This window comes from Capsicum annuum, chromosome 1 (assembly GCF_002878395.1).
Source record: "Capsicum annuum cultivar UCD-10X-F1 chromosome 1, UCD10Xv1.1, whole genome shotgun sequence".
Taxonomy (NCBI): Eukaryota; Viridiplantae; Streptophyta; class Magnoliopsida; order Solanales; family Solanaceae; genus Capsicum; species Capsicum annuum.
Genome location: NC_061111.1, coordinates 59,330,364 through 59,402,452, shown reverse-complemented (window position 1 = coordinate 59,402,452; position 72,089 = coordinate 59,330,364). Strand labels below are relative to the sequence as shown.

Here is a 72,089-nt window from a genome sequence, read left to right as displayed (position 1 = left end):
CCTTTGGAAGACGCGATCATGATGTATCTTCACTTTTTTTTACTTGAAGATTTAACAACAGGCTTTTAGAGCTTGTACAAGCAATTTTTCTCAACCTTTTCATCTTGGCAGGATCATTTCGGTTTTTTAATCTACTTTTGTATGAGCAACTTTCCTCAACCAAGTAACTCATCCATTTTTGATGTAGTAAAGTTGAAAAACTGAGAAATTAAACTAAACTCCAAAAAAAATTGAAGAGGATAGTGATGTTGAGCAATTTGATAACACAACGTTTTAAATCCAAACCTTGAAACCATCTGTTATGGTTGCTTTATTTAGGCACAAATTGTGGAGCATTAGTCATAATAAAAAGGAAGTTGTGATATGTATATGATGTTTGAAGAGATAAAATGTAAAAATGAGATATTTATGACTACTTCTGGTGTTGGAATTTTATGTAATAATATAAACTTAAGATGTATACTTATGTAAATTTTCCTTAAAAGATATAAGAAACAAAAAAGTTATTTGATGACTATATAATTAGTTTCCCTTAAATTAAAAGTTATTTTATTATTGGGCATGTTACGTTGAGAAATAAAAGTACAGATAAAATATAAAATATAATATGATCAAATATGTTAAAATAAATAGTTAATTTGGTATTATATTTCTATCAAATAGTTTAACAGACATTGTATTTTTTTTTTTTGAAATCTTAAACAACTCTATTTATAATGAAAGGGTGTTTAATATGTTGAGAACGTAATTCATATTTATGACTTCTTCCCTGTAGAGTTAGATAAAGATAATCAAAATTACTATTTATATAGAATTTACACTTTTTCTTTTGTTTTTGTTTAATAATTTAAATAAAAATATTTATATCTTCTATATAAGTTTACATTTTTGAACTTATAAATAGCTAATAAACGGTCGTGAATAAGAAGCTTTAAATTTCATAATCAATAAAATAATAAAAAATTCAATTGCCAAACTAATAAGATAACAGTATTTAGAATTTTTTTTCTCCCTGACACTTAGGGCTTTGAGCTGTAGGTAATAAAAGGGTTTTAAAATGAGGTATAGGTGACACAAGTCTTAATTATTTAGTGGAGATGAAAATTACTTTATTATGGATTAAGAAAGTTGGGAAAGTTTGAAAATAAGACACAAGTTTTTTAATTTACACTTTTCTCCAAATGTTAGTTAATATAACAGGAAACAGAGGGAGAAAAAAATGTGTTTCTCTCTCTTCTCATCTGTTGTTGTTTTTTCTCTCTTCACGATTATTGTTGTCCATTGTTGATGCTGCTTTATTCATCATCTTCTACTTCATTATCATTTTCATCTTCTTCTTATTGACCATTGGCATTGTTGTTGTTGTTGTTACCGCTACTTCTGCTATCTGACCATTTTCGTCGGTCAAATTTTATTTCCTACATCACTTTCTACTTTGGCATTACTTCATAGGTGACTTTGGTAAGTAAAATTATGATTTTTATTCAAATTTATCATCTGGTACACAGTTACTGCTATTTTTCCAATGATGGATAGAACCCGATCATGAATCCAATATAAGTGCCCACAATTTAAACAGATCACTCATCTGATGCATCAGATGAGTAATTTGTTGCAACTGAAGATTTGTCTGTTGCAGCAGACTAGCTATCTATTACATCAAAATGATTATCTGTTGGAGCAGACTAGTTATCTGTTGCATCAGACTGATTATTTATTATATCAGACTGATTATCTATTGCATCAGACTGCTTATCTATTGTAACAGATGATTAATCTGTTTGAAACAACATAAATCAGGCCCTGCCACAAACCCAATTGAAAACCAATATGTTTCAACTCTTGCTATGCAAACTGGATTCAAAATTATTTCTTACGTCCAATCGTCGACATGTTTGTTGAGAATATAATAGAAAGAATAAAAATTAAACACTCCCTCCATCTCAAATTATCCGTTTCAAATTTCCTAATTTGACTTCTCATTTTACTTGTCTTTTTTCATTAATCAAGAAGAGAAAAAAATTTCATGTTTTACCCTTTTCATTAATCACTTTTTCTTCAAATTAAAATATAAATGTCATTTAATAGGGGTATTATGGTAAACTAGGCATGTTATTAATTATTTTTTCTTAATCAATGTGCCATCTCAATATGGGACGGGTAATTTGAGATGGAGGGAGTATGAATTAAAACGTCAAAGTCGTGCAACAGACTAGTTATCTGTTTAAACAGACTAGCTATCTATTGCATCAGACTAATTATCTGTTGCATCAGACTGCTTATCTGTTGCAACATATGAATAATCTATTTGGAACAACACAAATCAGCCCTTGCCACAAACCCAACAGATAAATCCTACTATTGCTACTGGATTCAAAATTATTCCTTACGTTCAATCGTCTACATGTTTATTGGGAAGATAATAGACAGAATAAAAATTAAATATGAATTAAAATGTCAAAGTTGATCAAACATATTTTTTTATTAAAATATAACAAATAAAAATACAATTACTTAGACGAGATTAAAATAAAAAAAAATAATCTAATTATTATTATTATTATTATTATTATTGCCAGCCGGCCAACCTTTTACAGGTAGCAACAAGGCCCTCCTCAGCCGTCAGATCTCACGAAGCATCCTTGATCTAACTGCTCTCAGTTTTCATTACAGGTCATGAACCTGCATTCAAAGTGCTTTCACTGCATCTTGTAGAATAGTCATGTCCCACACTGGATAAGCCATATCTAGAACACAAATGAATTGACAAAAAATGTAAAAACAAAAGTAAAGAAAAGAATATTCGAATGTAGTATAACGTATACTACAAATTGCCAAGAAAAAATCTTACCTGAGTCAGGGAAAAGAAAATGGTGGAAGGTGTAATATGAAAGACAAGATGCAATAAATAAATAGAGTGTAGTTGAATGAACAAATGAGTAAGCAGGCGCTTATTTATAGAGCATTGAATTTGAATGAATGGCAAAAAGGCGTGACTTTTCACCTCCATTTATTAATTACTTTTTTACTACTGCGAAAAGTTATAACTTTAATTAAATTAAGAAATATTGTGTTAAGTCATAACTTTTCAGATTATTATTATTATTAATTAGTTCTTTCCAAGAACCATTTGTATTGAGTTATGACAACAGATTTTATATCTATTGCATCAGATAACTCAGCTGTGACAACAGATATACCATCTGTTACAACAAATAGAGAGCCTGTTGCATCAGATAATCTATCTATTACAACATTTAATCTAATTGTTTACCTCCATTTATTAATTATATTTTTTATTACTGTGAAAAGTTATGACAATGATTAAATTAAGAAGTATTGTGATAAGTCATGCCTTTTCAGATTATTATTATTAATCATTTCATTTCAAGAACCATTTTTATTGAGTTGTGACAACAAATTCTATATTTGTTGCATCAGATAACTCTTTTGTGACAACAGATATACTATCTGTTGCAATAAATAGAGAACCTGTTGCATCAGATAATCTATCTGTTGCAACATATAATCTATTTTTTTTAAAAAAAATTATCATTATATCATTAATCCAAATTTGCTGACTTTTTATTATATAAATTAAAAAAACACTTTTCAATAACCCTTAATAAAATAATAACTATTTTTATTGAGTTCTGGCAACAGATTGTATATCTGTTGAATCAGATAAGCCTTCAGTTGCAACAGATATACCATCTGTTACAACAAATGGACTATCTGTTTTAATGGCTTTTTGATTTCTTCTAATAGCTGATACATCAGTTGCAACAGATAGAAAATTTGATGCATCAACAATATTGTTGAATGTGTTAGACAAAAAGTTACTTTGATTTTAATAACTGATCGTGACTTTTCACCATTTTTGTTTTAAGATTTGTTTTTTTAAATTATTTATTTATTATATAATTATAAAAAGTCACTATATCGGATTAATTAGTTAACTTATATGATGATTGTTAAGAAAAAGGTGAACAGTCATGACTTTTTTCTTAGTAATAATCATATAAGTTAATTAATTAATTCAATATTATGACTTTTTTATTATATAATAAATAAATAATTTTAGAAAACAAATTTTGTTTAAAAAAAATGGTAAAAAGTCACAATCAGTTATTAAAATTAAATAATCGTCCTTTTATGGTTATAAATTGTGTTTATCATTTATTTCCTTATTATTTATTTATGAACCATTTTTCATATTAAATAATCAAAAAGTCATTTTTTTTCACTTCACCCCCTCTCAATAACAATAACCTTTTTCATTAATAATTGTCTATTGCAATATATGATCGATCAGTCGCATCAGATTAACCTCTGTTGCCACAAATGCTCAATCCCTACCACCAACCGTCGATATGTTAAGAATAAGAAATAAACACAATGATAATTAAATACTAAATAAGAATTAAAAATTCAAAGTCCACCACCAAAACATAGATTTTTGAATCCCTTGGGTAGATCCAATATACAAAAGAAGGAAAATAATACATACGCTAAAAGAAAAAATATAACCTAATTATTATTACTACTATTATTATTATTACTATTATTATTGTCAATCGGACAATTTTCATCCGGCAGCAGCAAAGCCCTCCTTAGCCTTACTCCGAAGTCGGTCAAATCCCTCTAGAGTTCATCAAACTGCCTTTGAAGTTCCCTCAAGGACTCGATATGAATCTTCTTGTACGAATCTAAATCAGTCATATTTGTATTTTAAGTGTAGTAGAATGAATGAGTGCGAGTGAGTAAGAAGGTCGGAGGGACCTATTTATAAATGATTGAATTGGAAGGGGTTAGTCAAACAAAAAACCACGACTATTCATATCCCTTAATTAAAAAAAATGGTGACTTTACGAATATGAAAATAAAAAAATGGATCTAAATACAATATTTTATCTTTTATTGTATTTCGAAAAGAAAAAAAATTGCTTTAAAATAAATCTAACAAATGGATAGTCTGTTGCAAAATATATTCCATCTGTCAGATAACTTACAACATATTGACAATCTATTGCAACAGATGGATCTATCTATTTTCTTTTCCAACAGATATCTCATATATTGCAACAAATTGATCATCTGTCGCTACAGATGTCTGCAATTGTTTCACAATTTAAACAGATGTGGTATCTGTTGCAACTTGCTAGTCATCTGCTTATTCAATTTAAGCCATAGATGGGACAGGAAGACTAAGGTGCATGCTGATGGATGGATCCACTGTCATTTGTGGGAGTTAAGTATTACTGATAAGGTCATCAGGACAACACACACAAAGTACAATAATTTTGTGAATGCAATTTTTAACTGATTAGGCACTGATCATTTAAACAAGATCCTACATCGTATAGTTAAGTTTGATGGGTTCGAATTGATAATGGTGAGGGACCCATAAAGATAGTGCAGATACCCTATTACAAATTACTAAAGGTTGTTACTCATGTTTATGTGTGTCAAGTTTTGAGAAGGGATCAACATTTGGTGTCATTGTAGAGATCCAATAGCGATTAGACTTAACTTTAAGTGTGCATTGGACTCTGAGAAGGCCTTTGAAGCATCGCACTGCATTAAACAAGAACAAAAAACCAATGGAAATTTCTTTGGCCCAAATCTATATGGAAGGGTTGATCGAGAAGATGATTATACGCCAGAAGAAGCCGAAGAAGAATGCCTGGAAGGAAAAGGGAGTTGATGAAAGACTATATCATCTGAGAGCTAATTGAAGAAGAGACATATGGTAGAAAGTAACTTCTAGTGAAAGAGTATTTGGCAATGTAAATTCATTTGTTGTCTCCTTGAAAGAAAAATAATGCAGATAGACTCTTTTCTAGGGAGCTATGACTAGGTAGCGTAGTCGGGATTATCACCTAAATAGAAAATAGTAGAAGACCAAGAAAAAAGCCTTACGGGCATCGAGGGTTAAAATGATGTACAGTAAGTCTAGAAAACTTGAGCCAACAGCAACTGCAGTTAAAGTAAGGAATCTAAACGAAGGTGACAATTTTTGAATTTTAAATTGCATCTCATGCCTTCTTGTTTATGGTTCCAATTAGGTCCACTGTTGTTAACCTGACCGGAACCATAAACGAGATTGAAAAATAGATTGTGTGTCATTACTTCCTTAGCAATATGGGTTAATTGATTGTATTTTCTTGCCTTAGCATACTTTCAACATTCCTTGGAGAAGATCAGAGGCTTTTTGTAGTATGTGAATCCTGATAATTTTTAAGCTTGCCTCTAGCTTGCCGATTCGGTCTTCAAGTTTGTCGCTGCCATCTTTGAAGTTGGTATAGAGTTCCTGGTCTCTTGCGAGCTTGATCAAGAATAGTTTCTCCTTCAAAGTTATGGAATTGAAGAAGGCCTTCAGAACACTTTCTTTAGAAGCCTTAAAGGATATATGGAGGGCCGTTGTGTTTGTTTTAGGTCAAAATGTGTTGATGTACACTTAAGACGTGGTCCTAATCGTTGAATATCTCACTTTTATCAAGCGTTTCTCAATGCATCTTTCTCAACCAACCTTCAAAGGATTTGATAAATTAATAAGCAAGGAGTTACATAACGTTTGATCTAAACCGAATCTACCAAGCCTATCAAAAATTGTGTAACTCCAAGCTCATTACCCCATCAAAAAGTTTTGCTCGAGTTAGTGGAAAAATTAAACGAGCTCAATGTCTCAGCCTTTTTGCTGATCACCCTTCTCCAATATATATGACAAGATATCCGCCATGCAAAAGTGTACACCGTCGCCAGAAATGCTTGCCAAGGAACATGTTTTCAGAAGGCATCAATAGTAATCTCTCAATATCAAGTGATATTGAGAGATTCCTAGTCATGCCGTACCAAGACTTTCACTACAGCAAGAATTTTTGCACAAGATTTCTGCTATGCATAAGTCTACACCATCAGCAGAAATCTTGCCAGAGCGAAAGTCTTTAGAAGGCATTATTAGTAATATCTCAATATCAAGGACGTCTTGTACGAAAGTCTCTAGAAAACATTCAAAAATAAGGAAGTTTTCAGCAATGACTACACATAATTATCATCAACAACCTCACTAGATTCACTCCTCATTAAAAAAAAAAGAAATATTTTCATTTACACTCACATTTTATTTTTTTAACAACTAAACATAGATGAACTAAATCTAACATTAAAATATGAACTAATGCTAGATTTAGTTCATCTTTGTTTGGTTTGTTAAATAAATAACATGCGAATACAAATGAAAATATTTTTGCCTTTTCTTTTGAATGAGGAGAGAATCTAGTGAGGTTGTTGATGGTAATTATATGTAGTCATTGCTTAAAACTTCCTTATTTTCAAATGTCTTCTGAAGACTTTCATATAAGACTTCCTTTATATTGAGAGATTATTAATAATGTCTTCCGAAGACTTTCTCTCTGGCAAGAATTTCTGCTGACGGTGTAAACTTTGGCATGGCAGATATCTTGTCATCAGTAGAAATTCTTGTCATAGTGAAAGTCTTGGGAAGGCATAACTAGGAATCTCTCAATATCACTTGATATTGAGAGATTACTGTTGATGCCTTCTGAACACTATTGCTCTGGAAAGAATTTTTGGCAACGGTATAGACTTTTGTATGGTGGATATCTTGTGCTCTATATGGGAGAAGAACGATCAATAGAAAGGTTGAGAGATTGAGCTCGTTTGATTTGTACACTAACTCGAGAAAAGTTTTTTTATAGGGTAATGAGCCTGGAGTTACATAACGTTTGATAGGATTGGTAAAGTTGGTTTAGATCAAATGTTACATAACTCCTTGCTTATTAATTTATCAAACTCCTTGAAGGTTTATTGAGCAAGATACACTGTGAAACACTTGATAAAAGTGATCTATTCAATGGTTAGGACCACATCTTGAGTGTGCATCAACACATTTTGACCTAAAAATATACAAAGCGACCCTACATGCATCCTTTAAGGCTTCTGAAGAAAGTGTTTTGAAGGGCTTCTAGAATGCCACAACTTCAAAGATGGTGTTCCTAATTGAGCTCACAAAAGATCAGAAACTCTATACCAAATTCAAAGAAGGCAACGACAATCTTGAATACCAAATCAGCAAGCTGGAGGCAAACTTGAAAATTATTGAAATTCACATACTACAAAAAGCCTCTGATCTTCTCCAAGATATTTTGAAAGCATGTTAAGGCTAGAAAATACAATCAATTATAACTATATTTCTAAGGAAGTAATGACACTCAAACCGTCTTTCAATCTCATTTGTGTTTCCGATCAGGTCAACAGCAGTGGACCTAATCAGAATCACAAATAAGAAGACATGGGATACAATTTAAAATTTAGAAGTTATCGTCTTCGCTTAGATTCCTTACTTTAACTGTAGTTACTATTGGCGCAAGTTTTCTAGACTTATTGTACATTATTTCAACCCTCGATACTCGTAAGGCTGCTTTCTTGGTCTTCTGCTATTTTCTATCTAGGTGATAATCTCGACCACGCTACCTAGTCACAGCTCCCTAGCAAAGTAACCATCTACACTATTTTTCTCTTAGAGAAACAACGGACAAATTTTTCATTATCGGATACAATTTTATATTTGCATTTGATACATATTTCTTATGTTTTAAGATAATTTCATTGGCCAGATTCGCTAGAAGTTACTTTCTACCCTATGTATCCTCTTTAATTAGCTCTCAGATGATATAGTCTTTCATCAACCACCCATTTTCCTTTGAAGGCATTCTCCTACCGCATCTTCTAGCATATAATCATTACTCCGAGCAATCCAACCATATAAATTTGGCCTAGGGCAATAACTATATTGGTTTTTCATTCTTGTTAGATGCAGTGCTAGGCTTCGAAGGCCTTCTTAGAGTCCAATGCATCCTAAAAGTTAGTCCAATCGCTATTGAATCTCTTCATAATGACACCAAAACTAGATTCCTTCACATGAACAACAACCGACATTAAATCTTAACAGGATATCAGAACCATATTCATGGTCCCTCAGCCTTATCAGTTTGGACCTACCAAACTTAACTATAAATTTTCAGATATCTTGTTTGAATGATCAATGACTAATCGGTAAAAACAGCATTCACAAAATTAGTGTGCTCTATGTGAGTTTCCACGATAATATTATCATCAATACATACCTCCCATATATGAAGTGATTCCATCTGCATGCAGCTTATTCCTTCGAGCCCATCTTTACCGCAACCTCTTGTGATAGTCAGGTAAAATTTTATCAATATTTAGTTCCTTATGTCTACAAAGAAGCGGAAAAAATTAATGTCACAGAAAGAGCATTATCAATTTGTTGCAATAGATATAGAGTTGTTGCATCAGCTGTAAAGTTTGTTGCATCAGATGTGGAGTCTGTTGCATCAGATGTGGAGTCTATTGCAACTGATATGGAGTCTGATGCAACAGATGTGGAGTCTATTGGAAAACATCAAACCATACTTGCTAGTGGTTTGATTTGTTCCAACAGTTGCTCCGTCTGTTGCAACATCAACAACAACATAAACTACAAATAAAATACAAATAAAAAACATCAACAATAAAGAAATAACAATATTTATTCCAACACCATTAACAACATCATCAACAATAAAAAAGCAACATTCTTTTCTAATACCATCAACAACATCATACCACAAGTTCCAACAATGTCAAACCCACCAAAAACATCAATAACAGCATCAACAACAAAGAAACAAATAAAATACACATAAAAAATAATACTACCAACAAGGCTTTTAAACTTCTCCCAATAAATGACTTTTTCGCATATTGTAATAAAAATTCTTGGTTCGTTTATTCAACACTTAAAAGTTCCTTCAAATTTTTTAAATAAATATGATATGGATAAATGGTAATTAAATAAAAAAATTATATGTAAATAACTTGCAAAGAAGAAGACGAGAATGAAAGAGCAATAGTGAACTATACCTTAATATCAAAAGAGGATCAAAACAACAATTTTAGTCGAGGAAAGATATGGATCAATTTATATCTGAAAGAATATTTATGAGAAAGAGAAGAGAAAAGAGAGAAAAAGGTTGTGGTAACCCTAAAGAGAAGAGAAAGAAAAAGATGAGAGATGAATAAAATAAATTTAGGGCTGAAGCTGAAGGAGAGATGAGATAATTCTAGATGTATTATGTACGTAGACATGAATTTCAATATTCATTAATTAATATTCATTAATAATTTGAGGGGCACGAGAAAGACTAGTGACATTGAAAATACAAGACAACACTACTCAATGAACTCATTTTGAGTTATCCGAGAAATATTTTTTACTATATTTTATAGTACTATTTTATCTACTCGGACAGAAGATTTCTTTAAAATTAAAAGAAAAAAATATTTTCAAATAGATATGTCATCTGTTGTAGCAAATAGCAATATCTATTTAAAAATCCCAACAGCACAGTCATCTGTTATAACAGATACAAATATCTGTTTAAAAATTCCAACAGCTCACAGATGCAAATGTCCATTTGATAATTAAATCAGATATGTTATCTGTTACAACAGATATCAATATCAGTTTAAATATCCCAACAACTCAGATATCTATGACAATAGATATAAATGTCCATTTGAAAATTAAATTAGATATGTTATCTGTTACAACAGATATCAATATCTTTTTGAAAATTTCCAATAGCTCAGCCATCTGTCACAATAGATGCAAATGTTTATTTGATAATTAAATTAGATATGTCATCTGTTGTAATAAATATGAATATCTGTTAGAAATTTCCAATAGCTCAGTCGTTTGTTCCAACAAATTTTATTGCAATTGATTTAGGTGGAACTAGGGATGAATGAATGAGTTCATAGGGTCAACTACAACTTTAATTTAGTATTTACAATTGTATGGTGTTGGTATTGCGTTCATCTCGACCTGAGTCGTCGATCGATCACTCTGAGTTGAAAAGATTCTCATTAACTTACTGTTAAGCTAGTACCTAAATTGATTTAGGTGGAACTAGGGATGAATGAGTTCTTATTATCTTAATTTTAAGATAGAACCTTAATTGATTTAGGTGGAACTAGGGATGAATGAGTTCATAGGGTCAACAATAACTTCAATTGAGTCCTTGCAATTGCATGGTGTTGGTATTGTGTTCATCCCGACCCAAGTCATCGATCAATCACTCTGAGTTGAAATGAGTTCTCATTAACTTAATTTTAAGATTAATAGTACCTAAATTGATTTAGGTGGAACTAGGGATGAATGAGTTTATAGGGTCAACAACAACTTTAATTGAGTCATTAGAATTGCATGGTGTAGATATTGCATTCATCCCGACCTGAGTCATTGATCGATCACTCTGAGTTGAAATGAGTTCTCATTAACTTAATGTTAATATTGTACCTAAATTGATTTATGTGGAACTAGGGATAATGAGTTCATAGGGTCAACTACAACTTCAATTGAGTCATTGCAATTGGATGGTGTTGGTATTGCATTCATCCCGACCCGATTCGTCGATCGATCTCTCTAAGTTGAAATGAGTTCTCATTAACTTAATGTTAAGATTAGTATAACCTAAATTGATTTAGGTGGAACTATAGATGAATGAGTTCATAGGGTCAACAATAACTTCAATTAAGTCATTGCAATTACATGGTGTTGGTATTGCGTTCATCCCGACCTAAGTCGTCGATTGATCACACTGAGTTAAAATGAGTTCTCATTAAATTAATGTTAAAATTAATAGTACCTAAATTGATTTAGGTGGAACTAGATATAAATGAGCTTATAGGGTCAACTACAACTTCAATTGAGTCGTTGAAATTGCATGGTGTTGGTATTTTATTTATCCCGACACAAGTCGTTGATCGATCACTCTGAGTTGAAATGAGTTCTCATTTACTTAATATTTTAAAAACTATGTCTTTTGAAATTTTAAAAATTAATTAAGATCAATTCGGACCAAATTAATAATTTCAAAACTTGTCATTCTTTTCCAAAATTACAAATCATCCATTTACGGGAAAAACTTTTCCTCATTTCAAATCTCAATTTCTCGCTCTTATATATATATATATATATATATATATATCAATAATACATATAATAACTACTCAACATATTACTCAACACTTCAAAATAGATCAATTTTCTTCCCATTTCCGACCACATAGTTGTTATTTTTCACTTCATTCTCGCTTGTATCCATCATTTTCTCTGCCTTTCCAGGTAACAGAGTTTGAGAAGAGTTGTACATTTTTCTTTATTCTAAAAATTAGTTCTTTTTAATTAATAATGAAAAAGAAGACTTTTAGTTGTATTATCTTTGAAAAGGGGTTAACAATTATGTGTTTTGATGCTAAAAAAGTAGGAAGCATCCGAGAAAACCCTAGTTTTTATCTCAATGTTTTATTAACTTTTGTGGTATTGTTGGATGGTTTTTGTGGTGTTGGTGGTGGATGTTGTTGGTGGTGTCGGTATTTATCTTCTTAGTGGTGGTGTCGATGGTCTTGGTGTTGGTATTGGTGGTGGTCTTGGTGGCATTGGTTGTGGTGTTGGTGGTCCACCTATTGCAACAGGTGGAAGATTTATTAGGAGATATTAAATAGATCTTCAAATAGATTCCCCATCTGTTCTAACTGATGGGTTATCCGTTGGAGAATTTTTTTGTAATGTGGCGTAGAATGATTTATTGAAATTTGTCTTACCTTTTTTTAAAAAAATTATCCACACATCAAATGCAATGTATTTTTTATTTTTCTATTATTTATAGTTAAAAGATGTCTCCTAAAAGAAAAGAAACTGAAAGTGAATCAACTTCTGACCACCCAAGAAAAAAGGATAGAGTACCGATAGATTTGGAGGAGCTTCTTGAACAATCTTAGTCAGGGCAAAATGAAGCTGAGAAAAGTGATAACTCCTTCTCATCAATGGGGTGTGAATTAATATCGAAATCCCAGCATTGTCCTGTCAAACCATTAGCATTGACATGTTTTGAGTTGCGATGCCGATGGATAACCCTGACAAATTAATTAGTGATCTTGTACTAAAATGTTAGTTGGAGAAACATTTTGAAGAATTTAGGAGTATTATGAAGAATGAAAACATAGATGGACTTTTTAACAAGAGCTTCTTTGCATACTTTATGAAGCTGCCTACGGACCGCACTCTCCGTTTCCCAATGAGCATGATATATGGTCTTCTCAAGTGTAGGATCAAGTACATAGGGGGTGATAAAGTTTTAAAGGAGGGCAAGAAAATAATGGATGAAATCTAGATCAAATACTTTGGCCTGTCGGTTTATTTTGGATTGAAATAGTTTGCCATAGTGACAGGATTAAGATGTGATCGTCCAGAAGAACCGCTCATCAAGGAAACACCCCACAAAGGGTCCAAGATAAGCAAGGGAAAAAAGGATGGGTTTTTGGGCATTATTGGACGTAGTAGCAACAAAGTGGATGATTTAATGGAAGATCTCGAGGATAAAAACATGCCAAAGCACTACAGGGAGAAATTATGCTTAGTTTGATTTGTCCATTCCGTTTTATTGGCAAGAGATGTTAGGAAAGTCATAGAAGATTATTTGTATGTGCTTGCAGATGATTTTGACAAATTTAACAATTATCGCTGGGATATGACAACTACTACTTGACTGTAGATAATTTACTGACAAAGCTATCCCCAAAGACGACCACATTATCGGCTTTCCTTGGGCTTTCATGGTAAAATTGATCACTATTTTTACTCATCCATTAATTTATATTGAATATAGTTATTATGACTTTTTTTTCTTGCTACCTATTTATATTTTTTAGGCTTGGCCATATGAAGCCATTCCTTCCCTCTGAAAGTAGTTCAAGGTTTACCTGGATAAGGTTTTTCATCCAAGGATTTATAGGTGGTTGGCTGCAAATGGCAGTAAAAATATTAAGGAGGTTGCTGATCTCTTCAACCCTATAGATGATACAGTATGTCTTCTTTTAACTAAAATAATTTTTCTCAAAGAAAGATATTGAAATTGATATGCCATCTGTTGCAACAAATGGGTTATCTGTTGCAACAGATTACCCATCAACTAAAACTGGTGCAATAGATGGGTGATTTGTTGTGATAGATTATCCATATTTTGCAATAAATTAACATCTGTTGCTCTAGTTCTCTGAACCCGACTCAACAGATTACCCATCTACTGTAAATTATTCAATAGATGGGTAATCTAATGCAACATACTATCAATCTATTGCGACATACAGATCAGTTATTGCGGCAGCTAGATTATTTGTTGCATAAGTTAGCTATTTTAACATGTAACCCAACTGACTGCAAATTATTATTATATAATTTAAATGCCTCCTATTTTTTTTATAGGTTGTGCCTCCTTAGATTATGCCTACTATTGATGAGTTGGGGATAACTTCTTTTCTTACTATAGGTCTTGTTGATACAAAAGAAAACTCAATGGTGGAGTTAGTAAATAAGAAATTGGCTGGAACAAAATCTACAAAAAAAAAAAGCAGTTAGGCAAGGTCATCCTAATGTTGAAGCTCCTCACGACCAACCTACTGCAGCAGATTCGGGTGCTTTTTCTGGGGTGTTGCTGGTAGAGTTGTTGTTGATGGTGGCAGCCATCCTGATGCTGCAGCTACTGCAAGTCATGATTATGAGAATGTTGGTGCTCAGAAAAAAATAAATAAGTTTGAAAACACCCCTTGCAGAATTTCCTCTCACCCCTACACCAGCCCCTCCCACCCTTACAGTGGTCCTTCTCACCCCTCTTCACCCTGATATTCTCATTACAAATGCAAAGTATGAAAGGACAGAGAGGATAAAATCCTCGAAAAACTAGAGGCTGTTACTGAATATTTCGAGAAGTTAAAATCCAAAAGGGGTATCATACCATCCAAGAAGGTGAGAGATTCATATACTCCTACAGTGGCGGTTAGGAGGAAGACAAGAAACATTAGACAAATACTTTCCATTCTAAAAACAGCAAAAAATTACAACTTCTCCCGCTCCAAGAGTTGTTCAAGTTCAGGGGCCGCTGAAGAAGGTGGACATATACACAACACTTGATGATGAAGAGAAAAAAAACTTGAAGAGATCATGAACGATGAGACAAAACCTCTAAAAGAATACATCATGCATTCATTTGACGCCAAGACTTTAGGAGTATGATAAATATACGTGTGTGGTACATGGACAATGTAAGTTTACTTTTGCTAACCTAGTCTACCAATCTACTCCATGAAGAAGAGTCTACGCAACAGATGTGTAATCTGTTGCAACAGTTGGGTATTCTATTGCAACATAATACACATCTGTTGCATAAGTTGAGTTAGCTGGGTAATCTGTGAACTGATTCAGAGAACCCACTGCGACAGAATATTTTCACTGTGTTTTTATTCTTTACAATTACTAACCTATTTAAAAAATTTCTTATTATACCACAATATGTTGATCAAATTCCCTGCCTGATGAGGGGCAGGCAATTAGCATACCCGGATGCTTATAATGCTACCGATAGGATAATGGACCTCAATTTCTACAACTATTTTAAGGATAGGTACGATGATCTCCGTAGGCAGGTTGGTCCTAATGTCCAGAGATTTAATAAGTTATTTTCTACGTTCGAATGGGATGAAGACATGGTTAAATATGTTAGAGGGAAGAGGCCATATCCACATGGCAAGAGTTGGACCAAGGCAAAGAGAATCCTTGCAGTCATGAACCTGGAAGTTAAACATTTTCTCACTGTTGAGATACTACTCTATGAGGGAAATATTAATATTTATGACTGCAACTTACCTGTCTTCAATGAGTACATATTTTTAACCCATGTAAAGCCACTCTTGAAGTTGTTCCCCAATTTGTTGACGCAAAGTAAGTTGTAGATCATTTGCCGGCAAAAGTCTTGATGAAGGAATTATGGGTTTTTGAAGGTCAAAATAAGAACATCCAGCTTAAAAAAATAGAATCGGTGCAGTGTGTGAGCCGTACTCGCTTACATACATTGAGTGATTGATGACCGGCACAGAAATAATCGGTATGTGCAATGCCGTTATGGGAAAGATGCAAAAGTTTTGGGCTTATAGGTACTAACTAAATGGTTGGAGCCCGTGTATAAAGAGAAATTTGTACAAAGACAAATGAACACTATAACAATTTTTATTTCAAGCCACTTCACTTTAAATATAATGGAAATGATTTTTATGTATGGGAAAAGTTGAATTTTTATAATGCAACAGATTTTATATCTGTTATGACAAGTATAATACCTTTTGTGAGAGATTGATTATCTATTGGAATAGGTTGGTCATCTGTTGCATTATGCAGATGTTATCCAGTCTGTCTGTTGCAATAGATATACAATCTGTTGCGACATATAATATATCTGTTACAACTGATAGGTAATCTGTTGGAACAAATCAAGAAAGCAGAAATACCTGTTATATAATTTCCAGCAGATAACCTAAGTAAATGGTTGGAGCCCGTGTATAAAGAAGAATATATACAAAGACAGAGACGAACACAAAAATAATTTTTTTATTTCAAGCCACTTCACATTACATGTAGTGGCAATAATTTTTTTTATGTTTAGAGAAAGTTGAATTTTTATAATGCAACAGATTGTATATCTGTTGCAATAGATATAGTATCTATTGTAACAGATTAATTATCTGCTGGAATAGGTTGCTCATCTGTTGCATTATGCAGATGTTCCTAGTCTGGTTGTCGCTATAGATATACAACCTGTTGTAATATATAATCTATTTGTTGCAACTGATAAGTAATTTATTGGACCAAATCAAAAAAGTAAGAAAACCTGTTATATAATTTCCAGCAGATAACCTACATGTTGTTACATATGTCTAAATCTATTTGATAAGATATGCCGTATGTTGTAGCAGATGTATTATCTGTTGCAATATTTGAATCTAGTATTTCATTTCCATTAACATGTTAAAAACTAAGGATAATATTATATTCATAAATAGTATAAAATAAATTGAATCCTTCTAAAATTACATGAAATAACTCAATAAATAAATGAAATGTAAAAAATCATTATGGGTACAAATGATCAACTCTACAAATAAATCAACAATTTAAACCAAGGAGGATAGGTTATTACATTGACGGACTCAATCTATAAAGATCTACTTAATATGAACAAGTTGTTCTTCATCCGGTGTTATGGAATTCGGCTTTGGTCATCATGGATCTTTAATGTCGCTTGTGTACGGCTTCTGAGCTTTTGCTTCTCCGTATTTTCATAAAAAAGCAGTATATCTTGTGAGGAGTAATCCGGCATCAAGTCCATCATTTGGTACTTGTAATTCATCGCTCAAATACTCGGTGTAGGAAACAACAAAAAGATCACAATCCCTGTGTTTTAAAAAAAATAGATAATCCATATCTTGCAGTTTATCCAAGCATTGTGAGATTTGTAAAATAAAACTAAAACACGACACTTAAACTTACAGGCTACCAATGGTTTGTTGAGAAATTCCTTCAACATATTGTACATCAAATGGATTATCCATTTTATTCCGGTATGCTTCAATCATCGACCAATTAGTACAAACCTTTTGGTCCAAAAAGCCACACATATCAATGTAAGTAGAAAATATTTTGGCCAGTTTTTGTATCTTAGATGATGATTCAGAATGTCTCCTTCGCGACATCAATTTATAAACTCGGATGTGCCTCTCTTTTAGAATGACGACAGCCAACACCCAATGGAATTCATCACCATAATTGATTGGGATGTACACTTCATCGACCAAATTCCAAGGTAAGCCAGTTGGAATGCTAAAACCTTTGATGATGTTGATTAAGCATTCCTCTTTTCGGGAAACTTTCGACTATTGTTGACAATACTTATCGTAGGCATTATTGATGTAAACTTTTTACAAATAATTTTCTGTCGTATATCTGTATTGTTCTTTTATTTGCAACTTGGCCATATTTTGAAGGTAGTAAAAAATAACATCGATGTGCTGCACATATTATCAAATATTTTGAATTATGTGATGAAAAAATTAATACGCAGATGCAACTAAATAAAATATTAATTAATAGTAATATGTATGGCATCTAAATCTCATCATTCCAGCAAGTTTGGGGTTGTGACATCATATATAACCAATTCTTCATTTCAGGATGTGCAACAATAAAGTCGAACATATCAAAATCAAGAATCAATTCGTTCACTTTGTAGTGTTCGTCATTTTTTTCTACATGATGATTTATATGTATTAATGTCATGTTCTTAAAACAAGAACTATATAAACCAATATCTACAAAATTAATTTATGTACCTGTCGGCATGATACTTTAACAGCCCATCGGCAATCCATTCTGAATAGTCATTGATCAACTGTGTTAGTTTTTTTGGAGCTTCGTCCGAGATGTTGAACCCTTCAAACGGGTAATCCTTCTATTCTCTCGAACTGAGAGGCTCCACTTTTTCTTCTTCTTTAGAAGCAGTGATGAATTATCAACTGGGATATTATGCTCTTCAGCATTAGATTCTACTGTGACATCCACATAGAAAGCCAAAATTGTCAATGCTAATTACAGATATACAATAGATTATCCATCTATTCTAATAGATGAGTCTTATGTTGCAACAGATAGATCATGCAACAGATGGATCATCTGTTGGGATAAATTTGAAAAGGTAAATCAGAACAATACAATAATTTCAAATAGATGACCCATTTGTTACAACATAAGACTCATCTATTGCAACAGATAACGCATCTGATGCAACAGGTTTGACAACAGTTGCAACAGATGTATATATCTGTTTGATAATTTTTAGCAGATATATCATCTATTGAAATAGATATATGCCTGTTTGTTTGTTGGAACAAATGATGTACATTCACCTTCTTTAGCTCATGTTGCTCTCCTGTGGCCCTTCACACTAAACAACAGTGCAAGACAAAGAAAGAGGCATTGCAAATTTGCTTTTTTAATGCTTGATGATGCCTTGGAAATATTTTTCCTTCTCCTCTTAGCCACCTTGATCTCTAGTGGAGTGTATGGATATAAAATCCTCTTTGATGGAATAACACCCCTCTTAGATGTCATTTTCTTTAAAGAAATAGTTAGTACATTAATAGCATTAATCACTCCATCATGTTTCGCCTTACAGTCTTGAAATTTACATGCAAAACATTCACTAGATGTGGCAAAAGCTGGAGAAATATTTGTATAACCAGTATGATCATAATCATAATGGCTTGTTGTTTTAAAAACTGTAAGAGGAGCATCATTAGCCCCAACAACAACACCACTACCACTACCACTACTATCATCAACAACAACAAGCTCACCCTCCAAAATTATTTTTCTTGTGATGGTTGTTTCTCCAAACAATTTTATTTTTATCCCATCAACAACCTTAGGGTCCGATAAAGTTTGTACAAATCGTAAATTAAGAAAAAATGGCATCTTTAACTCTCGGCTGGTCGGAATAAGCCATGGATGGACAATCTAAAATAAATTAGTACATATATTAGAATGATGATGAAATCATTTAAAATAATCATTAATTAAAATAAAAACTTGATTAGAATTAGACTTATTTCTTCCTTCGAGGGATTAAATAGATCAAGAAATTTTACATTTTTATCAGTTTTGGCTGACAACCATCTTAAGATTCTTGGACAGAAAACTTCTGCCTGGTAGTTCACTTGTTGTCTCAAATAAGGAATGGCTTCAAATGCCCAAGCCTATAATATAACACCAATAAATCAAAAGCATTATTAAATAAAAGAATGAATCATATCATGATAAAAGAAATATTTACCATGAAGGCCCATGGAAAGCTATATAAGTTGACTGTCTTTGGCGTTAATGGAGTCAACAAATATTTGATAGTCATTTTGAAGCTTTCACAACCCCAAGGATAGCTGTTAAATACCTCAAGATCCTCTGAGAGTTTTATTAAACCTAGGTTTATATTGTTGTTAATGTCTCTCGCGCAAAGAATATTATGTACAAACCAAACCAAGCACAATGATTGTTTGTACTTTTTTGAGAGTCCTTTACCTTTCAATGCTTCTATCAATTTTTTTTAAAGCTTGGACCAACAATGGACACCAGGTTATCACGATCACTCGACTTACCTTTGCCTTTTTTGGGTGTGCGGGGTACTTTTTTCTTAGGTCAGAGTAGGTATAACTTGAGAAAGAGAAGGAGGATAACATTTTAGTCCAGTAACTATGACAAACTCCTTCCAACCAAAAAAAAAATAAGCATGCCACAGTAATTTATCCACACCTCATCCATTTTATCTTTGTTTTCATACATAACCTTCGTTTGAGAAGATCGTATACGATTTTCATCTGGAAACAAGCATTGTTGTCCTCCAGCAAATCAAGACATTTCCTAAAGCAGCTTTCCCTAAAATAAGCATCCAATTTTTATTCTCGAAGTATTTTTCTAAAGGCGTCAAAATTTTGTTTCATGGATGACTTAACCATAAAATCACCCGTTAAATCTGTGGCACTATCGCACTGCATTTTCATAGGATAACGACCAATGCTGAAAGTTTTGACCAAATATTTGGCAGAAGGGCTATTAGCATTTGGATCATTTTTTTTTGAAATGTTCCTCCTCCCTGTATTCATTATCTTCTGCTCCTAACTGAGATAACGTTTGTAAAGTAAGCTTATAAAGTGGTGGATGTAGTCGAGCTGCTACACTTGTTCCTTTACTTAGACTTGATTCGATTTCTTTTCTTTTTGGAGCCATATTATCTTAAATTAAGAGAAACATAAAATAGATTATAATTGATTAATGCATCGTTAAAAAGGGATAAAAGTAAATCTAACATGCACAACGGTAAAATAACAGTTCTAACAGACCACACATCTATTGCATCAGGTATGTTATATGTTGCAACATATAACCGAACTGTTGCAATGGATAAGTAAACCATTGAAAATAATAAAACAGATTACTAATCTATTACACCAGGTATTTTATCTGATGCAACATATAACCAACCATTACGGTGGATGAATAAATCATTGGAAACCATAAAAATAAATCACTAATTTGTTGCACTAGGTAGTTTATCTATTGTAACATATAACCAACCTGTTGCAACGGATGAGTAATCCATTGGGAATAGTAAAAACAGATTAATCATCTATTGCAGCAGGAAGGTTATCTGTTGCAATATATAACCAACCTGTTGTAAGGATGAGTAATATGTTAGAAATAGTAAAAATAGATCACTAGTCTATTTCACCAGGTAGTTTATCTGTTGCAATATATAACCAACCTGTTGCAATGGATGAGTAATCCACTGAAAACCATAAAATAGATCACAAATCTATTGCATCAGGTAGTTTATCTGTTGCAACATATAACCAACCAACCTGTTGCAACGGATGAGTAATCTATTGAAAACTATAAAAATAGATCACTAATCTGTTGCACCAGGTATTTTATCTGATGCAACATATAACCAATCATTGCAACGGATGAGTAAACTGTTGGAAACCATAAAAATAGATCATTGATCTGTTGCACCAGATAGTTTATCTGTTGCAACATATAATCAACCTGTTACAACGGATGAGTAATCCGTTGGAAATAGTAAAAATAGATCACTCATCTGCTGCACCAGGAAGGTTATCTACTGTAACATATAACCAACCTATTGCAATGAATGAGTAATCTATTGGAAATAATAAAATAGATCACTCATCTATTACAAAATGAGTTATCTTTTGAATCAATATTGTTTAGATTTCTTCTAAACAGAAGAGTCATCTATCGCAACAGTTGAATGATCTGTTAGATTGTTCATCTGTTGCATTAAATTTTCATAGTTCTATCACATTTTCATCTGTTGCATCAGATGTTTTCATCTGTTACAATACCATTTTTACCAAGACAAACAACAAATCAACCCAGCAACACCAACACATCACACAAGCACTAAGAACATCAACTGTGAAAAAAAAATCACCAATAAATTTGAATTGACAGTTCGACAACAAGAAGAAGAAATGCCAGAAATTAGAGTTTTATTCATTCCATATTTCAAATTTAAGCTAGAAATATTGAAATTATTAACCAATACTAGAAGAGTAGTTGGCTCAAGTTCCTCTGTTTCTCCATAATTTTTTACCTGTGAAAAAAAAATGGGACGACGAAGAATTCGAAGTTGTTGTTGCCGGAGAAGTCTTCACGTCTATTGACGGTTGAAATTCGAAAGGGAACTCGCCCGACTATTTATAGCCGGAAGTTGAAGTCGTCGGGGATTGAAGGAAGAATTTTGTAAAACTGTTGGTTGGGAGAGAGTTGAGAGAAACTGTCGAGAGACAGAGGAGAGAGACGATTGATTTCGATTGAAAGGGGTGTGGGTTGATTTGTATTTTTGAAAAGATTAGAAAGTTTTAAAAATATTAATCAAGTCCATAATTAACCTAATCAAGTTTCCTAATGATATTTGACCCTTTAAGTTGGTCAATGTCAGCAATCCTTCATTCAAGACTCAAAAGACATCTTTTCTTCAATTTTCTCCTGACATTTTTCATGCATCACGCGAGAACGGATACTAGTATGAAGTAAGTATGAATTAATTAAAAATATACCAAATAGATTTTTGTTGTAATATGCTAGTTCTCAAGATATCACTTGGCATAACCTCATGCTAGACTATTATCCTTTATTATATATATAGATATGAAATAAATATAGAAAAAATAAAAATTGATTAATAATCTACAAAAAAAAAAAAAAATTATGTTGATCTCACTTTTGCTTCGATACATCCGTTTGCAATCAGTTTCTTATCATTCAATGAGTTAAAATGTTGACTCTTAATCGTCCATATTTATTACTCCCTCTATTCAATTTTATTTGCTCTGCTCATTTTTCGTGAGTCAATTTAACTAAGTTTCAATGAAAATTAGATTAGATTAATTTATTTTTAATTAAAATGTAGATATTCAAAAACTACATAAAATGTACTATAAATTATAATTTTTATTTTTCAATTTGATTAAGAAATACTTCTTAAAATATTGGTCAAAGTCTTTATTATTTAATTTTAAAAAGGAAAAGAGAGAAAATAAAAAGGAATGAAGGGAGTATTGATTCCGCCCAAATAACTTATCATTTCAACTATTACTTAACATCTTTTCATATGCAATGCGCATGAACAGCGGCAAAGCTATCCTTGGGCTAGTGGTTCATCCAAACCTCCTTCAGTGAAAAATTATACTATTTATATATAGTTAAGATTATTTTTTATGTATATATAGTAGATGTTGAATCACCTTCGATTAGTTCGTACGTTAACTTCTGAACCCCTTAATAAAAATCTTGACTGTGCCACTGTGTATGAACCTGAAAAGCCACAAATAAATGTTATATACGTGGGTCATTATTCATTTATTTGATCATGTTATTGTATGAGCTATAATATATCATTTTATTTAATAATATTATTTAATCAAATGTGGCGTAAAATGGTAATAATTTAACTTTTACCTAAAAAAATTTCCACTTATAGTATAACTAGTTTAGTCGCACATGTTTTGGACATGTAACTTTTGATTATTTAAAATTAGACGATTTTATCTATTACGAAGGTTTTTAATAAAGTGTAAAAAGTTCAAAACATATATTTTATTGTAATCACATATATATTTTATCACCAGAAATCTCAAGTGGTTAATTGATTTAATATATTGTAAGCACATATATATTTTACCGCCAGAAATTTCAAGTGGTCAATTGACTTAATATATTGTAGATGTAGATGTATGTTTATAGACTTTTTAAATTTTCTTAAAATCAAATTTAATTGATTTAGAATTCTTATACTAATGAAAAGAATACTTGTTACCATCAATTTTGATGACTAGGATAAGGAAAAGTTTTTACCATAAATATATTTAATTAAATTTCAACTTTTAAATATTAAGAAAAATAATGAAAAGGCGATTTTGTGTAGACTTTTAATGAAGGATAAAAAGTTCAAACGACATTATAAATTATACATTATAGATTAGTTTCTTGACACGCACTACCCAATATTATTAGAATACTATTTTTATAAACATTTGAATATATCTCCTATTCCACTAAATAATATATTTGAGTAACTAACTAAAATTAAAGAAAAAACATTAAGTTCTTGAAGGCAATAAAACAAATGTTCGAATGACTTTGGTTATACAATTTCTCTAACTTTCGTGTTCTAAATATTTCAGCAACATTTAATGTACATCTGGATATGAAATATTATATATATCACGTCTAGAATTTTCTGCGTCTAAGAAATCATAGCCTCCTTAATTCCAAGGTCCTATACATATTAAGTTGTTGTCGAATAAAAGTAGTACTTGGCAACAGATGTATAATATTTTGATATGCATTTCTTTTTAGAATGGCTAGTAGATCCTTATCACTTTCATAAGATAGACCTACAAATAAGATGTAGTAGTTGATTGGGATAGATATACTTAATAGATACAGATATTAGAAAGGATAAATAATTTTGAGTCAAATAATATTTTCTTATTAACTCAAAATTATGTGTCCTTTCACGGGTAAATTAGGAGGACAAATATTAGCTGATTCGTACAACTAATAAAGCTTAACGCTTAACAATCTAATTTAGCTTGAGATGACTTTTTAACGAAAAAATCTAAAGAATGATATTCAAACTGTTTTACTGATTAAGGCCCGATTGAACATAGAGTAATTTGTTTAATTATATAAAGTGAAACGAAACTACTCCAATCAAGAAAAAAGAAAAAGGATGAGAATCATGTCATGATTTGTGACAAAGGGCATAACGAATTAAAATGACCATACAAGTAACAAAAGTAGAGTAGGAGCTGCCTGCAGACTTTTAAAGTTATAGTACGTAATGACGATAAACTTAGTAAATTGAGACACATCAAAAGTATGGCAATTGGCATGAAAATCCAAATTACAAAGACTTTTTTTTTTTTTCTTATTTTCGTAACTGCTCAATTTTAATTTTTATTTTTATTTTTTGAATTATTGATTTGTAAGTCAGGGTCTATGAACTATGGACAAGTCAGTATTCTTATCCTAACTAATCAAACTCATATTATTTTAATTATTTAAAGTTAATATTCTTCATGGTGTATTACTCTAACATTGTATGTCTTTGTTTGATGAAGTATCAAACAAATTTGTATTGTTACTAGTAAATGAATTTTTGCGTCATAGCTTTCATTTGTACATTTTAGCTTTCATTTGGATTCACCAGATAAGTTGACTGTTCCTTGAATTGTTTACTCAAAGGAAAAATTAGTTGATTTTTCTTTGTTTAATTTGTGCTATATATACCTCATCAATATTATATTATTGAATAGAGACACAGAGCAAACACTTCATGATTTACTAAGTACACAGTTTGGATCATTTTAGTGCAGAAATGGGTAACGGAAAACTATCATTATTTTTGCTGCATGCCTTTCTCTATCAACTTGCTTTTTCTTCACCTCATTTATGTCCCAATGATCAAGCTCTTTCTCTTCTACAGTTCACGCGAATGTTTATCATTAATCCTAATGCTTCTGATTATTGTTCTTTTAAAGATTAATTGATTAATCCATATCTAAAAACGCGTTCATGGAACGATAGCACGGATTGTTGCTCATGGGAGGGAGTTTATTGTGATGAGATGACAGGACAAGTGATTGAGCTTGATATCCATTGTAGCCAACTTCATGGCAAGTTGCATTCCAACAATAGCCTCTTTCAACTCTCCAATCTCAAAAGGCTTAATTTTTCTTATAATGATTTTTTTGGGTCTTTCATTTCACCTAAATTTGGTCAGTTTTCTAGTTGACACATCTTGATTTGTCGTATTCAAGTTTTACAGGTCTAATCCCATCTGAAATCTCTCACCTTTCTAAATTATACGTTCTTATTTCCATGGTGATTATGTGCATAGATTTGAACCTCACAATTTTGAATTGCTCCTTATGAACTTGACACAATTAAGAAAGCTTGACCTTTACCGTGTGAACATCTCTTCCACCATTCCGCTGAATTTCTCATCTTATTTAACAACTCTCGGACTTTCACACACAGAGTTATTTGGGATATTGCCCGAAAGAGTTTTCCACCTTTCCAACTTAGAACTTCTTGATTTGTTGTACAATCACCAGCTCACTGTTAGGTTTCCCACGACCAAATGGAATAGCAATGCATCACTGATGGATTTAGATCTCTATGGTGTGAATGCTGCTGGTAGGATACCTTAATCATTTGGCCATCTTTCATTGCTTGACTTGGACATGAGTTCTTCAAATCTCTCAGGGCCCATTCCTAGACCTCTATGGAATCTCACCAGCATACAGATTTTGAACCTTCGTAATAGCCATCTTGAAGGACCAATTTCCCAGTTCTTGAAATTTGGAAAGCTCAAGAGGTTATCACTTGGAAATAACTAATTCGATGGCCAACTTGAGTGCTTATCCTTTAACAGAAGCTGGGCGCAACTTGAATTCTTGGATTTTTCGTCTAATTCCGTAATTGGTTCAATTCCTTCCAACGTAAGTGGACTGCAAAACCTACAATTGTTCAGCTTGTCATCAAACTACTTGAATGAGACTATACCTTCCTGGATATTCTCCCTCCCGTCATTATCTTTGTTAAACTTGAGTGAAAACAATTTCAGAGGAAAAATTCCAGAGTTCAAGTCCAAATCATTGTCTTATGTTGCTCTAAAACAAAATCAGCTGGAAGGTCCTATTCCAGAGTCACTCCTAGACCAGCAGGGCCTAAGTAATGTTTTCCTTTCTCAAAATAATTTATTTACTGGATAAAATCTGTCAAGAAATCTTCTTTCTCTAGAATGCGATTTCCAATCGGCAATCGCTGAACATGGCTCGGAAAGCAAAAACTGGAGGGAGAGGGCAAGGACAAACAGTACTGGCAAAAACTAGGATGGTAACTAGAGAGGTTCCCCAAACGGCGGACACGAATAAGACGAAGAATGTTCAGATCTTACAGGGAATTGCCCCAATTGCATTTACGCAGTCAGGTGGTTTGAGTATGAGTCAACTGACAGCGAATGAGTTGAGTCCAAATGCTGGATCGAGTAGGCGATCTTGGGCGGATGCAGCCGAAGCAGAGGAAACTGCAGGTACTCCTAAAAGAAACATTGGGAATGAGGAACGAATGCAACCTACATGGAGTGGTGTTGTAGGCTCACAGGAATGTTCAGTAAGGATGGACCTTACGTGTGATGAAACTCTAGCAAAAATGTGAAAATCACAATGGAGGATGTGCAGGATGAAATTGACTATTGGTCCACGGCGGTGGTGTGTTGTGTAATGGGCTCTAACCCACCCAAGGTGGTGATGGAAGGTTTTTTCAAGAGGATCTGGAAAAATAAGGGAATGGAGAAAGTAGCTCTAGTAAACAAAGGGGTATTTCTGGTGCGATTCAACAGCATGGAAGAAAGGGAGAAGATTGTGGAAGAAGGTGTGTTGATGTTTGACAAAAAAACAGTAGTAATTAGACCTTGGAAAGCAGATATTGATATTTCAAAGGAAGGAATGGATAAAGTACCAATTTGGGTGCGATTAATCGGGTTAGATGTGAAATATTGGGGGTTAAATGCTTTGAATTAGATAGCCGGATTAGTAGGCAGTCCAATCAAGGCAGATTCTGCTACATCGAATAGGGAAAGGATGACTTTCGCCAGAGTGCTAGTAGAAGTGCCGATCAATAGAGAAAATCCTAAAGTAATTATGTTCGAGAATTAAGTGGGTAGAATAGTTGAGCAACAAGTAGTATACGAATGGAGACCTATACTATGTAACAAGTGTAAGAATTTCGGGCACCATGAAGATGAGTGTAGACGACAAGAAATGGATCAAGCTAAAAAAGATATAAAGGGGAAGATAGTACAGGAGATGCCACAGAACCAGCATAAAGCTACTAGTGACGGGGCTGAATGGACAGAGATAGAAGGGACGAAAGGCCTAAGTCCGCTGCAGAAGGTAAATACGCAAGCTGAGACAAGAAATTCTTTTGATACACTAACATTGATGGAGGATATACAGGATGATACAAGAAGCCTCAGGTCTGGAGAGGTCAAAAGATGTACGGACCCTGGGAAAGAAGGGGGTGGGGTTTCACCCCTACCCGATGGATAGGATTGGATGCTGGAACTCTAGGGGGCTGAACAGAGTGGATAAACAACATGAAATGCAGTTTTTTCTGCATAACAAGAAGATAAGTCTGTTTGGCCTCTTAGAGAGGAAGGCTAAGAGAGCAAAAGCTACAAAAGCTGCTCTTACCCTAAGTAAGGATTGGTCACTAGTAACTAACTATGGATGCCATCCTGGAGGAAGAATTTGGGTCATCTGGAAACCTTCAATTATGATGTTAATGTTGGTTTGATTACTGATCAACTGATTCATTGTCAAGTAGAGCATAGAGGATCAAGTCGTAAAATGAGTATCACTATGGTGTATGGAATGAATGACAGTAATGAAAGGAAGAGATTATGGAGATATATAACAATATACAGGGACCTTGGGCTGTTATGGGGGATTTCAACAATGTGTTGAACGTGGAGGAGAGAGTAGGTAGTAAAGTAACAGTTGCAGAAATAAGAGACTTCAAATATTGTGTAGAGATATGCCAGCTCCAAGATCTGAAATCTTCAGGGTCCTACTATACTTGGACAAATAAACAACAAGGGGAGGAAAGGGTGGTAAGTAAAATCGATAGTGTTAGTTAATCATCAGTGGCATACTGATCTCCCAGCGAGTGAAGCAAATTTTTGAATGAGGGTCTTTCAGACCATAGTTCAGTAATAGTGCATTGGGATGATGGAAACTACAAGCCGAAAAAGCAGTTTAAATACTATAACATGTGGGGGCTAGCACCAAATTTTTGAAGGATGGTTACTACTAGTTGGCAGGCACCTAAAACTGGGAGAAAGATGTTTCAGGTGGTTGGTAAACTACACAGGCTGAAAGGGTTACTACTTAAACTCAATAAGGAGAGATTCTATGAAGTGGAAAAGAAGGCTGATTCAGCTAGAGATATCTTGATGAAGTACCAGATGCAATTACAAAATGACCCCAGAAATAGTGAACTGATTAAGAAAGAAGCTGCAGCAACAATTGAATATAAATATTGGAAGCTAGCTTGTGAAAAATTCTTACAACAAAAATGTAAAGTCAAGTGGCTACAGGAGGGGGACTTAAACACTCGATTTTTTCACACACAGTTGAAGGCAAGAAGGAACACTAACAAATTTTTTTTTTGTAAAAGACATGGATGGGGTTGAGAGACGGGATATAGAAGGTATTATAGAAGGTTATTAGGCACTGAGACAGGGACTAGAACACATGCTGATAGCAACCTAGTAAGGTCTGGACCCTTGGTGATGGATACACAAAGAGATGAGCTTATAAAAAAGTTCACTGCAGAAGAAGTTAAACAAGCCCTTTGGGCTATTGGAGGTGATAAGGCACCTGGTCCTGATGGCTATGGAAGCCAGTTTTACAAAGACACATGGAGCACAACGGGTGATGATGTTATAGCAGGGGTGCTGGAGTTTTTCAGAACTGGAGAACTACTGAGAGGTATAAACTCTACAATAATTACCTTAATACCTAAATGTGTACATGCAGAGTCCGTTGTGGAGTATAGACCTATATCGTGTTGTAACATTCTCTATAAAATTATCTCTAAAATGCTATGCCGTCAACTAAAAGGAGTGTTACCAAAGATAATTTCTGAAAATCCAAGTGCGTTTGTGGACGGAAGAGATATAGTACAAAACATTTTGATATGTCGGGATTTGGTCAGGTTATACAATAGGAAAAACACCACAAAAAGTTGCCTCATTAAGATAGACCTAAAAATGGCTTATGACTCAGTTGAATGGGATTTTGTGGAGGAAATGTTGCACGCGTTGAACTTCCCAAGTAAATACATAAGATGGGTGATGGCATGTGCTAAGACACCAGTGTATTCAATAGCTATAAATGGAGGGGTGTATGGCAATATAGTAGGTAAAAGAGGTTTGAGACAAGGTGATCCATTATCACTTCTACTTTTTGTAGTATGCTTGGAATATTTCTCTAGGATTATGAGATGGATTGCTAATCAAGAGGATTTTGAATTTCACACCAAGTGCAAAAGCTTAAAGTTGAATCACCTTTGTTTTGCTAATGACATGTTAATTTTCAGCAAAGGTGATATTCGATCAATTCTCTTAATGTTGAGGGGTCTGAAGACTTTCTCCATGGCATCAGGTCTAACTACTAATGCAAATAAGTCAAATATCTTCTCGGCAAGGATGGATGAAAAAGAGTTATCAGAGTTATGTGACTTAACTGGATATACTCATGGTAAACTACCTTTTAAATACCTGGGGGTGCCTATATCATCAAGGAAACTGTCAGCAGCGAATTGTGAGATGCTACTGGATAAAATGATGTGTAGAATCAAGACCTGGGGTTCAAGGAATCTTTCATATGCAGGAAGAACTCACTTAGTAAACTCTGTCCTCATGCACATACAGACATACTGGGCTTCAATGTTCCTGCTCTCGAGGAAAGTGCTAAAACAAGGTAGTCACAATTTGTAGGAATTATCTGGACTGGTATGGTTCACACAAACAAACCACCCTTAATTGCTTGGGATCTAGTCTGCTGATCTAAACAAGAAAGTGCACTAGGTGTGGTTGATTGTATAGCATGGAATGATGCAGCAGTTGCAAAGCATATCTGGAATGTGGCTAATAAAGCTGACAACTTGTGGGTAAAATGGGTAAATCACATCTACATAAAATCACAAAACTGGTGGCAATATGAAGCACCAACAGATTCTTGTTGGTACTGGAAACAAATATGTGGACTAAAGAAAGTGTTTAGTGCTGGTTATATCCAAAATGATTGGCTGAAATCCCCGAAAAAGTATAGTATTCATAGTGGACATCAACGGTTACAGGGTCAATTGACTCTGTTGAGAGTTGCTTTAGGAATGCACGTGTTTCTTTGTTTTCTTTCTCTCCAGTTTTTTTTTTACGTATAATCCTAGTTAAATCAGGAGTGCTATTTTTGGTAGGAAACTAATTAGTTATTTTAATTTTGGTAGAAATATGTTGTTTCTTTGTCATATTTTTAATTGTAATAGCAACTATTTAAGTTGCTAAGTTGATGATCAATTACACGCAGTCTTTCTACAAGAAAATAATCACTCTCTGCATATTCTCTTCTTCAAACTCCATCTCTGTTTCTGCGGCCAGCTTTAAATTAAATTCCTGCGTTATTTCCCTTTAATGGTTTTAAACCAACAATTGGTATCAAAACTTTAATCTTAAGGGACTTGTGAGTGTGTGCATCAATCTGATCCAGTGGATACCATGAACGGAGAAGCAAATTTTTCTTCAATGGTACCACCAACTTTCGATGGTGAAAGTTATCAAATCTGGGCAATAAGAATGCGGATATATCTACAAGCATTGGATCTATGGAAAGCTATTGAAGATGAATACAAGATAGCTCCCTTGCCGGACAATCCCAGGAAAACCAGGAAATCAAAGGCACTGGCATGCTTATTTACTACAGTTTCATCTAATATCTTCAAGCGTATCATGTCTCTGGAATCAGCGAAAGAGGTATGGGATTATCTCAAGGATGAGTATGAAGGATATGAAAGGATTCTAGGTATGCAAGTATTGAATCTGGTACGTGAGTTTGAGCTGCAAAGAATGAAAGAAAGTGAAACCATAAAGGAGTACTCTGACAGACTCCTTAATTTAGCAAATCGCATCAGATTGTTGGGTTCCACTTTCAATGATTCAAGGATTATTGAGAAAATCCTAGTAATGGCACCTGAAAGATTTGAGGCTACCATAACAACCTTAGAAAATACTAAGGACTTGTCCAAGATCACATTTTAGAGCTCTTAAGTTCTTTTCAAGCGGAAGAGCAACGGCGTGTTATGAGATAAGGAGGAGCTGTCGAAGGTGCCTTACTAGCCAAGCATCACGATGATGGACATTCTAAGAAGAAGAACAAGAATAAGAATAACCAACCAACCGATGAAGAAGGTGCAGCGTACAACAACAAAAACAAAATAGGTGGCTTCAAAGGAAAATACCCTCTTTGTAAGCATTGTGGCAATCTCGGACATGCACCTTTGTCACGAACCGAGCCGGGGCCCTAGCCGTGATAAGCATCCCAAACCATGAAGGCTCGGAACACCCTTCTCTATATATCTGGTAATTATGCACATAATTCATATAATAAAAGGTAATGCGAAAAGAGAAATCTAATACGGAAACACGGTCAATCTGAATGTGACCATAAAACGGAAAACTAAAATCCAAAATATATCTGAATAATAATGTCTGACTCAGTCTGCGAAATCTCTACCATGAACTAATCAAAGTTGTCTGAAAGCTGGGACAAGGCCCCCAGTAGATCAAAACCTAACTAATAGTAGTAATATGAAATAACCAGGCCTTTTGAATCATAGAAGGCTCACCACTGCAAACTCTGGTTAAGTGGTATCCCCTACAAGTCTGATATTCCAAGGGCGATATAGAATCTGCCATTGAATCGGTGGGGAAGCCTCCAACTCGAGTGTGCCACAAGGGTTGGAGTTCCTAAATCTGATACGCCACAGAGCTCTAGGCCAGCATAATATATAAACCCGAATCAGCAAATCACGGTTTTGGGCAATGAGTTGTCTGAACTCATGCTTTCTTCGAGGAACCATCTAAGGTCTCTTTATGCCCAATTTTTCTACTGTTTTGAATCATGCATGTTTTTAATTTCAACATCTGGAAAGTCTGATTTTAAACATGCATTAAATCTGTTCTGAATTATCATGGCAAAATCTGAATTGGTGTCGTCACACCAAGACTTGCAAGTCCTATTTCTAAGCCATAATGTCATAAGCATGATTTTTCATAAAAATGTAGTTTCAGACCACCTAAACATGTAATTTGCATAAAAGATTTCATGTTTCGAAACTCAAGTCAAAACCATGCAAAAACTTTCATAAAAAATATGGTGGTCATGTGCTCTTGGAAAAACCATGCACTCTTTCATTATATGTATATTCAACATTCACAACATAAATAATCCTCTCTCTTTTGAAAGCAAAAATCATAATCAAAATCACTATTTAAGACTTTTCATAACATGCTTTTCAAGATGTATTTCGAAATAATTCATATCATGGAAAACATGAAAAAATTGCATCAAGAGAGAGATTTCATATATATCATGCTCTCAATTTATATTTCAAGACTTAAACACATACATACATATACATATAATTTTCAAATCACTTTGGGGAAAAGCCAAAAGGCCAAAACAATATCATTAAAGCTTCTAAAACATGAGTATGTATATGAATTCGAAAACCCCATTCTTATAACATGATTTCTATGCCCATGAGATTTTAAGAAAACCCCGCGTAACTCTATTTTGGAAAATAATGGGTGCTTCTTGAAGCCTGTGGATTGGGGATTCCGAATCTCTAATCGATTTTGAAAACCCACGGTTGAATCTTGATTTATTTGGGTTTTTAGTTTGAAATCCTTGGGAGTGTTCTTGAGAATTTTTAGATGAATGTGGATGTATTTTGAATAATTGGGGACCAAATTTCGTGTTTATGGCTGAATAAGGGTGAGAAAAGGACCATTTTGCCCCAAAAACGGAGTGTTTAAGTCACTTGAAACCATTACATAGGCGCCGCATATGATACCGCCTATGTTTACATAGGCTCTGCCTATGCTATTACCTATGTTTACTTAGGCGCCGCCTATGCTATCGCCTATGTTTATATAGGCACCGCATATGCTAACGCATATGCTTTCCAGTGGCCATGTGCTATTGGTTAGGCAATGCATACTACTTTGAAAGGTCATAACTTCTTGTTCGGGTGCCGGATTTTTGCAAAATTGGTATCGTTGGAAAGCTAACTCAAAAACCTATCATTTACACATATTAGGATCTCTAATTCGACATATACAAAGAGTCATGATCGAAAGAAGTTGACACAAGTTATAATGTGCACTTAAACTTAATTGATCGAAGTAGTTTTCAACTCGTCCTTGAGTCAAAGGACCTCTATGGTCTAAATTCAAGCTTGAATGGATTCATATACTACACAAATAATTAACATGCCATATTGGCATAGGATTTATGGCTTCGGGATTATCAATGCATCAAAATCATGGTTTATATTGTAGCCCAAAATGGGAGGTGTTACATTATCCCCCCTTAGGATCATTCGTCCTCGAATGATGATGTGGGACACAGATAGACATGATTTCAAGCATTATAAGGACTAGGAAAGATAAGATAGGAATAGTACCTTCTGTCTCATCATCCATCGAAGCAAACAAATTGGGATATCTAATTTTCATGTCATCTTCTAACTCCCAAGTTGCTTCTTCAACTTTCTGATTCCTCCACAATACCTTCATTGACGCTCTCTTTGCTCCTCAACTTTCGAACTTGGCGAGCTAAAATTTCAACGGGCTCTTCTTCGTAAGACAAGGAATCTGTCACTTTGATATCCTCTACTGGCAATACCAAAGAATGATCTTCAATGCATTTCTTCAATATGGATACATGGAATACCGGATGAACGGAACCCAAACTTGCAGGATATTCTAGCTCATAAGCAATTGCACCAATCTTTCTCAGAATCTGATATGGCCCTATATAGCGACGACTTAATTTACCTCTTTTTCTAAACCGCATAACTCCTTTCATGGGAGAAACCTTGATAAACACCCAATCACCAACTCTAATTCTCTTCTCCGAACATCAGCATAGGACTTCTGATGACTCTGAGCAGTCTTGAGCCGTTCTCTAATGATCTTCACTTTCTCCATCGCCTGATGAACAAGATCAGGCTCATACAATTGAGTCTCACCCACTTCATACCATCCTATCAAAAACCTACATCTCCTTCCATACAAAGCCTTAAAAGGAGCCATCTTGATGCTGGCATGGTAACTATTATTGTAAGCAATTCAATCAGTGGCAGGTGATCTACCCAACTACCTTTAAAATCAATGACACATTCCCTCAACATATCCTCGAGGGTCTGAATGGTACACTCAGCTTGCCCATCCGTCTAAGGGTGGAAAGCTATGCTCAAATTCACTTGTGTACCTAAACACTTCTGAAAAGATCTCCAAAACTGAGATGAAAACTGCGTACCTCTATCGGATATAATGGACACTGGTGCCCCATGAAACCGAACTATCTCCTCAATGTAAATCTTAGCATAAACCTCTCCCGAATAATTAGTCCTCACAGGCAAAAAGTGGGCTGACTTTGTCAACCGATCTATAATCACCCATATAGAATCATACTGGTTTTGGGATCTCGGAAGTCCTATAATGAAGTCCATGTTTATCATCTCCCACTTCCATAAAGGCAGGACTATCTCTTGGGAAGTACCACCTGGCCTCATGTGTTCTACCTTCACTTGTTAACAGTTTAAATACTTGGACACAAAATCAGCTACATCACGTTTCATGTTATTCCACTAATACAAGGTTTTCAGATCATGGTACATCTTAGTAGAGCCTGGGTATATGACATACCTCGAAGTGTGTGCCTCATCAAGGATTCTTTCTCGCAGTCCATCAACATTCGAACCGCACAACCTACCCTGAAATCTCAGAATACCATCACCACCAATTTCAAACGACATAACCTTTTGTTGACCCACATCCTTCTTGATTTGCATCAAGATGGGATCTTCAACCTACTTCTCCTTAACTTCAGCATAAAAGGATGACTTAGCTAACTTATGAACAATTACCCCTCTATCTTTGGAATCTAAGAGTCGCACTCCCAGATTTGTAAGGCAGTGAATATCCTTCACCATATCTTTCTTTCCTTCTTCTACATGAGAAAGGCTGCCCATAGACAAACTGCTGAGGGCATCGATTACAACATTTGCCTTGCCTAGATAGTAATGCAGGCTTATATAATAGTCTTTCAGAAGCTCCATCCAGTGCCTCTGCCTAAGTTTCAATTCTTTCTGTGATAAAATATACTGCAGACTCTTGTGGTCAGTGAAGATATCAACGTGAACACCGTACAAGTAGTGCCTTCAAATCTTAAGTGCAAACACCACATCCACTAACTCCAAATCATGGGTGGGGTAGTTTCGCTCGTGCACCTTCAACTACCTAGATGCATAAGCCACTACCTTACCATGCTGCATCAACACACAACCAAGTCCCACACGGGATGTATCATAGTATACCACAAAGCCATCTACACCCTCGAGAAGGTTCAAAATAGGAGCAGTGGTCAGTTTGTATTTCAACTTCTCAAAACTATTCTCACACAGATCAGACCATACAAACTTTACCTTTTCTAAGTCAATTTAGTGAGTGGAGCAACTATGGAAGAAAAATTCTCTACGAACCTTCTGTAATACCCCACCAAACCCAAGAAGCTCCAAATATCGGTGGAGTCGTGGGTCTGGGCCATTTTCTCACTGCTTTAACTTTCTGGGGATCCACTCTTATCCCGTCACTGGACATAATATGCCCCAAGAAGGAATAGCATCTAACCAGAATTCACACTTAGGTCTGAAGAATAATTCGGAGGTGATTGGTGTGATCCTCTTTACTCTTAGAATAGATAAGGATATCATCAATAAATACAATGACGAACAATTCAAAAAACTGATGGAATACTTTATTCATAAGATCCATAAAAGATGTAGGGGCGTTAGTCAACCCAACGGACATGACTAGAAATTCATAGTGACCATATCTGGTTCGAAAGGCTATCTTGGGTATGTCTGACTCCCTAACTTTCAACTGATGATAACCTGAATGAAGGTCTATTTTTGAAAAACACTTGGCACCCTAAAGCTAGTCAAAAAGATCGTCAATCCTAGGAAGAGGATATTTATTTTTAATCGTGACCTTATTCAACTGACGGTAGTCTATGCATATACGAAGGGAACCATCTTTCTTTCGCACGAAAAGTACACCCGCGCCCCAAGGAGACACACTAGGGCATATAAAACCCTTATCTAGGAGATCTGCTAACTATTCTTTCAACTCTTTTAGTTCTGCAGGAGCCATTCTATATGGCAGAGTGGAAATAGGATGAGTGTTTGGCAACACATCAATACCAAACTCAATCTGCCTATCAGGTGGTATTCCTGGGAGATCATTTAGAAAGATTTTTGAGAATTCTTTTACTATGGGAACAGATTAAAGAGGAAGACTCTCGGTATTGGAGTCCTTAACTTGGATAAGGTGGTACAAGCAACCTTTAGAAATGAGTTTTCGGGCTCTAAGATAGGATATAAAGTGCCTTATGGGTGCTAAAGAATGTCTTTCCCACTCTATCACTGGTTCATTAGGGAAAAAAAAGTGACCCTTCGAGTCCTACAATCTAATATGGCATAGCATAAATGGAGCCAATCTATTCCTAAGATAGCATCAAAAGTAACCATATCTAACTCTATGAGATCTACTAACATATCCCGGCTACCAATAGTCACTGCACAACCCCTATACACCCTCCTAGCAACAATAGAATCCCCCACCTAGGTGGAAACATAAAAGGGTTCAGAAATCACACTGGGCTCAAACCCGAAACTAATAGCCACATAAGGGGTCACATAGGATAAGGTAGACCCAGGATCAAGTAACACATAAACATCATGGGAAAAGATTTTTAACGTACCGGTAATAACATCTGGGGAAGCTTCCGCCTCCTAGCGGTTGGTCAAAGCATATAACCGGCTGCGACTGTTCCCGACAGTTGATGTGGTACCCTTCTGAGGCGAGGGTGGTGCCGAAGAATTTGCCTGAGAGTTTGCACCACCAATATTCTTTCTAGCAGATGGACATTCTCTTTGAAAGTGACCCGGTTGACCACATGAATAACACACTATCGAGCCCAATTGACACCTTCCTAGATAATTTCTACCACAAGTCTTACACCGCATAAAAGTATGATGCTGCTGAGCCATACTACCCTGTGACCGAGTATCCTGAGCTCTGGTTCCATGGTTAGTCTAAAAACTCTGAGATAGTCTGTCTGCTAGTGGTCGGGGTACTGGGGTGCTGGCAGTAGACTGCGTATTATCCCAATTCTTCTTTTTCTGCATTTATTTCCCCACTTACCGCCCAGAGGTTAACTATGACTCTGGTCGGCTGATCTGGCTCTTTTCGCTTATCTTTCCACCTCCCTAGCTTTAGAGATCTTCTTCTTTTTCTCTTCTACTTTCTGCATATGAATGATCATCCTAGCAAAGTCTAACTCTTTATTCAACATTGCCCTATAGAACTCAAGCACCAGGTTATCAGAAACTCCGGATGAAAATTTCCTCATTCGGGCTCTTATATTACTAGTCAACTCTGGTGCATTGCGGGCTAGTTTATTAAACTTCAAAGTGTACTCCTGGACACTCATACTGCCCTGCTTCAAATTCATAAAATCTTTCATTTTGGCCTCCCTCAACTCCAAAGGAAAGAATCGATTAAGGAAAGCTTCTACAAATTCGCCCCAAACTGTGGGCTCAGCACTCTCACCTTTTGCATTCTTCCAGTCGGCATACCACTGATTTGCAACATTCTTAAGCTGATAACTTGCTAGTTCCACCCCTTCAACCTCATCTACATGCATTACCTTAAAGATCTTTTCTATCTCATCCACGAACTCCTGTTGATCTTTCTCCACTTTGGTGCCAGTGAACTTAGGTGGGTTCATTTTCATGAAATGTCCAACCCTTGTAGCCTCAGACATAACAGATACAAACCCAACATCTTCTGATTGTTGAGCCTGGTTAGCTACCAACTGTGTCAGTATATGAATAGACCGTCTAAATTCTGCATTTGAAATATCTTTCTAAGCAATTGGAGGATGGTTGTCATCAGTCCGCGGAGCTTGAGGTGGACTGCTCAGGACTGGAGGGACTCCCGAAGTAGGGACAGGTTCTGGAGTGTGAGCTCTGTTATGGGTCCGCATCCCATGGGTGGGACGGACCTCATTTACCTGAGCATTCTGATCAATGATATGACGTGGAGGCATAACTGTGTTTCTGAAATACAAGAGATCATTGATTAAGGGATAGTTCAGACTCTGAAGCACGAACTAAATCACAAAGAAGGGAAATATTTCCTAAATGCCTGGTAGCCTCTTGCTTATAAGTGTGGCGTTCTACACACGCATAACCAAGACTCTACCTGACATGATTTCGCAGACACCCTGGGACCATGAACCATGCTCTGATACCAAGTTTGTCACGACCCAAGACGGGGCCCTAGCCGTGACGAGCATCCCAAAGCATGAAGGCCCGGAACACCCTTCTCTATCTATCTGGTAATCATGCACATAATTCATATGATAAAAGGTAATGCGGAAAGAGAAATCTAATACGGAAACATGGTCAATCTGAATGTGATCATAATACTGAAAACTGAAATCCAAAATATATCTGAATAATAATGTCTGACTCAGTCTGTGAAATCTCTACCATGAACTAATCAAAGTTATCTGAAAGCTGGGACAAGGCCCCCAGTAGACCAATTCCTAACTAATAGTAGTAATATGAAATAACCAGGCCTTCTGAATCATAGAAGGCTCACCACTGTAAACTCTGGTCTGTGATCTGAAATCTCTACTGTTTATCTGGACCCCTAGACTGTGCCTCAGAACTTGAAAGGAGGGGGTTAGCACAATTGTACTGGCAGGCGAAGCAATCCAAAATAGAGTAATTGAACATATATATATATATATAATACGTGAGAGCAAACTTTCATTAAACATTATGCATAAAACAGTTTCTGAAAGCACATGGGCATCTTCTGAAAACATATAACCTGCCTGTAAATATCAAACTACGATCTGTGTAATACTTCTGAGTTAGGTGGTATCCCCTACAAGTCTGATATTCCACGGGCGATATGGAATTCGCCGTTGACTCGGCGGGAAAGCCTCCAACCCGAAAGTGCCGCAAGGGTTGGAGTTCCTGAATCTAATACGCCACAAGATCTAGGCCAGCGTAATATATAAACTTGGATCGGCAAATCACGGTTTTGGGAAATGAGTTGTATGAACTTATGCCTTCTTCGGGGAACCACCTAAGCTCTCTTTATGCCCAATTTTTATCCTGTTTTGAATCATGCATGTTTCTAATTTCAACATCTGGAAAGTCTGATTTCAAACATACATTAAATCTATTCTAAATTATCATGGCAAAATCTGAATTGGTGTCGTCACACCAAGACTTGCAGGTCCTATTTTTGAGCCATAATTTCATAAGCATGATTTTTCATAAAAATGTAGTTTCAGACCACCCAAACATGTAGTTTGCGTAAAAGATTTCATGGTCCGAAACTCAAGTCAAAACCATGCAAAAACTTTCATCAAACATATGGTGGTCATGTGCTCTTGGAAAAACCATGCGCTCTTTCATTATATGTATATTCAACATTCACAACATAAACAATCCTCTCTCTTTTGAAAGCAAAAATCATAATCAAAATCACTATTTAAGACTTTTCATAACATGCTTTTCAAGATGTATTTCAAAATAATTCATATCATGGAAAACATGAAAAAATTGCATCAAGAGAGGGATTTCATAAATATCATGCTCTCAATTTATATTTCAAGACTTAAACACATACATACATATACATATAATTTTCAAATCACTTTGGGGAAAAGCCAAAAGGCCAAAACAATATCATTAAAGCTTCTAAAACATGAGTATGTACATGAATTCGAAAACCCCATTCTTATAACATGATTTCTATGCCCATGAGATTTTAAGAAAACCTCGCGTACCTCTATTTTGAAAAATAATGGGTGCTTCTTGAAGCTTGTGGATTGGAAATCCCAAATCTCTAATCGATTTTAAAAACCCACGGTTGAATCTTGATTTATTTAGGTTTTTAGTTTAAAACCCTTGGGAGTGTTCTTGAGAATTTTTAGATGAATGTGGATGTATTTTGGAGAATTGGGGACTGAATTTTGTGTTTATGGCTGAATAAGGGTGGGAAATAGACTATTTTGCCCCAAAACGGAGTGTTTAAGTCACTTGAAACCATTACATAGGCGCCGCATATGATATCGCCTATGTTTACATAGGCGCCGCCTATGCTATCGCCTATGTTTATGCGCCTATGCTATCGCCTATGTTTACATAGGCGCCGCATATGCTTTCCAGTGGCCATGTGCGATTGGTTAGGCGACGCATACTACTTTGAAAGGCCATAACTTCTTGCTCGGGTGTCGGATTTTAGCAAAATTGGTATCGTTGGAAAGCTAACTTGAAAATCTATCATTTTACACATAGTAGGCTATCTAATTCGATATATACAAAGAGTCATGATCGATAGAAGTTGACACAAGTTTTAATGTCCACTTAAACTTTATCGATCAAAGTAGTTTTCAACTCGTCCTTGAGTCAAAGGACCTCTATGGTCTAAATTCAAGCTTGAATAGATTCACATACTTCACAAATAATTAACATGCCATATTGGCATGGGATTTATGGCTTCAGGATTATCAACGCATCAAAATATGGTCTATATTGTAGCCTAAAATGCGGGGTGTTACAACCTTTCAAGTGTTGGAAGAGGTCTGATGCTAAGTGTACTAAGTGCAATCAACTTGGGCATGAAGCGATCATCTGTAAAAAGAAAACTCAGCAGCAAGATGCAGAGGCTCGAGTTGTTAATGAACAGGAAGAAGATCAACTTTTTATCGCATCGTGTTTTACAAGCAGCATCTCAAGTGAGTCCTGGCTAATTGATAGTGGTTATACAAATCATATAACTTATAAAGAGGAGATTTTCAAATATTTAGACAAGTACGCAATATCTAAAGTCAGAATCGGTAATGGTGATTATCTTTTTGCCAAAGGAAAAGGAATAGTAGCTATTGAAAGCCGCTCAGGTACAAAGTTAATTTCAGATGTACTTTTTGTTCCAGAACTTGATCAAAATTTATTGAGTGTAGGACAACTATTGGAGAATGGTTTTAAGCCTAATTTTGGGGACAAGAAGTGTTCGATATTTGATCTAAAGGGTCAAGAAATCTACCAAGTTAAGGTGAGAGAAAAAAGCTTTTTGTTTGATCCTATGGAAGGAAAGTCAGCTGCCTATTCTAGCCAAGAGATAAAAGCAGATGTATGGCATAATAGACTCGGGCATTTTAATCACAATGCACTTTTACACATGGTGAAGATAGATATGGTTCTAGGATTATCATCCATGGAGGAAAAACACACAAGATGCAACATATGTCAATTTGGAAAGCAAAGCAGGATGGCTTTTGCCAAGGCAACCTGGAGAGCATCGGAGAAACTTCAGTTAGTCCATACTGATTTGTGTGGACCACATAAAATTGCTTCTCTTAACGGAAGTAAATATTTTATAGCATTTATTGATGATATGACAAGAATGTGTTGGATTTATTTTCTCAAATTCAAATCTGAAGTACCTGAAGTATTCTGGAAATTCAAAACTTTGGTAGAAAATCAAAGTGGTTTCAGGATGCAAATGCTTAGATCAGATAATGGTACTAAGTACACATCTAATTGATTTGAAAAGTTTTATGAAAATACAGGTATTGAGCATCAACTCACTGCCCCATATACTCCACAACAGAATGGAGTCAGTGAAAGGAAGAATAAGATGATAATGGAGATGTCGAGGTGTTTGTTATATGAGAAAGGCATACCAAAATATTTATGGGCAGAATCAGCTAACACTGCTATTTTTTTGCTGAACAGATTGCCTACCAAAGAAGTTGACGGCAAGACACCTTTTGAGGCATAGCACTGGTATAAGTCTTCCTTAAAAAACTTAAAAATATTTGATTATTTGTGTTTCTCTTATATTCCGCACGTTAAGAGAGACAAGTTAGACAAGAAAGCTGAACCTGGAGTCTTTATTGGTTACAGTACAATCTCTAAAGCTTACAAGATTTTACAGCCTCATACTGGAAAATAATGGTAAGTAGAGATGTATTTTTTATTGAGAATGAGCAATGGGACTAAGAAAAAGTTAACCAGAAGCAGATCACAAGCAATCTACCAAATTTCAATGAAAAGACCTGGCAGCTTGCAATGATTGAGGAGAATAAGACCTGGAAGCTTGTGGAAAATCCCTAAGATAGAAAGATCATCGGTGTGAAGTGGGTTTACCGCACAAAATTAAACGCTGATGGTTTTGTTAACAAGCTCAAGGCAAGACTTGTAGTTAAGGGGTATACACAGATTTTTGGTGTTGATTATTCTGACATTTTTTCTCTAGGTTCTACGCTTGACACAATCGAGAAGCTTCTTACTATTGTTGCACAATGTGGCTGGAAAGTGCACTGGATGGAATTTCAAATCTGCATTTCTTAATGGATTTCTTGAAGAAGAAATCTATATTGAGCAATCTGAAGGTTTTGTTGTAGATGGAAAAGAAGATAAAGTCTACTAACTACATAAAGCTCTTTATGGCCTAAAACAGGCACCAAGATCTTGGTATAGTCGAATAGATGATTATTTGCTTAGCCTCGGTTTTGAGAAAAGTATTTCAGAATTCACACTATATGTTAAACACAATAACAGTGGGATTCTTGTTGTTTCTCTTTATGTCGATGACCTTTTGATTACAGGAAGCATCACAAAACTCATTGATGAGTTCAAGCAGGCTATGATGCAAGCTTTTGAAATGTCTGATCTTGGTCTAATGACTTATTTCCTTGGAATGGAGCTTACACAGAGAAAAGATGAGTTTTTCATTTGCCATAAGAAGTATGCGAAGGAAATTCTCAAGAAATTCAAAATGGAAAATTGCAAAGAGGTGAATACTCCCACAAACCTAAAAGAAAAACTAAGCAAAGATGATGGAGCCGAAAAGGTGGACGAAACATATTTCAGAAGTTTCATTGGGTATTTAATGTATCTTACAGCAACAAGACCCAATATATTGTATGTTGTAAGTATTGTATTAACGTTTATGCATTGTCCGAGTGAAGTACATCTAAAGGCAGCAAAAAGAATTGTGCGATACATCAAAAGAACTATCACCTATAGAGTCATGTTTCGAAGGACTCAACTTGTGAAGCTTTTTGGGTACTCTGATAGTGATTGGGAAGGTTCCAAAGATGACTCGAAGAGTACTTCAGGGCACTATTTTAGCCTTAGTTCTGGGATTTTTTCATAGAGTTGTAAGAAATAGGGCATTGTGGCTAAGTCTACTGCCGAAGCTGAGTTTGTGGAAGCTACAACAGCGGTAAATCAAGCATTGTGGTTGAAGAAAATTCTGATTGATTTGCATATGGAACCAACAGGAAGCATTGAAGTGTTCTTGGACAACCAAGCAGCAATAGCTATTTCTCACAATCCCGTGTTTCATGGAAAATCTAAGCACTTCAATATCAAGTTTTTCTTCCTGAGAGAAGTTCAAAAAGATGGAGATATGATTCTTGTCTACTGCAAGACGAAATAAAAATGGGATGATATATTCACTAAGCCTTTACCAGTCAGTAAATTCGAGCTTCTCAGACAGAAAAGTGGAGTTTGCATTTCATAAAGTAAGGACGAGTGTTGAGAGTTGCTTTAGGAATGCACATGTTTCTTTGTTTTCTTTCTCTCCAATTTTTTTTTACGTACAATCTTAATTAAATTAGGAGTCCTATCTTTAGTAGGAAACTAATTAGTTATTTTAATTTTAGTAGAAATCGGTTATTTCTTTGTCCTATTTTTAGTTGTAATAGAAACTATTTAAGTTGCTAAGTTGATGATCAATTAGACGCGGTCTTTTAACAAGAAAATAATCACTCTATGCATATTCGCTTCTTCAAACTCCATCTCTATTTTTGCAGCCAGCTTTAAATTGAATTCCTGCGTTATTTCCCTTTAACGGTTTTAAACCAACAGCCTCACTGGCCTTCATGGAGAGGGGTGTGGTGCAAAGCTAGTATTCCAAAACATCAATTCATATGTTGGATAGCAATGCATAGAAGATTGATGACCAAAACTAGGCTTAAGAGGTTGGGTTTGAGTGATGAGGAAAATTTTGCACTATGTGCAAATCAGCGTGAGACAATAGAACACTTGTTCTTTCAATGTGATTTCTCCAATACTTGTGTCACAAATATTTTGCAGTGGATGCAGATCAAGATTACCAACAGAGACATCAGTGGCTGATGGATCATGATTGCGAGAAGGGCACCTGGAAAACTCAACAGAGACTTACTTTGGGCTGCTTCGGCAGCTCTCATATACCATATATGGATTGCTAGAAATGAAGCTGTTTGGGACCATAACGTGCCTCATCCAAAGGTCATATGCAATAACATAAAAATGGAATGCAAGTTGAAGATAGCTGATAAAATTCATAGACGATACTACAGGAGGGATAGAACGTGGGTTATGAGGATATTAGAGGAAGAAAGATAGTATAGAGGAGGTATGCATGAACAGGTGGTTCTGCATTCTCTTCTGTTTTTGGTGTTTATACTGGTTCTATAGATGTAAGACTGGATGACGTAATTTGCTTGGGTTTTAAATAAATCTGTTGGTTTTGACCAAAAAAAAATAAAATTCACTGGATAGATTGCTTCAACTGTCCTCAATTTGAAATCACTGTTAGCGCTAGACTTGGGAAGCAATAGTTTGAACGGAACAATCCCACAATGTTTGGGTATAGGGGTGTGCCAAAACCGAATTGACCAATAAAGCAAACCAATAAGAATGTTATTGGTCTATTGGTATTGGGTTAACAGTTTTTGTTTTTTAAATTATTGGGTTATTGGTTCGGTTTTGGTTTTTCTTATTGGGTTATTAGGTAAACCGATAACCCAATAAGAATATACTAAATTAATATGCTAAATTAACAAACATATTATTTCAATTATACAAACTCTTAATTTCTCTTAACTAATATTTAGTTCAAGTTTGAAGAATCTTGTAAATTCAAACACATCAGGTAGGATTTTCGTTGCAGCAAAGATTCGATTTCTTTTCATGTTAGTTACTACTTTTTTATTTTATGAGTACTTTCTTATCGGTAAAATCGAAAACCGAATCGTTAAGGACTAAAAATCGATAAAAAATCTGTTTATTGGTTTGTTTATTGGTTTAGTATATTTAAAAATAAAAAATCGATAAACTCAACCGATAATACATAAAATCAGACCGAATCGATTGATGCACATCCCTATTTGGGTGAGATGAGAACTTCAGGTCTTGGATTTAAGCAACAATTATCCGTCTTGGACAAGGCTCATCTCCAGTAGATGATCTCTCCAATTGCTATAGTACACCGTTATTCTTGTGACATCTGTCATATTTTAAATCTAATAATCAGCATTTACAACCCCTTAAACCATGGTTAAGCCTCCTAATTATCTGATTAGGCAAAAATCTTTCTACTCTTAAAGCATCGGAAAAAATTGCTGAAAAATCTTTGGTTAAAATTCAATATTTTCTTACATGAAAATCATGAAAAACTCAACAGTTATCAGCAAGAACAAAAAATTCATTCGTCTACACTAACAGCCAGAACTTATAAGAAAAAAAGTATCTCTCTGTTGATAGCAAAAGTTTTTTCAGAAATTAAGTGACAAAATCAAAACAGGTTCTTCCTTGTTCTTGCATTATTTTTGATAATGTAATATCAAATACATTCATTTGGATAAGCGCATGTAGTGAGAATTCTTATTGAAGTATAGCATTGTACGTCTATATGTGATCACTAGTATGATCCTCAACTATTGATGCTTGCGACAAGTTAGAAACATGCGATTTTAAAGCTATTTGCTTCGTGATTTAGTATCCTTTCCATAGGTATTGTAATTCTTCTTTTGATAAAAATTTTAAATTATTGTTTTCAGAATTATGATTAAATATTATTTTTTTAATTTATACCTTCTTAATGTAGATTTATAAATCCCACATCAACTAAGCCTCAAGGTGAATGTAATGTGTCAATAAAAATTGGGATGGAATTTAATTCTGATGAGCACGCCTATGAATGCTAAAATGAATATAGAACTTCAATTAGGTTTAGTGTTCAAAAAGAATATGCTAATAAAAATAGAGTCCAAGGTTATGTAACTTCAAAAAAATTTACGTGTTATAAGAAAGATTACAGAAACATAGAAAAACGAGATTCGATGGTCAAAAAGCACAGAAAGAAAACCAGGACAGGGTGCTTAGCTCATAGTATTATTAGTCGTCAATCGAATGGAGTGCTTCGCATCATTTCGTTTGAAGATAAACATAACCATCCTCTTGTTGATCCTACTTTGGCTCATCTCTTACCGTCTCAAAGAAAGATAAAAGTTGTTCAAGCATATGAACTTGACTTGTTGGATGATTCAGGAATACGTCCGAAAAGCTTCATTTGAATATGTTGCTCATCAAACAGGAGGACAATCTTTTTTAGGTTACACAAAGAGGGATCATAAGAATTATCTTAGGGACAAAAGACAAGAAAGTTTGAAACATTGGGTGGGTCGTAGCTTGGTGAATTATTTTGAAAAAAAGGAACACTAGAAGATCCTGCTTTTCGATTTTATTTGCAGTTAGATAATGATAGTTTGATCACTAATGTATTTTGGCCTGATGCAAAGATGATAAGAGATTTTAAGATCTATGGAGATGTTGTGTCTTTTTATACAACATATAGGACAAATAAAGAGTATCGACCCTTGGTATTATTTGTTGGTTTCAATAATCACAGGGAAATGGTTATATTTGTGCAGCTCTTCTGTATGAATAATCAACTTAATCGTTTGAATGGCTTTTTAACACATTCTTTAGGATTATGGCTGCAGATAAACCACAAACATTCATGACAGATCAAGATCCAGCAATAGCCTCTGTTGTCTCATCAATAATGCCCCAAACATATCATCGCCTATGTGTATGGCACTTAGAAAAAAATGTGTTTAAACATCTTAACCATATCTTTAGATCTAATTCATCATTTTCGAAAGATTTTAGAAAATTGCTTTATGATTACGAATATGAGGAGGATTTTTTAAGTGCATGGCAGGATATGCTTAATAATTATGAACTCGAAGATAATAGTTGGTTGAAAGCTACATTTGCTATAAGGAAGAAATGGTCGATGACTTATGGAAGAAATACATTTTCAGCAGGTATGCGAAGCACACAATTAAGTGAGAGCTTTAATGAATCTTTGAGGGGATATTTGAAATTTGATTTGGATATTGTTCAATTTTTTTAAGCATTTTGAAATGTTAGTAGATGATAAGCGCACCAATGAGAATAAGTCAAATTTGATATGACCTAAAGAATACCTATTTTAAAGGTTAAGCTTCCTTTACTGATCATGCCAGGGGTATATATACCCCAACTATATTTGACATATTTCAAAATGAATGGGAAAGATCATTACTTGTTTCTATTAAGGACATTTATGATGAAGAAGATTTTTGTACATACAATGTTAGCACTTATGAAAGTGTTAAGGAGCATGCAATAATCGTGAAACGGACAGTAACTCAAGTTTCTTGTAGCTACAAAATGTTTGAGTTTATGGGTATACTATGCAGACATGCTTTAAAGATCCTACATATATTGAATGTAAAAAATATGATACCTGCATATTATATACTAAAGAGGTGGACAAAAGATGTTAAAAACATGCATGAGATGGATATCAATCTAGTAACAAAAGATTCTAATCCAAAAGTTGAAGTTATTACGAGGTATAGACATTTATGTCAAACTTTTGTCCAAATTTCAAGTGAAGCTTCTGGATCCAAATAAGGGTATTGATTGGCTGCAATATGTGTGAATGAGCTAATTACAAAGTTAAACGATATAAAGAAGAGAAAAGAATTTGTTGAAGAGCCAACTCAAGACAATAATATCCAAAATAAAGCGAACGAGATAGTGTTTGTTGATAACTTAAATATCTCAAAGGTAACTGGGTTAAAATGGAAGCAACCAACTCATCGTTCTAATACTCGACCAAAGATTTTTATGGAAAAGGCCTAGAGAAAAAATAAGAGTTCATTGCCAAAATCTCCAATTGGCCAAATTGATGAGCAGTCAGATAACTTTTCATCTCTTCAAGTCCCATATCCTCCTTTATCAGATGCATCAATGGATATGGTATCTTACGAGATATTAATTTTTTATTGTTTATTATAGTGTAACAAGTTATATTTTCCCTTTAAATAACAGGGTATAGTAGAAGAAAGCTTTCCTCTATGGTGCCTTTCACAATTGTCTCAAGGATCATCCCATGGAAGTCTGAGTCAACTCTTAAGAGTTAGTAAACAAGTTTGATGCTGCTTTTTTTTTTTTCCTTCTAATAAGTAATGTACTCATCTCGATACATGTTTGATCTTAACTAATTGTAGGATGTTACATTTAACAATTTAAACAAGTGATCTCAACGTTGATTATAGCAACTTCAAAAAGGCAGGGTTTCATGGTGATGGCGATTTCTGCAACCATAGTCTTGATCACCAAAATCCAGAACATTATTTAGCATCCTCTATTGATAGATTTGTTTTTAAGCATCAATCTGCTACATTATCAGCCTGAAATGTAAGAATTCAATAAACAAATTAAACGTGGTATTATTTAGTTTAAAAAGAGATGCAATTGCGTCTACCTTATTTTTCAGTTTTGTGTTACTTTGATGAAGCTTGCGCCAATGCTTTGCTCAGTTTGTTAAACTTGTTAGCTGAGGAGCCATTGTTTGCCTTTGGTTTCTGTTCTTCTGACTAGTTGAAGCTTATACCTCTATTTTTTAATTTCTCGAGTTAGTGGACGAATTTGTCGAGTTGAAGCTTATGCCTCTGTTTTACATATAGTTGTCTATTTGAAATATCCTCATTCATAATGGTTGTTCACAAAGAACTTAGCTTCCTTGCTTACCTACTGTGTAAGTCCTTGCACATTTCATATGGTTTTTGCAGTGGGTGCATATTTAATTTATGCAATTCTACTGTGCAAGGATTTCATATGTTTTTTTCATGCAACTACTGAATCGTATGGTGCTTCATGATCTTATGACTATCCACTTACCGTTGCAACTCTTTTCTTCGAAGCTTTGTTCTCTTTAGATTTATTAAGAATTTCGACGTACAGAAAGAAATGAACAAACTCTCAACAAGAACATCATATCTAAAACATAAAGACATGTGAAAACAGAGCGAAATTATTTTTTTTGAACACGTGCCCGCTGTTCAAAGGTATCCCATGGATTTAGTTGAGGTGTGCAAAAACTAGACCGGTCACCATAGTTATATAAAAATAGGATATTATGCGAGTTCCTTCTCTCTTGTCCCTTTTTTTTATTTTCACCTTTAAATTACAAAAAATTATGCAGTTAGTCCAATGCATGTTTCTTCGTGCAAAAAATAAATTTTTCCAACTGGTGCTTTGGCTATATGGGTTGCAATTATTACAATGCTAATGAGATTTTTATTTGAAGTACTCTTTCAATCTAAGGATCTGTAGGCAGCATATTAATTGGAATAGAATACATACAATGAAGCAAATCGATATGCGGTAGAGTCAGGAGCATATTAACAGTATGCATATGAAGATATTGCTCAAAATGTCATTGTACAGATAAGGAATTTAGGTTTCCCTGAAGGAAAACCACCATATCTTGTAAATACTCTTAGCAATAACAAAAGGGAGAACAAAAGATGACAGGATCTTCATCGACCTCTGCATGACAATAGGAGAAACTGTTATGTTGTCGAGTATAGGTAAATGTTTAGGGAAATTGACCAGTATACTCAAACTATCTCATTGGTCTTTTTTTGCATATGTGCAGCGTAAAATCAAATAAACTAACATATTTTCTCAGTCTTCAAGAATATAAAGCAAGAGCAAGCACTTAATCAATAACCAGATGTTAAGCTATACAAATTCATGATTTGCATAAAAAGGGATAAGTAAACTTTGGTTCTTTCCCAATAACAGAAAGCGTTGAGATATTGTTTGAAGCCTTTCCCAAAGCCAGTAGCAGTATTTTTCAACTCTAAAAATATTATTTCTCAATCCACTTAAAACTGAGGATTCTTCGATGATTACTAAACAAGCTAAAACAGACGCGCAAACATGATCCTTTCAATAGGGCAAATATGTGTGGATAATGGTTGAGTAAGATTTCAAATCATGATGACCGCACAATCTCATCTAAAAGCTTAAGCGGTTAGAGAGAATGGAACCGATTTACTAAATATACAAATGATTAACCTGTGAAAACTTGACATCATCAGCAAATAAGAATAACAAAAACAATGTGATCAACCTCAAAATCAATAGTACTTCAAGTAATTCCTGACTTTAGTGAGTGAGGTAACATACAAATTGGTGATAAAACTTCCTGGAAACTCTTATAGTGTCAAAGATTAAGGTCATGGCGATGTCCTTTCAATTCAAGTTCATCACATCATTAGAGAGGAATATATCCCTCAAACTATCAGGCACAACTTAGTACTATAGGCTTATATAATCATCTGCGCGTTTACAATGAACAACATAATCCCACTCGAATGATGAGACTTTTTTTTTATCAAAGAATAAACTAGAAGGGCCATGATCAGGCTGCACAACAAGCCTTACAGGACTCTCCGCACCTTCTTCAATAGACAGTTTCCCACAATTGTAGTTGATATCTATTTTCACAAAAATAGGGTAGACGCAATTGATCTATATAGATGGATACTTCTTGGCCTGCTGTCCATGATCCTGTGCACTTTCATCGCTGCTTTAGAGAGTATGTAGGCTAACATGAAAGAATGCCAACCCTTATCTTAAAGTGAATCTTCTTGAAGTCATTCAAATATTCATTTATTACCTCTTCTATTTTCTCTTTTGTGAGGTGTTCAGTGTCACTTAATACTCCTTTAGGCTCTTCATGTTTCAAGTTCTGAAAATGCAATTAGGAAAATTTCACTCAGCTACTCATGTGTTATTTACATTGAATTATCGAATTTGCTAATAAATAACCTATCTTAATTATTCACATTATGTGTATTAAGTTTCCTGTGATTGTAAATGTATTATGCAGACAAATATCCCCTTCACATCTTAATGAGAATCCGAAAATTGACAAGACTAAAACCTATTTTCATCATTTACGTTATGTATATTGAGTTTTCTGTGATTGCTAATATATTATAAAGACAAACATCCTCTTCACATCTTATTGAGAAACAGAAAATTGACAAGACTAAATCCAAGTTAGCTAGTTTATATGAAATAAAGTACGAGGACCCTTTTTTGTGGGAGTGTTTTATCCTCAATGTAGGATGTTTCAGCACGAATTTGAATTTAGTTGGGTTCCAATGAGAATACCGAATGAAAAATTATAAAAAATGTATGAATCTAATGGTCGACAAGATCAATGATTAAGGTTTGGAGGTACATGAAAAGCTCTAAAATCCTAAAAATGAGTTTTAACTTTTTATTTGGAAAGGAGTATCGTGTAGATGGCGAATAAAATTAGCCAAGAATAGAAAGATTCTTGCCTAATTTAATGTTGCCCATAAAAAAAGTAGTAAAACAGATAATTAAGAGGCTTAACCATGGTTTAAGGGCCTGCTAAATGCTGACCATTAGATTTAAAATGGGACAGATGTCGCAAGAATAATGGTGTACTGCAGCAACTGGAGAGATCATCTACTGGAGATAAGCCTCATCCAATTGTCTTAGTGGGATAATTAATACAACTTTTACATTTGGAAACCAATTCTACGTTATTAAATTGGATGGGAATAAGCTAGAGGGAAAAATTCCACGATGTTTGATCAATTGCATAGATTTGGAACTTCTGAATTTAGGTAACAATCAGTTGAATGACACATTTCCAAGACTGTTGGGCACCCTACCAAGTTTAGTCATTTTAAAGTTGGCTTCTTGCACAAGCCCATTAAAAGTTCAAATAATTGAAACTTGTTTAATTTGCAAAACTTCGAATTATTGATCTCTCATCCAATGAATTTAGTAGAAATTTACTAGTAAATCTTTTTCAGAATTTTCATGCCATGAAAGTAATTGATGAGGACATGATAGGGATTGACTTTTATAATTGTGATAATTCCTCGACAACTACTACAAAGGGATTGGATCTTGTTTTTTGTTCGAATTTGATGAATAAAAACAGAATTATCAATCTCTCAAGGAATAGATTTGAAGGTCCTATACCAAACATAATTGGAGATCTCGCTGGGCTTCGTAAGTTAAACTTATCTCCTAATCACTTGGAAGGCCATATACCAGCATCATTGCATTATTTATTTGTACTTGAATCATTGGATCTCTTATCAAACAAAATTGGCAGAGAAATTCCACAGCAACTTGCATCCCTCACATTTCTTGCAGTCTTAAATCTCTCTCACAATCAACTTGTTGGATGCATCCCCAAAGGAAAATAATTTTATACGTTTGAGAATAGCTAATGCGAAGGAAATGATGGACTACGTGGATTTCCACTGTCAAAAGATTGTGATGGTGGTGACGGGGTACCACAAGTGACAACTCTAGTTGAGCTAGATCAAGAAGGAGGAAAAGATTCACCAATGATCAGTTGACAGGCAATTCTCATGGGTTACAGTTGTGGTCTAGTTGTTGGACTGTCCATAATATACATAACGTTGTCAACTCAATATCCAACGTGGTTGTCGTGGATGATTATACAATTGGAACACAGAATTATTATGACAATAAAAAGGCACAAGAAAAGATTTTAGTGTGTAGCTTCTAGGTATCCAACTTAATCTCTATCCTTTAGAAGATTACGTTTTGTATATCCTTGTATTTTCTACTTCATTCATCCTTAAAGCTCTTAACTTCAATTCATTCGAAAATTGCAGGATTTGTCTCTGAGTTGCTGGGAAGCATAGAATTTTTTTTACTTTCCTAGTTCATATTCAGCCTAATTATTAGTTAGCTAATTGGATTCCACTACAAAGTTCAGTAAATAAAATTTATGAGTTTATATTATCTTTTTCGTAATTACACACAGTAATATAATTGCAAGCTAAATGTTTATAACTATTAAGACTGTCCTTGATGATATGATTAATTGGCTTATATTTCCTTCAATGTATAAAGACTGCTCTATAGTTCAAGCATATAAACATTTAATCCAAATATTAAGGCAATCTGGAGAGTAGCTCAAAATTTTAGTCGAGTGACTTCGTACCTTTCCTTACTGAGAAAGGGTTTTTAGAGACATCTTCCATTCATATTGATTTTGATTTTTCCACACTGCCTCTGTTTTGATCAAGAATTCCCAGCAAATCCTTGGCTCTTCGAACGTTATGGAATTTCACACCTGTCGAATCTTTCATCTACCTACTCTTATTATGACCTAAAATGTTCCTGCAAATGACTTTCTCTTGGAATGTGAACAAATATATCATGTGCATTGCTTAACCGTACTTTGACTATATTATGCGGAGCTGAATTAATTTTTTTTTGGGAATGCACTATAAATCCTAATGTATGAAATCCATATGCTATGCTATGTATTGATGCCTAGTTAATTGGTTAAATTTAGCTTACATTAATTAGCCAATTAGCAATAGAAAATCAGAAGATTATTGTTAATCACATATTAAAATTATCAGACATTTAGTACATGAATATAACCATTAATCAATTTTACATGAATATGATTTTACCACTCTGGAAAGTTAACTATAATAGCACAATGAAGGATACAAGCACAACTAAATACAAAATTCAAATTAGAGAAAAGACAACATTTCACCCTAAACTTAGCACTCTAACTCATTTCAAGTGAATTTAATACCTCCTTAGAAATAGATAACCACACTTGTGGTGGGAGGTGTTCTACACGCACCTCCACCTGTTAAATTTATTTTTTTTAATATTTTTTTAAACTTCTTATCTTTTTATCTTCCACTATTCTTGAAACTTAGGGAGTGAGATTGACTTGCATGTGATGCTTGTTCAAATACAACCATGACAATGTTTTTTTTTTTTTTTTGATTGCCCAAGGTATCCCCACAGCCGGCAACCGGGAGGCTAATCCTCTATTCCTCGGTCAGCGCATTTTGCGGTAGGAAATTGGCCACAGAGTTTGCTCCATTCGTCAGAGGCAGGGAACCATGACAATAGTTCTTTTACTTTATTCAAGTACATTAAACTTGTACCCTCAATAATCCATTGGAATCAAAAAGTCCATTAAGGGTATACTTCCAAATTTCATCTCGGAAAAATTGGGGTTTTTTGTGATGATTTACTTTTAGAAGAAGAAAGCCTCCATCTTTATTTGTTTTGAAATTATGGATTAAAAAAATATAAGAAATAAAAAGCACATATTGAGGAGTTCGTCGAAAAAATGTCGGGTAAATATTTTGATCTGTGTTCATTGTGAAAAATGGTGCAAGCACTTTAAATGAAAGGGAAGAAAGAAAATAACCAAAAACAAAGAAAAGGAAATAAAGAGAAGGTCCTTTGAACGTCACCTCTAAAGGGGGTATTAAATTCATTTGGAAAGAGTTTAGGAGGGTAAAGAATTACTCATAAAGTTAAAGTGGTAAAGTAAGTTCAGTGAACAAGTTCAGAGAGAATTTTATGTTTTTTCTCTTCAAATTAGCTAAGAGCCATGAAAAATATAAATTTTTAATGACAATAAAATTAAACTATGCAACTATTCACTCAAACAAGATTGTAGCCGACTAACGACGTGATTCTGTCATGATCCTATTATAAGATATGAGACTTGAATTTCAAATCGGTTAATTGGGGAGCTAATGAGGAGCTTATGAAAGCTAACATCTTGTTTTGCCAAACATAAGTTTGAAGTCATAATGCGGAAAAACTAATATACACCCAGGGATATGGTGTTACAAGTTATGAGCTTCTAGCACAAATATATCAACAAAACATATCATCTTAACAAGAACAGTAATATAAGGTATGAGTCAGAAATGTGCTACGAAATGATGAAAATACGGACACAAATAAATTAGATCAACACAACAAGTAGAACTAATTACTTATGTTGATTAGCTAATTTTGAAGAGTAAATACATAATTACATCACTGATCTTGTCCGAAATTTTCAAAAAGACACCTAAACTTTAGCTTCGATCTATTACCCCACTAACCTTCTTTATTTCGTTGCAAATACACTATTTTGATCCTCTACGTGTATACACGCGCCACAAGCGCGTGAAAAGGCAAAAATTGACCAATTAGAAGCTGCCACGTGTAAATAATTTAATATATAATTTATATATGTTTTTAAATTAATACTTATTTATTTTTTAAAATTATTTCATAACCACTACCCACCCACCCCACCCCCGCAACCCCACTCATCCACCATTGTCTTCTTCCCCAACTTCTTCTTCATCACCATAACTCAACAACAACATCAATTACAACAACAAAAACATCAATTAAAGCAACAACAACAACATCATTATCACCATAATTTTAAAAAGGAAATCTGATGTACAATCTATATTTTAATGGAGCTTTAAGCTCCATTTTAATGGAGGGAACTGGACAGGAATGGGGGAGGAAGGTGTTGCACGGGGTGGGGGTGGGGAGGTGGGGTGGGGTCATAAATAAAAATGGAGCTTAAAGCTCCATTAAAATGGAGATTGTACAGGAGATTTAAGCTCCATTTTAATGGAGGAAACTGGAGGCGGGGGAAGGGGGAGCTGTTGAACCTGGACGCATGGGGGAGGGGGAGCTGTTGGACACGAGGTAGGGTGGGGTGGGGGGAGAGGGGTGATAAATTAAATAAAAAGAAAAAATTTATTAAAAAAATAAATAAAATATGAAATTATAAATATTTGACACGTGGCAGCACCTGATTGGTGCGTGCATTCACTTTCTTTATTGTGACTGGATTCAGCGAAAAATGGTGTATTTGTAACGAAATAAAGAAGAATCGTGCGATAATAGATCGAAATTAAAGTTTAGATGTCTTTTTGCTAAACTCGGACAAGATCAGGGGATAATTATATATTTACTCAATTATAAAATATTAACACTAGAACCAGCAGGCAAAATATTTGTCATACGTAAACCAGAAGTTTCCAGCAGCCAAAAAGACTGCTATACTAGATACATAGGTTAAGATTCAAGTAAGTTGCTAGTTAATACTAATAGTACCTCATTTCATCAGGTGGTTTTTAGATATGTGTAGATTAGATAGCAGAATTACACTTGCATCAACAGATTAGTTTCCACCCACAACAACAATTTGTTTTGCTAGCAAAAGAGAAATTTCAGATATTGACACTATTTATGGAGGAGAGCCAGAGATAAACAGAAGGATTTTCTCTATATCCTTCATCCCTTAGTAAACTGAAAAGTGCTCCCCTGCAAAAACAACAATATCTCTTGTAATGAAGAGTGTTGAGGAATCAGCACAGACAAGTAAACTCGATGTTCCATAAAAGAGCTCTGTGATGTGGCAGGCAGAAAAGGTGCCTTAATTGTAAATCAATAGCATTAAGTTGTAATAGTTAGCGTGTCCAAGAACGCACTTCTTCATCTGAAAGAAGGGCTCTTTTTACTTGTTTATTTAGATACCCCATTCATTTCAAAAGACTTTGCAAGAAATGTTACTCAAGCTATCATTTAAATTTCGGAAGCTTTGGAGGATTCCATAGTCTTCTGGTCAGATGTACGGATGGTCGGTGGTAACCATTAATGGTCCATCTTAGAATTTCAAAGTGTAAGTTTTTATGGCCCACATTATTAATTTATTTTGATTTAATAATCAATAAGTTAAATCCAACATCTGTATGAAAAAATTACCTACTGAGATTAAGACCACTAACTATTATTCACAACTCATGTTGATGGAGTGTTAGTGGGATTAGAATTACTATATCCACAAGTCACATTGATGGAGCATGAAAAAATAACTATTCTATTCTCAGTATTATAAAAGGGGTCCTCTCTTTGTTAAAATATAGAGTAAGTTTTATCAAAACTATTCTGAAACGTAAGGTAAAAAGAAAGAAACAAAACTTATGTTCTTGGTTTTAGAACAGGAAGAAAAGTTATGAAGAATTTCGGTATGTTTCTTGACTGACTTATTGTTATAGAATGGTATGTGAAAATCATTAAGTTCTATGATTCTGAAATCTTATAATCCTTACACGTGGTATCAGTGCAAAGTTTAGGAACTAATGATTTCCTCTGTTACGACGTTTAATGGTCTTAACTTTTCAGATTGGTGCGAACAAATCAGACTCCATTTTGGAGATTTAGATGTTGATGTTGCACTTTACTCTAGAAGTCAACTGTTATTACTTAAATTAGCAGTGATGAAGAAAGGTTCTATTATAAGCATTAGGATCGATCTAACATTAGGCCTAATGTTTATGCGAATGAATATTGCGGGCAACATTAAGACTACTCTTTCCAAAACTGAAAACGCAAAAGAACTTCTGAAACTAGTGGAAGAATCCCCCAAATTGTTGATAAGTCTCTTGCTGGGATACTAATGGGTACTTTGACCACCATGAAGTTTGATGGTTTACGTACTATGCATGATCATGTCATTAAAATAGCAAACATAGAAGCAAAACTTAGGTATTTGGAAATGGAAGTGGAACAAAATTTCCTTGTGCAATTCATCATCAACTCATTGCCGTCTGAGTATGGTGCTTTTCAAATGAACTACAACACCATGAAGACAAATAGAACGTGCATGAATTGCACAGTATGCTGGTTCAGGAGGAAACAAGGCTGAAGAATCAAGAAACCTACTCCATTAACTTTGTAAATCATCAAGGAGCTGAAAAGAAAGGAAAGAAGTAGGGTAAGGGAAAAAAGAAGCAACTTAATGTTAATGAGTCCTTATCTCAAGTACGTAAAAAGGGACACAAGAATGGTAAGTGTCATTTTTGTTGAAAATCTAGACACTTTTAGAAAGATTTCCTGAAATGTAAGGCATGATTTGAGAAAAAAAGGTAAGCGTAATGGTTTTACATATCTCAAATTAAATTTAACTGAAGTTCCTTATAATACTTGGTGGCTTGACTCAGGTTGTACTATTCATGTTTCTAATACGATGCAGAAATTTTTTACAATCCAAACCATAAACAAGAATGAAAGATATGTGTACATGGCGAATAAAGTGAAGGCTCCAGTTGAAGCTGTCGAGACTTATCATTTGATTCTTGATACTGAGCGTCACTTAGATTCACTTGAAACTTGTTATGTACCTTCTCTTTAGAGAAATTTAGTTTATTTGTCTAAGTTAGATAAGACTAGATACTCTTTTAATTTCGGTAATGGATGTTTTAATTTGTTTAAACATTATTATCTCATTGGTACTGGTACTCTTTGTGATAATCTTAATAATCTTACTAATCTATTTGCCGAAATACTCTTAACTCTGCATCATAATATTGGAACCAAACGAAGTTTGGTAAATGAAAAATCTGCTTTCTTATGGCATAAATGTTTTGGTCACATATTTAAAGAAAGGTTGGAACGATTAGTTAAGCATGAAATTCTTTCAGATTTGGATTTTACTGACCTTAACATTTGTGTAGATTGTATTAAAGGAAAACAAACAAGACACACAAAGAAAGGAGTCACAAAAAGCACACAACTTCTTGAAATTATACGCACTGATAAATGTGGTCCTTTAGATATCACATATTTCAATAAGGAAAAATAGTTTATCACCTTTATTGATGACTTTTCACATTATAGATATGTTTATTTATTGCATGAAAAATCTCTAGCGGTTTATGCCTTAGAGGTATTTATTACTGAGGTTGAAAGAAAACTAGATAGAAAGATGAAAATAATCAGGTATGATAGAGGTGGTAAATATTATGGAAGATACGATGAAACTGGAAAATACCCAGGTCCATTTACTAAATTCCTTGAAAAATATGGCATATGCGCTCAATACACAATGCCTGGCACGCCATAGAAAAATGGTGTGGGAGAATGGCGTAATTATACATTAATGAAAATAGTTAGGAGTACGTTAAGTAATTCATTTTTACCTACTTCATTGTAGATGTATGCATTAAGAACTGTCGTTTACTTGCTCAATAGGGTTCCTAGTAAAGCAGTTCCAAAGACACCTTTTGAATTATGGACTGGTAGGAAACCTAGTTTAAGGAACCTACATATTTGAGATTGCCCGACAGAAGTTATAGTTTACACAAAATAGAAACTGGATTCAAGAACTATTAATGGCTTTTTCACTGGTTATCCGGAAAAATAAAAGGGGTATAGATTTTACTATCCTGATCACAGTACAAGGATAGTTGAAACTAGAAATGCTATGTCAACTAAGAATGGTAAAGTTAATAGGAGTGAAGAACCACGTAACATGAAAATTAAAGAAGTTAGGTTGCAAATTCCTCTACCCTATACTTCTTTTAAATTTGATATTCCTGAAGCTGTTGTACAACGAAGTAATCAACAAGAACAACAAACTAATGCTCCTACTAATCATGATGAAGCCATAATTGATGAATCTGCAGTAGATGAACCACAAGAAGTAGCATAAAAAAGATCTCAATGACAAAGAAGACCTACTATTTATGATGATTATTTGGTATATCTACATGAGTCAGAAACTGACTTAGAAATTGATAATGATCCAATTTCATTTTCACAAGCCATTAAAAGTAACAATTCTGATAAATAGATAAATTCTATGAAAGATGAGTTAAAATCTATGGAACAGAATAAAGTTTGGGACCTTTTTGAATTATCCGAAGGTTACAAAAGTGTTGGGTGTAAATGGGTCTTCAAGACCAAACACGACTCAACTGGCAACATCGAACATCACAAGGTAAGACTTGTTGCTAAAGGTTTCACTCAAAAAGATGTCATTGGATATAAAGAGACATTTTCACCTGTCTCTAGAAAAGATTCACTCAGAACTATAATGGCTTTGGTAGCTTATTATGAATAAGAGTTACATCAAATGGATGTAAAAATAGTATTTTTAAATGAAAATATAGAGGAAAAAGTTTATATAAATCAACCTAAGGGTTTTTCTATTAAAAGAAAGAAACACATGGTGTGTAAAATTAAAAAGTCAATATACAGACTTAAGCAAGCTTCCCAGCAATGGTATCTTAAGTTTAATAAAACGATTGTCACCTTTGGATTTAAGGAAAACACTGTTGATCAGTGTATCTATCTGAAGGTCAGTGGGAGTAAGTTTATTATGTTAGTCTTGTATGACATCTTGCTTGCTACTAATGATCTTGGTTTGTTGCATAAGACCATGAAATATCTCTCTAACAACTTGGAAATAAAAGATATAAGAGAGGTGTCCTATATGATTGGGATAGAAATATTTTGGGATAGGTCACAAGGATTGTTAGAGGTGTTTCAGAAATCCTATATTAATAAGTATTAGAGAGATACAAAATGAAAAAATGCTCATCAAGTCCCGTTCCAATTTAGAAAGGAGATAAATTTAATCTCAATCAATATCCAAAAATAACTTGAAATGAAAGCAAATGAAAGATATTCCTTATGCATCAATAGCTGGGAGTCAAATGTATGCCTAAATATGTACAAGACCAGACATTAGTTTTGATGTTTGGATGCTGGGATGATATCAAGGTAATCGTAGAATGGATCACTAGAAGGCTATAAAAAAGGTGTTACGATACTTACAAGGAACGAAAGATAATATGCTTACTTATAGAAGATCTAATCATCTAAATGTGGTTGGATATTTAGATTCAGAATATGCTGGTTGTGTGAATACAAGAAAATCCACGTTTGGATTTTTTTTCTGTTAGCTAGAGGAACAATATCATGGATAGTGTGAAGCAGTCTGTTATAGTTGCATCAACTATGTAAGTTGAGTTTGTGGTATGCTTTGAGGCCACAGTCTAGGGTAATTGGCTACGAAACTTTATTTCAAAACTTGTACTGGTTGATAATATAGCCAGGCCTCTGAAAATTTATTGTGATACTACCACTGCAATTTTCTTCTCTAAAAACAACAAGTATTTGAAAGGTGCTAAGCATAAGGAATTGAAATATTTTTTGATTAAAGAAGAAGTCCAAAGACATAAAGTGTCAATTGAACATATTAGCACCAAGCTTATGATTGCTGACCCTTTGAAGAAAGGATTACCGCCCAAAACATTTGTTGAACATATTGAAAGGATGGGCCTTGTTGATAGCAATGAATAACTTTATGTAAAGACTTTATTACGTTTATGTAATTGACACTTTGAGCTCAAATTATATATGTTTTTATTGTTACGTGTTTTCTCTTGTATACATAATATTGTGAATGATGATGAAAGGTTATGACTTAGATAAAATATTCTAAGTATTATTGTTGGACCCATTATGTATTTAAAAGGTTATGCTAGATAATAGACCAATATTGTAGTACATGGAAAGAATTATGTCAAGTAAAGTGATGTATAACCGCCATGACTCATTTTAGTTGATTTATGTTACAATGACAAATGATGTTGGATTTAACATTAATTGTGCACATAATTGACATATATATTAAACCACTAAATTAATAATTGTGTGTGTCAAGAGGGATAATGTAAGTTTTATGACCCACATAATTAATTTATTTTAGCTTAATAATTAAATACATTAAATCCTAAATCTATATGGGGAAGTTACCCAATGGGATTTCGATATGCAGTTTTGATGATGAGCAACTAACTGTAAAGGAATAGGTTCCTAGATGTGCAAGATACAGTACAGCTGACACGCGTTGTCTGCAAAGTTTTGTCCGCTTGTGTAACAAACTTATAAGTGTTATTTTGTACTTATTAGGACAGCTGGTCCAATGATCTTTCAGCCCTAATCATCACTCAGCTATAAAAGGAAAGAGACTCCACTTCATCAAATAGTTTTTGCAAAATCTAAGAGAGAAAAGAGAGGTAGCAAAAACTCAATTTCAAGATTACTCAAGCATTGTTCATGTTCTTATCTTTGTAGTATGCTTAAAGAATGCGTGAGTGTTCTTGAGTGTTGATTTGTAAAGGAATTACTTAAGCTATAAGAGTAATGTCTTTTTTTCACTTTTAGAAAGGTGCTTAGGTAGAGTTGCCTAAGCTATTTGCTGATTAGAGTTAATCAATAGAGCGGGTCCTTGTTAGAGTTACCAAGATGAGCATGTAATAGAGTCACTATAAGCAAAAGGAGCCTAGAAGTAGGCTAAAATCTAGACTGTAATCAAGAGGTTGATTATACTGAATTTATTTGGTGTTTGTGAGGGCAATCCATGGTTTTCCCTTCCTAGGTTTCCATGTAAAAATATCTGTGTTTTTACTCTTCCTGCATTATCTTTTGTTTTTCTGTACGATTAGCATTTGTTTTCCTGTGATTGACTTTGACGGACCTGGTCCCTCACTGTGTGGTGCAACCCCCAAGGGTTTCAACAATTGGTATCAGAGTCGGGTCACTTTAAAGGTTCACACATAGAGTGTCTTGGTTAGCATAACTACTCCACCTAACTTGGAAGAAAGTCAATCAACCGCTAGACTACCTATATTTAATAGACAGTACTATGTATAGTGGAAAACAAGGATGTTTGACTTCATTATGGCTGAGGATAGTGAGTTAATGGACATTATTCTTGATGGTCCACATGTACCTGTAAAAAAATTCAAAGAAAGAGATATTACAAAAATGGTTATCAAAATAGGAGGGAGTTCAATGATGAAGATAGATAAAGAATTGAGAAAAAACTACAAAGTAAAGAAACTTCTTGTCTATGGGATAGGACCCAATGAATACCATAGGATTTCAGCTTGTGAAACAAATAAGGACAATGAATACCATAGGATTTCAGCTTGTGAAACAAATAAGGAAATCTGGGACTACTTGAAGACAGCTTAAGATGGAACCACTGATGTGAAGGACTCTAAAGTTGACATACTGACTACCCAGTATGAAATCTTCACAATGAAAGTAGGAGAGATAATACAAGAAATGCACACAAGATTCACTTCCATCACAAATGAGCTTCACTACTTAGGGAAAGTGATTCCACTGTACAAGCAAGTGAAAAAGACTCTTGGGGTTATGCCAAAATCCCAGGAAAGAAAACTAGATGTTATTACTGAGGAAAGGAACCTAAAGACTCTCTCTATGGATGAGCTTATTCATAAACTCATGAAGCATCAAGATCAAGAGAAGAAGGGAGGAAAGAGGGAAAAATCTCTAGCACTGAGGGCACTAAAATCAGACTCTTATGAAGAAGACACTGATGTTGCCTATTTGGCAAAAAGAATTGTAAGAGCTATGGAGAAAAGTGTCCAGTTTCAAAGAAATGAAAGATAGCAAAAAGGGAGGAACTGGAGGTTTGTCATAAATATGGAAGTCCCGAGCACTTCATTAAGGATTGTCCAATGCGCAAATTGGACTATCAGGAATATCTCAAGACTGGTGGTGACAAAGGAAAGCACAGGGACCAGGTCCCTGTAAAATTAAGTAAAAAGGTTGCAGCTGATTGCACAGTAAGACAGGATCTAGCAATGCGGGGAGATTCCTCTAGTGAATCTGAGGAAGATAAAAAGCAGGAAGATATTTCCATGCTAGCAGCGGAGGATGAGAAAGTGACATTTGATTCCTTATTTTGTTTTATGGATAACACTGAAGATGAAAAAGAAAATAAGGTAACACTTTCTGACATTAAAGAAAACTTAGAAAATTACTCTGCTAGAAAAATAAAAAAGCTTGTCAATATGTTGATTGATTAAATGTGTGAAATGACTAATGAAAAAATATTCTAGAAGAAAAGGTAGAAAGTCAAGAGCTTGAGTTGATAGCTCTAATCTTTCAGGTATCTAAAAATAAGGAACTAGTTATAAAGCTGAAATCTAAAAATTTGAGCGTAGTCAATCAACTGGAGAAAGCGAATAGTGCCTGTGACAAAAAGAAAAATAATGCTCTATAAGGAAACATAGAAGATCAGGAGATGGAATTGAAAGCTTTAACTCTCTAGATATCTGAAATTAATCAATAGGTTGCTAAGCTCAAATTTGAAAATCTGAGCTTGGTGAGTCAACTGGAAAAAGAAGATGCTTATAAGGGTAAAGGAAAGAAAGAAGCATCAAAGTTTCAGGTTGAGCTTAAAGAAAATTTGGAGGATTACCAAAAGCATCTTATGTCTGCACTCCAGAAGAATGAGGAGTTGGATGGGGACCTGGTCTGTCTAAAAGAAGAACTTAAAAATCTCTACAATGGATTACATCCTCTCATATCCTTTTTAACTTAACTAGTCAAGGTGCTAATAATGGAAAGAGTCTTGGTTATCAAGAAGGGAAATAACTTCATGGGTCTCAAGGGAAGGTTGATCATGATGCTAAGAACAAGTTCCACAAGCTTTTATGTAATCATTGTTGACACCCAATTTTGGCTCTTCATACTTAAAATTAACGCATTTAGGCTCCCTGATCGTTAAATGACACAATATGCAATTTTCACATATATTTTGCAATTGTTAATAAATTGTTGATAATCATCATTATTTTACAATTTTTTACTTATTTATTGTCATATTTAATTTTACATAATTTATTGATAATTATCTTTAACTTCATAAATTTTAGAATTCTTATTAATTTATTATTATTTTAATATTTTGGCATAGGCATTTGCATACGTACAAAACACAACACTGTAATTTTTTACTTCATAGTATAATTTTAATTATTTATAGCATAGTATATTTTTTCAAGATAATTATATTTTTTATTTGTTGTTTATAATTTTATATAATTATACATCAGCATTCATTATTTTGTACATTATTTAATACGACCTGCAAAGGAGAGTCAGTTTAATTATTTTAATATGCAGAGCAATAAATCAATTAAGATCTCGTCACTTTTTTAAAAGATGACTCTTTGACTTTATTTCACCTACTTCCCAAAATTTAAGGGATTTGTTAGAAAAAATAAATCTAATGAATTACTTTTTTTCTTTCCTTTTTTAAATACTCAATTCACACCTAACACATGTATACACACATCCATCAGATCTCCCTCTACATTCTCTCTTCTCTCTCCCCTTTCTTTCTCTAGAAACCACCAACCAACGATGCCCATTACTCCGGCGAGCTGCACCGCTGGCAAAACACCATTATCACCGCCCTCTTCTCCCCATCATCTCCATGAACTACTAGTGACTCCCACCACCACACCACCACCACGCACCACCTCTCTCTTTTTCTTTTTTCTAGCTGCACCCCCAACAAAACCAGCGAAATCCGCCGCCCTCATCACTGCCAGCGAGAATTCTGACCAAACACTAGCGAACCCATCACCACGCTGCCCGTCCCCTTCTTTTCCCTCTTTCCCATTTTCACGCCGCCCCCAGATCTGGTGACCATCGCCTCCCTCTCTTTTTTTTCCCAACGCTGACCACAAGTTGGTCGGATGTTTGAACTCTTGAACTTCTATATGATTTTTTATTTTGAATTATGAATTTTTTACCTATTTTTACTTGATTTTATTCTAATATTTCTTGATGTGAGGCTTCTCTCATGGATTTTCAATTATTGTCACGTCAATACTTGTATCATCATCAATTACTGTTAATGTTTGTTTGATTTTTTTTTTTTGTTTTTAGTGTTGATATTGTTATTTTATTACTTGCTAATAGTTGTTTCACTATTAGGTTTGGAATGATTTTTATATTATTTTAGTTGATTTTGTGTTATTTTGTTTGAGGACTCACTCATGTGTGTTAGTCAAAATTTATTAAATGTGATTTCACTCTTGATTTTATTCGATACTTTAGTATTTTTGCTCAGTGTTCTTGCTATGTTTTTACTGTTGTTTTCTATGTTTCACACTATATTGATTATAAATATTTTTAGCTTATATTTTGGCTATATGGTTTTTGAACATTTTTTATTTAATAAAAATATTTAAATTTGTGTTTTAATGGCCAATGAAATTATCTCTCCGCCTGGATATTTAAGACCACCCCATTATAAAAGATGGACTTTACTTTATCAAAGCTATCTTTTAAGGGCCAACACTTGGCCGATGAAGAAATTATCCATCGATTTTCAAGGCCTGCACAAATAAAAGACGAATATTACGTATATAAATACGTAATAAAATAAATAAATCTGGGGGATGATGAAATTTTTATAACAACTCAAAATTTTTATGATTCATATCTTGGCAAGATGATTTAGGACGGCTAATAAATTGAGCAACCATTTCGTACCCATTACCTACCTAAAATCTGATCCGAGCTCACACTTTTACTGAAAAAAGCTATTTTTTTACACATATATGCACACACATCTTCTTTTTTTTTTTTTTTTTTTATAATTATTTATTTGTTACTAACATTTTATTTACAAGTGTTTATGCAGGTTATTGGAAATAATCATTCGGAATGGCAATCAGAGAAGGCTTTAATTTTTATGTTTATATTTTTACACTTTTACATTTGTACAAATATTAATTATAGTGAAATCTTTATTTTTTGGGTGTTGGGCAGGATATTCTTTATTTACGCAATCCTCACCACGCGTTAGGCAATTTTAGGCCGTTAATATTTATATTAAAATTGATTTAGATATTTAATCGAATAATTCATATTTTTTACACTAAAATGATTATGTAATCTTTTTCTTTGAGCAAATTTTTCTTTGTTTAATCTTTTCATTTTTTTTATATACATACTCTCATGTACTTTTTATACACATATTTTCACGATAATATATGCAATTTACATATTCTTTGTATATAAATTATTTATATTTTTTTAATATGCATTTTATATTTGTACTTACACACATCAATTTTTCCTCTTTCTTATAATAAATCTAAGTCTGGCCGGAAACCACATTTGTGGATTCTGAAGGGTGCCTAACCCCTTCCCTTCAGAATAATTTGAACCCTTACCTAGAATTTACATTGATTTCGTAGATTAGAATAAAGTTTTACTTGTTAATAAATAAGTAGGTTTTCTATTTTTCCTTAAAATTAGGTGGCGACTCTGTAAAAATTTATTCTTTTTAGAATCCATTATGTCGTGCTCGTTTTGACCTTAGATAAAAATCGGGTATGACAGTTTGGTGACTTTGCTGGGGATGAAAGGTTCTAACCATTATAGATTTAGGTAAAATTTTACGTTTTTATACATTGTTATTCATTTCATACTAATTGTCTTGGTTTATTTTGTTTTTGTGGCATAAGTTATTTATCTGTATTATTTTGTATAGATTGTTTATTTGTTTATCACATTATATAAATTGGCATTTTGTTCATATTTTATCCATTTCGGAATACTGACACTCAAAACATATTGTACACGCGGATTGTACATTGTACTTTCCTAAAATTCTTTCAAATCACCTTATTTTAGAGAGTTGGCACATACGTGGGCTGAGCGGGAGTTTTACTGTTGTGGGACTACGTGCCTTCTCATATAGGAAATCCAAGTTTGTGTCTATCAACTCTTAGTCAACATAGGATATAGCTAAATAACACCTTTTTAGGTGCATGCATCATTAGATAGCTCTATGTCCGAAGGGTCCACAACCCAAGTGAAAAATTACTATAGTCTTTGTACATATTTGAATAATTATTGTGTCTGTACATATTTATTTGATCTAAATTTATTATTATTTAATAGGAAGGTGTAATTTAACTTTTGTTTTGCATGGAGGATCAGTTAAAAGATGCATCTTTTCAACATCGTCATAGCTATGTCTAGGTTTGAACTACGTTTTGACCTGATTCTTGTCCTGACAAGATACATAGGCAACCCTGCATTAGGGTTCGGTCTCTTCATTGTTTTAGAATAATTTCTCCAATATTTAAAACTGAGGCAATTTTCTAAAACAATTTAAAAATGCTCTCCAAGAGCCTTCAATAGCACTAATTAATAGTTCCTCAAATTCAAATCTTAATTACATTAGTGCCTAGCCTGCCTACCTCTAATTTCTCACCCAATATTGGTGTAAAAATACCTAGCTTCTTTTTTTGAACGTTGTAAACCATTAAATTTATGGCGTATCAATCCTCACTTTCAAAAGCAAGAATTCAATATTTTTTCAATTATAATAATCCTGCGAAATGTGGTGAAATAATGTCACAATTCATTCAATGTCTGACTTTTTTAATCTTGTCAGTATACTGAAGTTGTGTCAAAGCTCTCCCCATGCTTTACATCCATTCTTTCAATCACTTGATCAGAACAATTTTGATGCTAAAAGAAGTTCTTTCCTGATCGTCTTTCACATTATTTTTATGAATGACCATCAAATTTTTTTTACAATCATACATTGCATATATAAATTCACAAATTTGCCTGAACTATGCATACCTGAGTCTTGTTTTCACAAGATACGTAGGCAACCTTTATTTTGAGTTTAGTCCCATTCTTTTTAAAAATAAAATAAAATTGACTTGGTTGATACCAATATAGTTAGGAGTATGCATGAGAAAGAGCAAATTGGTATGATGAAAAAGACCGATTTCATGGCAAACCATAAATTCTTTTGGTACCTTTTATCACACTTAAGTAACATTTGAAAAAATTCTCTTGCATACGTCAAAGACAAGAACGAAGCCAACCTCATCGTTTTAAGTGCATTGTGTGGTGATCCAACCTCATCGTTTTAAGTGCATTGTGTGGTGATCTTTAGTTTAATTCATTGCATTGCATTTGTTGATCTAGAACTTTGCCTAAATGTCTGTTGAGGCAAAATTTTGAGTTATACTTGATTTAGGAAAGGACCGTAGGCCTTCTTTGACTCGATTGTGCCTTTCATAACCCATCAAATGACATTAACCCCCAGCATTTCCTCTTTTGAGCCTGAAACCTTTTCTTTGGACAACCACATCTGAGTCTATACCTTTTTGAGTACTTACATGCACTATCCCTCTCTTGGTCCTACTTCCTTGAGCGCACTAAATACGTGCAAATTGCGGATAAAAATTCAAGATCAAAGGCACAAAATGCAAATGATATATTGTCTTTGATGAACAAAAATTAAAATAAAAACAACTTCAAAGGAGCAAAAACCCCACAAAAAATGAGAAAAAGAACAACAAAAATGGTTTGTTGAAAAAAAAAAGTAAAAAAACCAGCATAAGGTTCAAGAGAAGTAAAGAAAATACAAAACAAGGAACAACGAAGCACAACTAAGAAGATCACACATCAACGCACAACAAATATTGAAAACACAAATGCAGTGTAATGCTTATTGAGGAATTAGTCACTTCTATCCCAAATATTATCCTGCCCTTCCCGAAGCCTACATTACAAGCTGATAGCAAGTCTTACGAGATTCTATTTCAAGTGTTCTCACATTGGTGGATACTTATATGAAGGTCAATCCTATGGTATCACAATTGCATGCATTGAATTCCTTTCTGAGTGTGAGTGTATTCCTTGATACGTCCCAAAATTCAAAAGAAAATTATTCAAATATGAGCGAAATGAGATATTCTTTTACTCAAATATGTACGAAATGAGATTTTCTTTCTGGAGAGGACACTTAAAGCATGAGGATATGCATAATTCGAAACATTCATTTGAAGTAAGACGAGCAAGTCTTGTCGATACTTAAGCGTGTCTGAGGTACCACTTAAAACTAGAGGAGTTATCCTGAAGTCGATCTCGGTCAGCTGGGAAAGAGATTGGGGAATTCTTATGCACGCTACTAATTATTGGTACCAACTGAAGTCAAGATATGATTGCATCTTCTTCATTTTTCAGCACTTTTTACTAAGAAAATGCAATATTCTTTCTTTCTTTTTTCAAGACGCCTACTTTCAAATACGGGCATTCTTTTTTTTTTCTTTCAATTTCACTCAAGTTTCCCACTTTCACATACATGCATTTTCTTGCCTTTCATTCAAGGTGTTCACTTTACATACATGTATCTTTACTTTTCATTCAAGGCGCCTAATTTTGAAATACAGGTATTTGACTTTTTCTTTCACTTTAAATAATGGAATTTTATTTTCCAGTTAAGCGCCCACTTTTGATTTTTTTTATAGCCCTTTCAATCGAGAGGCTATTATATTTATTTTGCCAATCTAGAACCTTTTAAATTTCAATAGGCCCGCCAGTCGAGGAGGCTATTAGATTTCCATCACCTCACTAGTTGAGCGCCTCAGTCATCATAGACAATTGAAGGCTTCATTCATTCTCAAGTCCCCTTAGACAATCAGGAGACGTCATACATCCTTTTAAGATTTTTTTCAAAACGACAGTATTAGCCATAGATCATACATTAGGGCAAATTTTTGAGGGCCGCCTCAAAAGTTACTCTATTTTTCTTATTTCGAATAATATTGACCTGATTCTTGTAATAGTCGAGATATGTAGGAAGCTTTATGCAGAGTTCGGTCACCACAATCCCATAATCATTCTTTCTCTCCACCAAGTACACAATCTTGCACCTCCATGCATCTCACAGTCGATACTGGGACAATTTTGAAACGAACATCGAAAATATGTGAACAGTTTCATTCCCAAATAATTCTTTGCTCAATAATCATTTTTACATGAGTCTGTCCACCCTAAAATAGGAAAAATTGGGCCTATCTGCCCTCCAAAAGACAGTTATGCATTTTTTTTAATTAAATCATTACATTTGCTTACCTTTGCATTGTATTTATTTCTTTTACACTGCATTTAATCTTTGCCTTTATTTACACACAATGCATTTATTTTATCGTTTAAGCACCACATTTTATTTTTACTTTTACTTACACGCATCGGAATGCATTTATTTTATAGTTTAAGCACCGCATTCTATTTTTGTCTTTACTTGCACGCATCACAATGTATTTATTTTATCATTTAAGCACTGCATTTTATTCTTACCTTTATTTTCATGCACCGTAATGCATTTATTTATTTTATCATTTAAGCACCCATGTTATCTTTATCTTTATCTGCACGCATCGCAATACATTTATTTTATCATTTTAGCATCGCATGTCATTCTTGCCTTTATTGACGCATATTGTTATGCATTTAAGCACTGCACACATATATCGCAATGCATTTATTTTATTCTTTAAGCACTGCACGCGTCGCAAATATCACAATGCATTTATTTTAT

At 34.2% G+C, this 72,089-nt stretch overlaps 1 pseudogene; it reads left to right on the top strand.

The window, feature by feature from the left end:
- Nucleotides 1-25,433: 25,433 nt before the first annotated feature.
- On the top strand, nucleotides 25,434-58,509 carry LOC107849338 (annotated as a pseudogene).
- The last annotated feature ends 13,580 nt before the right edge of the window (nucleotides 58,510-72,089 follow it).